Source organism: Oncorhynchus masou, chromosome 13, assembly GCF_036934945.1.
Source record: "Oncorhynchus masou masou isolate Uvic2021 chromosome 13, UVic_Omas_1.1, whole genome shotgun sequence".
Taxonomy (NCBI): domain Eukaryota; kingdom Metazoa; phylum Chordata; class Actinopteri; order Salmoniformes; family Salmonidae; genus Oncorhynchus; species Oncorhynchus masou.
Window position 1 is genome coordinate 82741608 of NC_088224.1, and position 72089 is coordinate 82813696.

At 45.2% G+C, this 72089-nt stretch overlaps 3 protein-coding genes and 3 pseudogenes across 3 annotated transcripts; 3 read left to right on the forward strand and 3 right to left on the reverse strand.

The window, feature by feature from the left end:
- Positions 1–15118: 15118 nt before the first annotated feature.
- Positions 15119–16030, forward strand: LOC135551557 (olfactory receptor 52K2-like). The gene has a single exon (XM_064982764.1). The coding sequence runs from the start codon at positions 15119–15121 to the stop codon at positions 16028–16030; it is 912 nt and encodes a 303-aa protein (XP_064838836.1).
- Positions 16031–16789: 759 nt separating this feature from the next.
- LOC135553447 (olfactory receptor 4D1-like) lies at positions 16790–18767 on the forward strand (annotated as a pseudogene).
- A 2403-nt stretch (positions 18768–21170) lies between these two features.
- On the reverse strand, positions 21171–22142 carry LOC135553448 (olfactory receptor 52D1-like). The gene has a single exon (XM_064985563.1). The coding sequence runs from the start codon at positions 22140–22142 to the stop codon at positions 21171–21173; it is 972 nt and encodes a 323-aa protein (XP_064841635.1).
- A 10821-nt stretch (positions 22143–32963) lies between these two features.
- LOC135553450 (olfactory receptor 10A6-like) lies at positions 32964–33686 on the forward strand (annotated as a pseudogene).
- A 15263-nt stretch (positions 33687–48949) lies between these two features.
- Positions 48950–50111, reverse strand: LOC135553451 (olfactory receptor 52E8-like; annotated as a pseudogene).
- Positions 50112–66910: 16799 nt separating this feature from the next.
- On the reverse strand, positions 66911–67855 carry LOC135551558 (olfactory receptor 1M1-like). The gene has a single exon (XM_064982765.1). It carries the CDS (start codon positions 67853–67855, stop codon positions 66911–66913), a length of 945 nt encoding a protein of 314 aa, XP_064838837.1.
- Between the last annotated feature and the right edge of the window lie 4234 nt (positions 67856–72089).

Sequence of the window (72089 nt, forward strand, 5' to 3'; positions counted from 1 at the left end):
ACAGGTATTTGATGATGGCGGGCCAGAATCTTAATCAGACATTCAGTTACCACCTGCAGATTGCCAGTTTTGACATCCCTACCCCAGTGAGCTACCCTGTGTTCACCATTGGTCTCCTGCTCTCTGTGTTCTCTGTCTTCTGCACCATCACCATCTCACCATCAACATCATGCTGTTGCTCATCACACAGTGGACGCTCCACAAGCCCATGTTTTACATCCTATTCAGTCTCCCCCTGAACAACTTGGTAGGAATCAGCTCCATGCTACCCAGTGAGTTGGCAGACACTACTCCATGTGTTTTTCAAGCCTTTCCTTGTCACATGTACGGGGGTGCTTTCCCTACGAGCAGCGATATCAATTGATAGATTTTTTTGCCATTTGAAAACCACTGCAATACCCCTCGATCATGACACCTTTTACACTGTGTCATTTTATCAGCTGCTTGGGGCCTGGACCTGGCCATGATACAGACCCTGTTTACTCTTTGGATAGAAAACACTCTGAAGTTTCTAAAACTGTTTGAATCATGTCTGTGAGTATAACAGATCTTATGTAGCAGGCAAAACTCAGAGGACTAACTGTTCAGATTTTTTCCCCCCTCTCTGTTCCCTATATTGTCTTTGCCAAGGAACCTGTTTTCAGTTCCTACCGCTTCCACTGGATGTCACCAGTCTTTGGCATTTGGTTGAGGTTATTCCTTTGTGCAATGAAGAAGTAGGCCAACTCGGAACTGGGGACACTTTTGTGAGATGCGCAAGATGTGAAACGCAGCGCTGGTTTGTTTTATTTCTTGTATTGAATACAGATTGCCCCGTCTACAATTTGATTGATTATTAACGTTTAAAAATACCTAAAGTGGTATTATAAAAGTAGTTTGAAATATTTTGGCAAAGTTTATAGGCAACTTTTGAAATATTTTGTAGTGACGTTGCGTTTTTGTAAGCAGTTTTTTTCTGGATCAAACGCGTTTTATAAATGGACATTTTGGATATATATGGACGGAATTAATCCAACCAAAGGACCAATTGTGATGTTTATGGGACATATTGGAGTGCCAACAAAAGAAGCTCGTCAAAGGTAATGCATGTTTTATATTTTATTTCAGCGTTTTGTGTAGCGCCTGCAGTGTTGTAATATGCTAGCTCCTTTGTTCACTGCTGGTGCAGATGGTGCAGGCTATCAGATAATGGCTTCTTATGCTTTTGCCGAAAAGCATTTTTAAAATCTGACATGTTGGCTGGATTCACAACGAGTGTAGTTTTAATTGAGTATCTTACTCCCCCCCATTATTTTGTACACTGCTGCTACTCGCTGTTTATTATCTATGCATAGTCAGCTCAACCCTACCTACATGTACAAATGACCTCTAACCTGTACCCCTGCACACTGACTCGGTACCAGTATCCCCTGTATATTGCCTCGTTGTTGTAATGTTATTGTATTACTTTTTTATTATTTTTCACTTTAGTTTATTTGGTAAATATTTTCTTAACTCTTCTTGAACTGCACTGTTGGTTAAGGGCTTGTAAGTAAGCATTTCACAGTAAGGTCTACACTTCTTGTATTCGGCGCATGTGACAAATAAAGTTTGATTTGATTTATTACTCCAATTATATATGGGATGAAAACAACGGACATCAGAACAGGTGGAGAGAAAGAAAAAGACGGTGTTCAAGTGAACATTTAATGAATGTCAGCGACGCTCTGGTTTCCTGTGTCTCTCAGGGTTCATTGTTATATCTCTTTCTCTAATCATTGGGGGGAAATATCAAATGAATCGGTCTTGGGGAAACAACTTATTCTACTGATGTGGTGTAGCAATAATCTGTCATAGTAACATACAGAACATCTGTTTAATACCTTTCTTCCTTGACTTGTTTGGAGATTACTATTCAATCACATTTTGTAAACTGGATATGTTAGGCGGTGGCCTCTATAAAGGTTTGCTTTACTCTTTTATATTTTACTTGATTTTATTACAGTTTTTTTTCGATTGCTCAACGACAGTGGGAACAACAGGAGTCACGTGCAAAACTCTAACTACAGTCTGCACTACCAACAGTCACCTGAGCTAAACAGTTCACATCACCTGCAAAACTCATTCCAAGCAACACAACTCTTAACACATGGCTCAAAACACGCTCAGTGCAGCCAAACACTATGCACAACCCTCACTGAGATAACACACACTGTCACTCAGAACACACTGAGAGTAAAAACACTAGCATCAAACACCAATACAGAAAATACAAACTTTTCATCTTTACAGTTTGAACAATTTCAGTGACTTCATACAAAGTAATATTTTCTTCAAAGAAAATAGTGACATTCTTTCACATGATTTATTAATTTTTTTAGAACATAACAATTCTTTAAGGTAAATGAAAATTAGCAGTTTGCTTCAATAGTCTGTAGTAAGTTACGGAATTTCAGTAATGAGAAAAAAAAGGTAGAAACTAAAAGTACATACTGTAATTCGAACAAATAATTGAGGGGCTAATCCTGCCTCTCTCTAGCATCAGGCCACAGGTTTTCTTCAACATCACATCTAATGTTTTCTCTCGCCATGCACCTGGGGAAGAACCTTCTGGAGTGCCTTGTCCATCCCTGGCAGTCCTCTGGACTCATGTCCTCACATCCGGCACGCATGGCTTCCAAAAGCGACATTTGGTCATGTGGGTGGTGACCAAACACTTTCCACCTCCAGGCAGAGAAAAACTCCTCTATTGGGTTGAGGAAGGGTGAATATGCTGGCAGGTTCAAAACCATAAATCTGTGATGTGCTGCAAACCAATCTGTGACAGCTGCAGAGTGGTGAAAAGCAACGTTATCACAAACTATGACAAAAACTTGGGGGTTTCTTACTGGCTCCCCCTGTTCTGCTGTCACTAGCTGAGCATAGAGCTGTTCTAGGAAAGCTATAAGCCTTTCTGTGTTGTATGGGCCAATGAGTGGTGTGTTGAGAAGCAAACCATCATTGGCCATTGCAGCACACATGGTGATATTTTTCCCCCTTTGGCCTAGAACCTCCACAGTGGCCCTTTGACATATAACATTCCTTCCTCTGCGCCGTGTTTTGGCAAGGTTAAATCCAGCTTCATCGATAAATACAAATGAATGTGGTCTTTCCAGTGCTTCCACCTCCATTACTCTCTGAAAAACAGTAAGTGCACAGTTCTACTGTAGAAATGCTAGTGTTTTTTTTTTACTGTAAATATTTTGTATAGCTGTGTACGTAACCTCAGACATCTTACCTGGACATATTGGTATCTTTGTTCTTTTACCCGTTCACTGTTTCTCTCGAACGGTACAGTGTATAACTGTTTCATTGTAACTTGGTGTTTCTTTAGGACTCGAGCAATAGTGGTTGAGCTGACAGAATTAACATTTTCAAACATATCATTATCAGCCAGCACTCTATCTTGAATCTCCCGCAGTTTTATTGCATTGTTGACAACAACCATGTCAACAATAGCATTTTCCTGCTCATTTGAAAATATTTTTCCTCTTCCCACTGTTGGGGGCAGCCTTTGGGTCCTGTTGTAAAAATATATTTTACAGTCAAACTTACTGTAATATATATCTGTGTAAATATTCTATAATTGCAATACAAAATAGATTCCTGTAATGTTTTCATTTACTGTAAGGATGTAACTCTCACCTGTTTGTATGATGGAAAATTCGCATTACAGATGCCACTGTGGATCTTTGCAGATTGGGTTGCACCCTCAACCCTGCCTCTCTCGATGAGAGACCATGGTTCACGACATGGTCTATAAGTGTCGCCCTTATCTCATCTGAAATAACAGCTCTTTGTCTTCTTTGTCTTCCTCCACACATCCGCCCTCTCCCTGGCACCCTTCTTCCTCCACGAACCCATCTTCCTTGTTCCATTTCCAAAATGAGTCTTTCTGAGCTCTACCTATATATACTGTAATATGTGTGTGTGTTCACTAACAAGTCTAAAACAAGACACCTGCTTAGCCTTTCAGCTGAAATTGCAATCAGCAGTGTTTGAAAGGCACAAGGCTGAAATCTATTCCGTTTTGAATGTGTGGTTCACAGTTTTGACAGCAGTGTGTTAGCATTTGAACAAAGTGCTGTAAATCCACAGTGTTGTGCAGGTTGTGGTTAAAGTCATGGGATAAGTGTGTAGAGTTTTGAAAACTGTGTTCAAGCAATGAAAAACGAACTAGAGTTTGGTCCACATGAACTGCTGCTGTGCAGACTGTAGTTAGAGTTTTGCACATGTGACTCCAGTTGTGTCCACTGTCGTTTAGCAATCGAAAAAAACTGTAATGTATGCATAACATTTTCATATAGATTGGTATATCGCAAGGTGACCTCAGTGTGGAAAATTATGTCATGTGAAAAAGTAGTCCTGCAATTTCCCAAGTCACCCAGAATCACTTGGTGCTGTGTTATATTGTCCAATCAGCCAAGTCACCCAGACAGAATCACTTGGTGCTGTGTTATATTGTCCAATCAGCCAAGTCACCCAGACAGAATCACTTGGTGCTGTGTTATATTGTTCAATCAGCCAAGTCACCCAGACAGAATCACTTGGTGCTGTGTTATATTGTTCAATCAGCCAAGTCACCCAGACAGAATCACTTGGTGCTGTGTTATATTGTTCAATCAGCCAAGTCACCCAGACAGAATCACTTGGTGCTGTGTTATATTTGATTTGTTTGATCGTAGCTAGCTAGCTACATAGCCGTCTTTGTATCTAAGACAATTGTGTAGTCTAGAGCGATTTTCTAGGTTAGCTAGCCAGCTATTGTCGTTCTTTTAACGTAACGTAACGTAACGCAATCACCACTGCTAGCTAGCCAGCTAGCCCCCGAATAGCATTACACTCGACGGAACGACTTGATTAGTGTAGTGTCAACATCGCAGCCACTGCCAGCTAGCCTACAAAGTCAACAACGTAGCCACTGCCAGCTAGCCTACTCCAGCAGTACTGTATCATTTTAGTCAATAAGATTCTTGCTACGTAAGCTTAACTTTCTGAACATTCGAGACGTGTAGTCCACTTGTCATTCCAATCTCCTTTGCATTAGCGTCGCCTCTTCTGTAGCCTGTCAACTATGTGTCTATCTATCCCTGTTCTCTCCTCTCTGCACAGACCATACAAACGCTCCACACCGCGTGGCCGCGGCCACCCTAATCTGGTGGTCCCAGCGCGCACGACCCACGTGGAGTTCCAGGTCTCCGGTAGCCTCTGGAACTGCCGATCTGCGGCCAACAAGGCAGAGTTCATCTCAGCCTATGCCTCCCTCCAGTCCCTCGACTTCTTGGCACTGACGGAAACATGGATCACCACAGATAACACTGCTACTCCTACTGCTCTCTCTTCGTCCACCCACGTGTTCTCGCACACCCCGAGAGCTTCTGGTCAGCGGGGTGGTGGCACTGGGATCCTCATCTCTCCCAAGTGGTCATTCTCTCTTTCTCCCCTTACCCATCTGTCTATCGCCTCCTTTGAATTCCATGCTGTCACAGTTACCAGCCCTTTCAAGCTTAACATCCTTATCATTTATCGCCCTCCAGGTTCCCTCGGAGAGTTCATCAATGAGCTTGATGCCCTGATAAGCTCCTTTCCTGAGGACGGCTCACCTCTCACAGTCCTGGGCGACTTTAACCTCCCCACGTCTACCTTTGACTCATTCCTCTCTGCCTCCTTCTTTCCACTCCTCTCCTCTTTTGACCTCACCCTCTCACCTTCCCCCCTACTCACAAGGCAGGCAATACGCTCGACCTCATCTTTACTAGATGCTGTTCTTCCACTAACCTCATTGCAACTCCCCTCCAAGTCTCCGACCACTACCTTGTATCCTTTTCCCTCTCGCTCTCATCCAACACTTCCCACACTGCCCCTACTCGGATGGTATCGCGCCGTCCCAACCTTCGCTCTCTCTCCCCCGCTACTCTCTCCTCTTCCATCCTATCATCTCTTCCCTCTGCTCATACCTTCTCCAACCTATCTCCTGATTCTGCCTCCTCAACCCTCCTCTCTTCCCTTTCTGCATCCTTTGACTCTCTATGTCCCCTATCCTCCAGGCCGGCTCGGTCCTCCCCTCCCGCTCCGTGGCTCGACGACTCATTGCGAGCTCACAGAACAGAGCTCCGGGCAGCCGAGCGGAAATGGAGGAAAACTCGCCTCCCTGCGGACCTGGCATCCTTTCACTCCCTCCTCTCTACATTTTCCTCCTCTGTCTCTGCTGCTAAAGCCACTTTCTACCACTCTAAATTCCAAGCATCTGCCTCTAACCCTAGGAAGCTCTTTGCCACCTTCTCCTCCCTCCTGAATCCTCCCCCCTCCCCCTCCTCCCTCTCTGCAGATGACTTCGTCAACCATTTTGAAAAGAAGGTCGACGACATCCGATCCTCGTTTGCTAAGTCAAACGACACCGCTGGTTCTGCTCACACTGCCCTACCCTGTGCTCTGACCTCTTTCTCCCCTCTCTCTCCAGATGAAATCTCGCTTCTTGTGATGGCCGGCCGCCCAACAACCTGCCCGCTTGACCCTATCCCCTCCTCTCTTCTCCAGACCATTTCCGGAGACCTTCTCCCTTACCTCACCTCGCTCATCAACTCATCCCTGACCGCTGGCTACGTCCCTTCCGTCTTCAAGAGAGCGAGAGTTGCACCCCTTCTGAAAAAACCTACACTCGATCCCTCCGATGTCAACAACTACAGACCAGTATCCCTTCTTTCTTTTCTCTCCAAAACTCTTGAACGTGCCGTCCTTGGCCAGCTCTCCCGCTATCTCTCTCAGAATGACCTTCTTGATCCAAATCAGTCAGGTTTCAAGACTAGTCATTCAACTGAGACTGCTCTTCTCTGTATCACGGAGGCGCTCCGCACTGCTAAAGCTAACTCTCTCTCCTCTGCTCTCATCCTTCTAGACCTATCGGCTGCCTTCGATACTGTGAACCATCAGATCCTCCTCTCCACCCTCTCCGAGTTGGGCATCTCCGGTGCGGCCCACGCTTGGATTGCGTCCTACCTGACAGGTCACTCCTACCAGGTGGCGTGGCGAGAATCTGTCTCCTCGCCACGCGCTCTCACCACAGGTGTCCCCCAGGGCTCTGTTCTAGGCCCTCTCCTATTCTCGCTATACACCAAGTCACTTGGCTCTGTCATAACCTCACATGGTCTCTCCTATCATTGCTATGCAGACGACACACAATTAATCTTCTCCTTTCCCCCTTCTGATGACCAGGTGGCGAATCGCATCTCTGCATGTCTGGCAGACATATCAGTGTGGATGACGGATCACCACCTCAAGCTGAACCTCGGCAAGACGGAGCTGCTCTTCCTCCCGGGGAAGGACTGCCCGTTCCATGATCTCGCCATCACGATTGACAACTCCATTGTGTCCTCCTCCCAGAGCGCTAAGAACCTTGGCGTGATCCTGGACAACACCCTGTCGTTCTCAACCAACATCATGGCGGTGGCCCGTTCCTGTAGGTTCATGCTCTACAACATCCGCAGAGTACGACCCTGCCTCACACAGGAAGCGGCGCAGGTCCTAATCCAGGCACTTGTCATCTCCCGTCTGGATTACTGCAACTCGCTGTTGGCTGGGCTCCCTGCCTGTGCCATTAAACCCCTAGAACTCATCCAGAACGCCGCAGCCCGTCTGGTGTTCAACCTTCCCAAGTTCTCTCACGTCACCCCGCTCCTCCGCTCTCTCCACTGGCTTCCAGTTGAAGCTCGCATCCGCTACAAGACCATGGTGCTTGCCTACGGAGCTGTGAGGGGAACGGCACCGCAGTACCTCCAGGCTCTGATCAGGCCCTACACCCAAACAAGGGCACTGCGTTCATCCACCTCTGGCCTGCTCGCCTCCCTACCACTGAGGAAGTACAGTTCCCGCTCAGCCCAGTCAAAACTGTTCGCTGCTCTGGCCCCCAATGGTGGAACAAACTCCCTCACGACGCCAGGACAGCGGAGTCAATCACCACCTTCCGGAGACACCTGAAACCCCACCTCTTCAAGGAATACCTAGGATAGGATAAGTAATCCTTCTCACCCCCCCCTTAAATGATTTAGATGCACTATTGTAAAGTGGCTGTTCCACTGGATGTCAGAAGGTGAATTCACCAATTTGTAAGTCGCTCTGGATAAGAGCGTCTGCTAAATGACTTAAATGTAAATGTAAATGTATTGTTCAATCAGCCAAGTCACCCAGACAGAATCACTTGGTGCTGTGTTATATTGTTCAATCAGCCAAGAAACCCTATAACACATTATTAATACGTGTGATTATGAACTATTCAATTGATTATGAACTGCATCAGTCTATGAAAGCCTATTGTGTCTGTAGAGCCGAGCAGATTATGAGACAACTGTGTGTGTAATTGGTACTCTTACCCAGTCTCAATGACTTAAAATAATAAATTCACCTTTATTTAACCAGTTAGGCTAGTTGAGAACACCTTTATTTAACCAGTTACGCTAGTTGAGAACAAGTTCTCATTTGCAACTGCGACCTGGCCAAGATAAAGCATAGCAGTGTGAACAGACAACAACACAGAGTTACACTTGGAGAAAACAATAAACAATAAACAAGTCAATAACATAGTAGAAAAAAAGAGAATCTATATACATTGTGTGCAAAACGCATGAGGAGGTAGGCAATAAATAGGCCATAGGAGTGAATAATTACAATTTAACAGATTAACACTGGAGTGATAAATGATTAGATGAACATGTGCAGGTAGAGATACTGATGTGCAAAAGAGCAGAAAAGTAAATAAAATAAAAACAGTATGGGGCTGAGGTAGGTAGATTGGGTGGGCTATATACCAATGGACTATGTACAGCTGCAGCGATCGGTTAGCTGCTCAGATAGCAGATCCTTAAAGTTGGTGAGGGAGATAAAAGTCTCCAACTTCAGAGATTTTTGCAATTCTTTCCAGTCGCAGGCAGCAGAGAACTGGAAGGAAAGCCGGCCAAAGGAGGTTTTGGCTTTAGGGATGGTCAGTGAGCTACACCTGCTGGAGCGCGTTGTGACGGCCTGAATGTTTCTGAACCGTCTCAGTGCAGCTCCTTCCAATAGGTTGCTTTCCCTTTAATTCCCAATTAAATAGCCAGCATCAGCTGCACAAAAGTGGGGTTGTGATGGAGACGTGAATGAGGATGTGTTCAACCCTCAGTTCCCGACGCTTCTCTTTTCCGTTGTTTTGTTGCCCTTAACTTCTTGAAACTCCCCAACCCGGATCCGGGTTTGTGACTAAGCCTCAGGCTCATTAGCATAACGCAACGTTAACGATTTCTGAAAATCGCAAATAAAATTAAAATAATGCGTTTGCTCTCAAGCTTAGCCTTTTCTTAACAACACTGTCATCTCAGATTTTCAAAATATGCTTTTGAACCATAGAAATTGACTAATTTGTGTAAGAGTATGCAAAGCTAGCATAGCATTTTGTGTAGCATGTAGCACGCAACATTTTCACAAAAGCCAGATAACCAAATAAATAAAATCATTTACCTTTGAAGAGCTTCTGATGTTTTCAATGAGGAGACTCCCAGCCACATACCAGATGCGCAGTGTTTCCTGAAAGCGTCTGTGTGTAGGAGAAATCGTTCCGTTTTCTACATTGCGCCTGGCTACCGAAACGAACCGAAAATGCAGTCACCTACAACGTGAAACTTTTTCCGGATTAACTACATAATATCGACCGAAACATGGCAAACGTTGTTTGGAATCAATCCTCAAGGTGTTTTTTCACATATCTCTTCATTGACATGCAGTTCGTGGAAGCTTGCTTCCCTCTCTGTGTCCCATGGAAAAATACTGGCAGGTGACTTTTGCGCACCAATTTCGGCGCAGGACACCGGGCGGACACGTGGTAAATGTGGTCTCTTATGGTCAATCTTCCAATGATCTGCCTACAAATACGTCACAATGCTGCAGACACCTTGGGGAAACGACAGAAAGGGTTGATTCATTCCTCTTGCGTTCACAGCCATATAAGGAGATCATGAAAGACAGAGCCTCAAAAATCCTTGTCATTTCCTGGATGCCATCTCATCATGGTTTTGCCTGAAGCTCACGTTAAAGGGCACGCACAGAGAAGATATTTGTATTTCTGGACACGTCAGAGTGTTTTCTTTCGAACAGTAGCAATTATATGCATAGTCGAGCATCTTTTTGTGACAAAATATCTTGTTTAAAACGGGAACGTTTTTCATCCAAAAATGAAATAGCGCCACCATAGATGTAAGAGGTTAAACGTGTGTTTTGTAGCCTAATTGAGTTTACCCAGGATCGGATCCACTCTTTGCTTCCGTGGACTACACCTCCCAGTTCTTCGTGGCCTTTCTCCGCTGGAGATCTATTGGCGGATTGGATTGTCTGACTGACCACCACCTTTTTGTATACGGTATTTCATTTGTTTTGATGTCATGTATAAGGTGATGATTTATGTAGTTAGTTGTAGTTGAGGACTTAGTAAGAGTTGATACGCTTTAAAGTTCTGTGGGAAAATAATTGTTACATGGATTGTATGATTAATACTGGGTTTACGCTACACTTGAATGAACAGACAAACATTGCGTGACTAAGGTCACGGGAGTTCCCTGAACTCCTTTACCGGGCTGGACTCTTTTTAAGCTCGAGGTACAGGACATTTCTAGAAGAACCAGAACTCATTGTGATATAATAATATGTGTGTGTAATCATTGATGTTGCTAATACAACCCATGCAAAAGAATATAGTTGTTTTTGAAGTTCTTTCCAATGTTTTAAGGGTTTATGAAAAGTTTATTTCCATCCTGACTTTTGCACAAGTCCTTTGTATTGGTGTAGACTTGACGGACCAGATGGGACTCATTCCCTCCCAAACTAAAAGGATAAACCAATGTTTTCTCTGGTAGGCACAACCTACCTGGCACCCCTATAAATAATAACCTCAAGTCAAAACCGTTACAACGTGCTACGGGTGGGTGTTGCCATAGTGACCATTGAGATAAGGCAGAGCTTTACCTAGCATAGACTTGTAGCTGACCTTGAGCCAGTGGATCTGGCGACGAACATGTAGCGAGGGCGAGCCGACTAGAGCATACAGGTCGCAGTGGTGGGTGGTATAAGGTGATTTAGTAACAAAACGGATGGCACTGTGATAAACTGCATCCAGTTTTCTGAGTAGAGTATTGGTCCACCTCTCTCCACGGTAAGCACGGGGAGTTGGCTCAGGTCTCCTACCTGACAGCCACACTCCCCGTGTGCCCCCCCCAATACATTTTGGGGCTGCCTCTAGTCCCAGCAGCGCTGCCGTGCTGCCTCCTCATACCACCACCGTTCAGCTTTCCTTGCCTCCAGCTCTGCCTTGGGGCGGCAATATTCACCAGCCTGTGCCCAGGGTCCTTCTCCGTCCAGAAGCTCCTCCCCATGTCCATGAGTCCAGAGATTTCTGCTGCTGCCCGATACCACGCTGCTTGGTCCTTTTTTGGTGGGTGATTCTGTAACGTTCGTCGTCTGAGGAGTATGAAGGATCGGAGGACCAATGCGCAGCGTGGTACGTGTTCATGATGAATTTATTAAACACAGAACACTAAATCAAAAATAACAAAGAGAATGATACGAAATGAAACAGTCCTGTCTGGTGACATACACAAAGACAGAAAACAATCACCCACGAAACACAGGTGAGAAAAGGCTACCTAAGTATGATTCTCAATCGGAGACAACTAACGACACCTGCTTCTGATTGAGAACCATACCAGGCCAAACGCAAAACACAACATACAAAAACGAACATAGACAACCCACCCCAACTCACGCCCTGACCAACCTAAAACAAAGACATAACAAAAGAACTAAGGTAAGAATGTGACAATACCGTATATGGAGGAAATTATATGGAGACAGGCAAGTGAGACAACACAGGGATTGATCCCTGTTCTCCGATGCAGAGCAGTATATGATTGGCCAGTAGAGACACTGCTAGACCACGGGCTCTGCACGTCAAGTAAGAGATGATCAACGAGGGGCTATGTGTTCTATAAAAAATAATGAACGATGTGGAAAGTGTTTTCACGACAAGCTATTGGAGTGAAGATAAGCTTCCACGTCGTTCATTATAGCCCTTTGTTGATTATCCCTTACTTAACATGCTGAGCCTGTGGTCTAGCAGCAACTCTTAAAGCCAGTCATATAAGAATCATGATTCATGCACTGTTTTGGTCATCAAAAATATATATAATTCATTATTCATGAATTACTGAAAACAATGTCACTTTTTGCTACAAGTGTTCGTAACTGGTTACGAGACGGGCAACATTAATTTACAAGGAGGATTGGATCAACTCAAATCATTTGGGTTCCTGGATCCATTCACAGCATTAAAAGGCTGCGTTGAGACAATGCCTTATCACGGACCCAAGCCCAGCTCAGCTCATCTCTACCAATTTGTCACTTAGTTTTCATAATGCTTCAGCAAATGTACATCATACCAGGAGCGTTGGAAGACACAATGTAAGTAACCTCATTTATGTCCCTCTAAACTGCCCTAAACGCCGCTGCTGATCCTTCAGCTTTTGTATGCAGTTATCATGTGTCCATGAACCAGATATATACTTTTAGCACTGAGGGGGTGTGCCTTTGCAGGAAGTCCACTGTGTGCAGTTCACCCTGCACTAACATAAATAACATGCTGCTAAGCTTCCCAGTAAAGCAATGAAAACAATCAAGCATCCCAGAAAAGTGCTAAATATAGCCAAGATTAACATATGTAGTCCACAATCATCTCGTTTGTCTTGATCACGTTGAGGGAGAGGTTGTTGTTGTTCTGCCACCAAACGGCCACATCCATGACCACCTCCCTATAAGCTGTCTCGTTGTTGTCGGTGATCAGGCCTACCACTGTTGTGTCATCGGCAAACTTAATGATGGTGTTGGAGTCGTGCCTGGCTGTGCAGTCATGAGTGGACAGGGAGTACTGGAGGGGACTGAGCACACACATCTGAGGGGCCCCTGTGTTGAGGATCAGCGTGGCGGATGTGTTGATACCTACTCATACCACCTGGGGCGGCCCGTCAGGAAGTCCAGGATCCAGTTGCAGAGGAAGGTATTTAGTGCCAGGGTCCATGGCTTATTGATGAGGATTGAGGGCACTATGATGTTGAACGCTGAGCTGTAACCAATGAATAGCATTCTCACATAGGTGTTCCTTTTGTCCAGGTGGGATAGGGCAGTGTGGAGTGCAATTGAGACTGCATCATCAGGGGATCTGTTAGGGTGGTATGCAAATTGGAGTGGGTCTAGGGTTTCTGGATAATGGTGCCTTTCAAAGCACTTCATGGCTATAGACGTAAGTGCTATGGGTCAGTAGACATTTAGGCCGGTTACATTAGTGTTCATGGCCACAGGGACTATGATTGTGTGCTTAAACATGTTGGTAATACAGACTCGGACAGGGAGAGGTTGAAAATTTTAGTGAAGACACTCGCCAGTTGGTCTGCGCATGCTCGCAGTACACGTCCTTGTAATCTGTCTAGTCCTGCGTCCTTGTGAATGTTGACCTGTTTAAAGGTCTCACATCGGCTGCGGAGAGCATGAACACACAGTCTTCCGGAAGAGCTGGTGCTCTCATGCATGTTTCAGTGTTACTTGATGAAGCCAATGACTGATGAGGTGTACTCCTCAATGCCATCGGAGGAATCCCAGAAAATATTCCAGTCTGTGCTAGCAAAACAGTCCTGTAGCTTAGCATCTGCTTCATCTGACCAGTTTTTTATTGATCGAGTCACTGGTGCTTCCTGCTTTAATTTTTGCTTGTAAGCAAGAGGATAGACTAAGAGGATAGAATTATGGTCAGATTTGTTTAGATTCCCTGCATTAAAGTCCCCGGCTACTAGGAGCGCCGCTCCTGGATGAGCGTTTTCCAGTTTGTTTATGGCGGAATACAGCTCATTGAGTGCAGTCTTAGTGCCAGCATCAGTCTGTTGTGGTATACAGACAGCTACGAAAAATACAGATCAAAACTCTCTAGGTAGATAGTGTGGTCTACAGCTTATCATGAGATACTCTACCTCAGGCGAGCAAAACCTGGAGACTTCCTTAGATATCGTGCACAAGCTGTTATTTACAAGAATACATACAACAATACACTTGACGTCATACACATTGGGCTGTTGTAAAGGAACAGTTTGGTGGCCTCATAATATACATTGGGCTGTTCTAAAGCAATAGTTCACTTGTTTCATACATGTGGGGCTGTTATAAACTGATAGTTCACCCAAGTTACACATTGACAGATAACTGGCAATATATGGATGATGGAGAGAGTCAGCAACTGAAAACCTGGCTTCGTTTACCTGATCACAATTCAGTGTTAGCCAAATTTAATGGGAGAACTGAACAGTTTTGCTACATGATCTCAGTCACCATTGAATTACATGTTAATCTAAGGAGTTGATAATATTGCAAAAGTTGTTTTAACATTCGTAATCATTCAGTAGACTACACAGCAACACATATGTCAGGAGGTTCCCAGGTTACATGAGCTAGGTGACAGACCTCTAGGACACTAAAGGGCTGTCCTTTACTGATAATGAGGCAATAAAAAGGGCCTGTCAGGGAGCCGTCACACAGGGGTCACAACTGAAGGTAGCCTCCAGCTCTGGTCGTGGGCTGACATCCAGGAAGAGAGAAGTAGGCATGCTTTAATGATTATACAACGGGTGGGTCTAATCCTGAAGGTTGAATGGTTAAAAGGATATTCCAGGGATCTTGGGCATTATCACATAAATATGGTAGATGTAATTCATGTGTTTCCATTAGGTAAAGAAAAATGTGTGTTATGTTTAACAGTTGCAAAATATATATATCTATATATTTATATATGTATTATTTTGATTTTTGTTTTGTTCATTTTAGTTGTAGAGGTATTCTTTCTGTCATATTTGTTGCAGTTCCAACAACAAACTGGTCATCAATGTTGCAGTAGGCAACATTGTGCTCTTTTAATTCAGTATATTCATTGTACAAACATATGTGCTGAAGACTATATGACTATTTCTCTATTATTTCAGGTGGGCTGCTTTCCAGAAGGCAATTACAAAATCATCCTACAGTAGTTATGTATACAAACGCTACATACATGTTGAGCATGGAATCACTGGCCATAGCTCCATCAGGTGTTTACCCAGCATTCCTTTTTGGAACCCTTATTTACTGTTTCATTGTGTTTTGTAACTTGACGGTTTTATCCACCATAGCACTGGACAGAAAGCTGCATAAACCCATGTTTATCCTACTCTTCAACATGCCTATCAATGACTTGATTGGTGCTACAGCCTTCTTCCCTCAGCTGTTGGTAAGCATCCTGGCTCAGAACAGGTCCATCTCCTACCCTGCATGCTACCTCCAAGCTCTGCTCCTCCACCTGTACGGAGCTGGCTCCTTAACTATCCTGACTGGCATGGCTTATGACCGGTATATCGCAATCTGCTGTCCGCTGAGGTATAACTCCATCATGAGTTCCAATAACTTGATGAAAATCATCATTTTCATGTGGCTTTTGGTCATTACCCTGATTGTGGTTCTGTTGGCTCTGGTCACTCGCTTCAAGATCTGCAGAACAACAATAGTGGACATTTATTGTAACAATCCGTCATTGGTGAGGCTCATTTGTGATGACACACGTATAAACAACTACTATGGGTTGTTGATAACAGCCTTCTTTCAGGGTGTATCGTTGCTAGTGGTTATATTTACATATATCCAGATCCTGCTCTGCTGTGTCATGAATAAGTCATCTGATGCCCGGAGCAAGGCCATTCAGACATGTGGTACACATCTGGTAGTGTTCTTATTCTTAGAGTTCAACGCCTGCTTTAGCCTGATAGCTCATCGATTTGAGCAAGTAGCCCCCTCCTTGAGGAGGGCTTTTGGAGTGTCAGTGATGGTGTTCCCTCCCATTCTCAATCCCCTCATATATGGTCTAAAAACTAAAGAAATTCGACAAAATGTTCTGGGTTTCTACAAACGGAAGGTATCTTCAGTTAAATGAGAATAAATACTGTACATGAGTCTGTATAATACATGGCATGGGCTTTAGACAGTTTTTAAGGCCTTCCCAATAAAATAAAGAAATTCTCCTTTGTAAATCAGTCAATGAATATCAGAGTTGTGTTCCGTCTTTTAGTGCAAGACAATGACAACATTTTTTTGGGGGGGGGTTCAAAAGCGTAATGGGTTAAGATTGGTTATGGGTTGGCTACAGCATGTTGAGTAAATTGTGTGTAACTTCATTTGTTTTGTCATTCTTCAGCATTTTAGTAACAATAACAAAGACAGCACAAAATTGTGTGTGTGTGTGTGTGCGTGTGCGTGTGATTGTGACTGTGTGCGGCTAGGGCCTGACTGACTTGACGTTCATGTAGAATACATTTTTTATATATTTATTTTTATTTTATTTAACCTTTATTCAACCAGGCAAGTCAGTTCAGAACAAATTCTTCTTTAAAGTGACCGCCTACCCCGTCATTGTAAATACAGTAGATTTCATTGTAACAAAAGCAGAAGACACATATCAGTTGTCTGCTCTTCATATATAATTAAGTTGTATTGTATAATTATTATGCCTGTACTTTGTTCCTGTGAGAAGGTATGCCTATTTGTGATAGAAAGACAAAGATTTGCCTAGATAATGGCACCACAGTATAACAAGTCAATCATTTCCTTTTTTTAAAGGTGTACAGTAGGTTTTTTTCTAACATAAATAACTTGTGGATCCCCTTTTATGAAATAAAGATATCTGAACTGGACCATGGATAACTTTTTATCAAATCCATCATCTGTTTTGACACTGCAAGGCTTCGATCTCCCCCCTGAAAGTGCCTTTGCTGCACTGAGCTGAATGCCTGTAACCTGGACCTGATTTTTACCATCGTCCTGAACAGGAGGCTCCTCCAGCCCATGTATCTTCTGCTGCTAAACCTTCCCATCAATGACCTTACAGGCTCCACGGCACTCTTTACGCAGGTCATCAAAGAGCTTTTACTTGACACAGGGACCTTTCAATACTCTGCTTGTTTCACAAGTTTTCTTTATTCATATCTATGGGACGGGAGCAGTGTTCATACTGAATGCTATGGCATATATTGCCCTTTGAGGTACAACACAATTATGACCAATGCTCATTTCATGAAAATCATCACACTTATATGAGTGTGTGACTTGATTTTGATGAGGGGGCTCTTTTACCTGCTGCTTGGGTTACCATGCTGTAGATCTCTGATGACACGATCCTGCTGTGACAACACCTCACTGTTGAAACTGGTCTGTTCTAACACAGCCATCAATAACATCTATGGTCTCTTTATTCCTGCCCTCATGCAGGTCATAGTTGTTTGGACCATTCTCTACACTTACTTTCATGTACTTGTCACATGTTTCAGGAACAAAGGATCAGCTGACACTAAAAGCAAAGTTCTGCAGACTTGTGCTACACATTTAATAGTTTTCTCCTCTTCACGTGTTTAGGGCTTCTCACCATTATTTCATACCGACTGAGCCAATTTTCCCCGCAATTACAGAGACTCATAGGGGTTTCCACATAAAAATGTCTTTGGGATTGGTGTCCCTTCCATGGGACGGTTGAGCTAAGGTAGGCTAATACGATTAGCATGAGGTTGTAAGTAACAAGAACATTTCCCAGGACATAGACATATCTGATATTGGCAGAAAGCTTCAATTATTGTTAATCTAACTGAACTGTTCAATTTACAGTAGCTATTACAGTGAAATAATACCATGCTATTGTTTGAGGAGAGTGCACAATTTTGAACATGAAAAGTTATTAATAAACAAATTAGGCATATTTGGGCAGTCCTGATACAAACTTTTGAACAGAAATGCAATGGATCATTGGATCAGTCTAAAACTTTGCACATACACCGATGCCATCTAGTGGCCAAAAACCGATTGCACCTGGCCTGGAATAATACATTATGGCCTTTCTCTTGCATTTCAAAGACGATGGTACAAAAACATAGAAAATGACAGTTGGTTTTTTCTTTGTATTAGCTTTTACCAGATCTATTGTGTTATATTCTAATACATTCCTTTCACATTTCCATAAACTTCAAAGTGTTTCCTTTCAAATTGTATTTAGAATATGCATATGCATTCCGTAAATACAAGGAATAGATCTATGCGTTATCCAGACAGAAAAGAGAAATAGGTAAAAGAACATTTCGATTTAGAGCAATACAAAAATGAAATAAATTAACTGAGCAAACCAGAAACCTTTTGAGATATACATGTAAACATTATTTTAAAACTATTTAAATTTCATATATAGAAATGTTGTGGGACTATAGTAGATGAATAATCAATATTTTTTAGATTGAGTATTTATTGTGTCATTATGTTAGTATATTATGTATGTTTGTGTGTTATATGTGAAAATGTGTTCATATTATAAATTGTATTTTAATGTTTAAGGACTCTTGGAAGATTAGTCCTAATGGGGACTAAAAGAGATCCAAATCAAATCAAATATCCTTGCTTCAGGGCCTGAGAAACAGGCAGTTTGATTTGGGTACGTCATTTTAGGCCAAAATTTAAAACAAAATGGGCTAATCCTTAAGAGGTTTTAATATTCCTCCCAACTTTAAATCCAATCATATATTGTCTTAAAACAAATCAAAGTAAAAGTAATTAATTTCTTGCAGACAAAGATATTTTCATCCTATTCTATGTTTTCAGTGGTAGACATAGATTTGAAAATAACTCATTCATAATTAATCTAAATCTATATTAATTGTTGACATTTGTCACAATCTTTTTAGTGTGGTTGTATTTAGGCTATGTTGTTGTATTTTACAGTCTGAAAGCTTGATGTACCAATTGTTGTTATATTTATCTTCATAACTGTAAATGTATCACTTGTATTCCAAAACCAATAAGCCATTTTGAACACCACGGGTTGTCAAGAAATCCCTCACTTAATTTCTAATGGACATGGGAAATGATATAACAACCATTGTTGGGTGCCATTCATTTGCGGCCCTGTGAAGCTAATGTTAATCAGAGACTGATATAGTTGGTACAAACTAAATAACCCTACAAATACACTTAAAAAATGGTATGTGGCAACCAACAACAGTCAATGTAAGTAGATCATATTTTGAATAAACTAGTAAGGAGGTTTCAGGCATGTACTTTTTATGGATTGGCAAGGTTTCACACAAATGTAAATCACGCTGTCAATTGGAAGATTTCAATTGCATTCTCCTCTTGTTCTCTCTCCTCATCTCCTTCTCAAAACCCATTGGATAAGAAAGCCAGAGGTCCCGCCCCTCTGACCTTCTCCTCCAATGGGTTTTGAGAAGGAGATGAGGAGAGCGGAGAGAGGAAGAAAGAAATATGCAATTGAGACCTTCCCTTAGACATCAAACTATGAGAGACATTTAAAGCAATTTGATGACTCCTATGACGAATGCCATCCTCTGACATGTTTGATCATGGTTCAAACAGTTGAAGAATGACTCCACATTTTAAAATGCATAGGCACCACCTCATTTCATATTATTTGGTGCCTATCTTTCCTAATTCATTGGGATTACAGACTAAAGATCGATCAACACCACAGATGGCGTAAGACATGGACTCATCTTGACGTTAGACTTTTATTGATCTGTGAAAATGTGTCTAAAATTGATCAAATTATTTCCAATATCCATCTTCAACGTTGGTCTGATTTGGTTAAATAATGTCATTCTGCCCAGTTTACACTCCAGTAGTCTTTCCCCGGATTCTCAAATACTAACGCAAAAACTAGGGGTGGTAAGTAGCTGTTAAGAGGACCAGTAACCGAAAGTTCACTGGTTCAAATCCCTGAGCTGACTAAGTGAAAAATCTGTCTGTGCCCTTGAGCAAGGTACTTAACCCTTATTGCTCATGTAAGTCGCTCTGCTGAATGACTAAAATGTAAAAGTAATTGTTATACATCTCATATGTAGGCTTATGCATTATGTCTGGAGTATTTGGCTGTCTCTCCACGTTAAAGATATGATATCAGTGTGCTTGTTGTATGATGACCTAGATGTAGGCCTAATTGTTCCTCTTCTCTCCATCTTCCAAACCCATGTTTCGTTTGTGGATACCACAAAACAAGACAGATTTCAAATGTATAGAATGAGACATACCCATTTCTACTTAGGTCTGGGATGCTGATTAGAACAATGTTGATGAACTGATAAAAAATGAACACACTTCGTTGTCCAAATTAGTTCATAGCACCCTCTAGTGACTGTTCTGCACCAAATATAGCCTGGACTCCACATCGAATATCGCTGATTGAGTCTGGAAATTCTCCAGTCGAGGACTTGATCAGCATCCTCCAGAAACTATGGGCGGGTTTAGCCCACATGGCTTCTGTGGATTTGGTCTGATGACTGAAAAATCATGTTGCATAGATAGCACCCTTCATCAGAGGACAGATTCATTTCAGTGCCATACAGGTTGAATCAATTACATAAAACAATACTACAAATGATGCAACTACAAATGCAAACTGAGAATGACAGGAAAATAGTGGTGGAAAGTGTAGTTTACAAATTGAAAAATGATTCACATAATTTATTTGATATTTTATGAGAGAAGTGGTATTCCAGCCGACAGTTTTCGAACACAAAACCAAAGTAAAAATGAAAATTCTGTATATGGAGGAAATTGTATTTGCTAATTAAACCTGTTAAAGGTTAAAAATTCATTTTTTTGTGGTAATTCTGGTGACTTGAAACACAATCACATAAATTGACGAATCAATTAATAATATATATAAACCCTTTACAGATAGAAACAGAGGAGGAGACAGGCAAGTGGGACAACAGTAGACAGGGTGGATGCAGGGATTGATCCCTGGTCTGCAATGCAGAGCAGTATATGACTGGCCATGAGAGTGACTGCTAGACCACATGCTCTGCACGTCGAGGAAGGAATAATCAATGACCTCAGTCTCCTCCTCACTGTGCCATTACAATGAGCCCATCCACCTATAGCTCCTCTTCTGGTCCCTATGCTTTCTAACATAGTGACTTCCCTATGCTTTTTATCATACATTCCTCTTCAGAATTATTTTCCTTGACAATACTAATGTAAACGTATAACAAACAGGACAACAAATAATTAACGTTACATTATTAAGTTACACTATTGACTTTTACTACTCTAACTGAACCATTGGCCATGGAGAAAAGCTGAAGTAATTTCACTCTAATCTTTTTAGTTTTGATACCATATATTACTGGGTTCAGACCTGGAGGAAATATGACAAATATCATTCCTGCAAATGTCTGAAGTAGGAGAGGAGTGTTTGGTATTCGATACACAAGGACAACAATGATACCTGAGAACTCATAGATTAGAAAGACAAGCAGGTGTGTGGCACATGTATGCAAGGCCTTTAGCTTGGCATCAGAGTCCCTACCTCTAAAGCATGTGAATAGAATGAATGAGTAGGAGAAGACCACAGAAAAAGCCCCTCCCCCATGGAGTACACCCGTGATAAATAAGCCATAGACGTTGTTCACTGTGGTTTCTGTTGCACAGGTCAGTCTTAACAGGGAGATGTTGTCACAATAGATGTTCACAATAACTGTTTTACAAACAGGGAAACGCAACGTGAGCCCGAACAGGATCCCAACCAGTAGAAAGTCAATCAGCCAAGCAGAGGCAATGAGACTTACAACAGTGTTCTTAGTCATGATGGAGTGGTACCTTAGTGGATGGCAGATAGCTATGTAGCGATCAAACGACATGATAGACAATATGAGAAGTGTCGCTCCACCATACATATGAATACAGAAAGCCTGAATCAAGCATGCTGGGTAAGTGATGTGCCTATCTTCAGACAATACATCTGACATGACCCTTGGAATCATGGCGCTGATACCGATCAAGTCATTGATGGATAAGTTGAGAAGGAACAGATACATAGGCCCGTGTAGATTTCTGTTGAAAACTATAACCGCAAGCAAAGACAGGTTACTGAACAGTGTAAATAAGTAGACGAGAGAGCCAATTAGGACAGTCAAATATTTCCCTTCAGAAGACAAGTCTATTTTGCCCATTATGAAAACAACGTTGAGTACATCTATGGTTCGGTTCACCATCCTCCTGTAGCGTTGAACCTCACGGCAGCTTGAAGAATTCTAAAAATGTCCCAAAACATCAACTTAAATGAACAGCAATTGTTATTGACTGATAGCCTTGGAGATGTAGAGTGCATAACATGGAAGCATGTGGTTGCATGTATATTTATAAGAAAGCTGATCCTGTGCTTTGTGGTTCTACAACCTTACCTCAAAATGTTATTGGTCTGTCATTAATAATGTATTAATGGATTTTGGAGGTGGTGATTGGACAATATAATTCAAGGGTGTCAAACTTATTCCATGGAGGGCTGAGTGTCAATGGGTTTTTGGATTTTCCTTTAAATTAAGACCTAGACAACCAGGTCAGGGGAGTTCCTTACAAATTAGTGACCTTAATTCATCATTTAAGTAAAAGGGATGAGCAAAAACACACAGATACTCAGCCTTTGTGTAATGAGTTTTTTTTCTGTTATTTAATTAACTAGGCAAGTCAGTTAAGAACAAATTCTTATTTTCTATGACGGCCTAGGAACAGTGGGTTAACTGCCTGTTCAGGGGCAGAACGACAGATTTGCACCTTGTCAGCTCGGGGATTTGAACTTGCAACCTTTTGGTTACTAGTCCAACAGTCTAACCACTAGGCTACCCTGCCGCCCCGTTTAACATGTGATGTAAATGATTAGATCATCTCTTTCAGAATGCAGATGTCATATCAGGATGCCAACGACAGCTGAACTAAGAAATTTACAAAACGTATAAACCTGGCACATGAGATTCCATATTCAGATTTAAGAAATGATTAACTATTCTTAAAAATAAGCATATTTCATTGGGAGCCTTTGTTCTCTAGTGCAATAAACTTCCCACAATCAGAAAATATATAATACTCTAAGAAAAGGTGGCTCTTCTAAGCTTCAATTAAACCTTAAAAAAAATCACTTTATTTGCTGTTAGCCTGGTTATGCATTCACTGCAGTAAAACATTTAATAAAGAACGGACATGGAACGAGATGGGAACAGCATCAGCAAACTGATAATACAGACAAAAAACAATGAATGCAGCAGTGGGGAACAGAGCAGGGAACTGACACATATAGGGGAGGTAATAAACAGGTGATGAGGAACTGACACATGTAGGGGAGGTAATAAACAGGTGATGAGGAACTGACACATATAGGGGAGGTAATAAACAGGTGATGAGGAACTGACACATATAGGGGAGGTAATAAACAGGTGATGAGGAACTGACACATATAGGGGAGGTAATAAACAGGTGATGAGGAACTGACACATATAGGGGAGGTAATAAACAGGTGATGAGGAACTGACACATATAGGGGAGGTAATAAACAGGTGATGAGGAACTGACACATGTAGGGGAGGTAATAAACAGGTGATGAGTGAGTCCAGGTGATCAGAGCAGGGAACTGACACATATAGGGGAGGTAATAAACAGGTGATGAGGAACTGACACATATAGGGGAGGTAATAAACAGGTGATGAGGAACTGACACATATAGGGGAGGTAATAAACAGGTGATGAGGAACTGACACATATAGGGGAGGTAATAAACAGGTGATGAGGAACTGACACATATAGGGGAGGTAATAAACAGGTGATGAGGAACTGACACATATAGGGGAGGTAATAAACAGGTGATGAGGAACTGACACATATAGGGGAGGTAATAAACAGGTGATGAGGAACTGACACATATAGGGGAGGTAATAAACAGGTGATGAGGAACTGACACATATAGGGGAGGTAATAAACAGGTGATGAGGAACTGACACATGTAGGGGAGGTAATAAACAGGTGATGAGGAACTGACACATGTAGGGGAGGTAATAAACAGGTGATGAGGAACTGACACATATAGGGGAGGTAATAAACAGGTGATGAGGAACTGACACATGTAGGGGAGGTAATAAACAGGTGATGAGGAACTGACAGATATAGGGGAGGTAATAAACAGGTGATGAGGAACTGACACATATAGGGGAGGTAATAAACAGGTGATGAGGAACTGACACATATAGGGGAGGTAATAAACAGGTGATGAGGAACTGACACATGTAGGGGAGGTAATAAACAGGTGATGAGGAACTGACACATATAGGGGAGGTAATAAACAGGTGATGAGGAACTGACAGATATAGGGGAGGTAATAAACAGGTGATGAGTGAGTCCAGGTGATCAGAGCAGAGAACTGACACATATAGGGGAGGTAATAAACAGGTGATGAGGAACTGACACATATAGGGGAGGTAATAAACAGGTGATGAGGAACTGACACATATAGGGGAGGTAATAAACAGGTGATGAGGAACTGACACATGTAGGGGAGGTAATAAACAGGTGATGAGGAACTGACACATATAGGGGAGGTAATAAACAGGTGATGAGTGAGTCCAGGTGATCAGAGCAGAGAACTGACACATATAGGGGAGGTAATAAACAGGTGATGAGGAACTGACACATATAGGGGAGGTAATAAACAGGTGATGAGGAACTGACACATATAGGGGAGGTAATAAACAGGTGATGAGGAACTGACACATATAGGGGAGGTAATAAACAGGTGATGAGGAACTGACACATATAGGGGAGGTAATAAACAGGTGATGAGGAACTGACACATGTAGGGGAGGTAATAAACAGGTGATGAGGAACTGACACATGTAGGGGAGGTAATAAACAGGTGATGAGGAACTGACACATATAGGGGAGGTAATAAACAGGTGATGAGGAACTGACACATGTAGGGGAGGTAATAAACAGGTGATGAGTGAGTCCAGGTGATCAGTGCAGAGAACTGACACATATAGGGGAGGTAATAAACAGGTGAGTGAGTCCAGGTGAGTCCAATATCGCTGCTGCGCGTGAAGAGGGAAGGCAGGTGTGTGTGATGGGCCAGGGCAACCTGGCACCCTCAAGCACCAGGGGGAGGGAAGAGCTGGAGCAGACGTGGCACTCCTATGCATTTAACCTCGGTATCTGAAAATCCTGTCAAGTACAATTTGGTTGACTATTTGGTTTTTACAAATACTCAAATATTTCAATAATAAATACTAAAATATTGAAATATCAAATAAACATGTTTGCTACAGACATGCTTTGACAGGGCCATGGTTGTTCAGGCCTTCATCAGAACAAAGCCATGGAACTTGGTAACTGATGAACCATATGTTCTGCAGATAAAGCACCGTAAAAAAGAAAGAAAGAAAGAAAGAAAGAGAGATGGTTACTTAAGGCTATTTTATGGAAGGATTTTATAGTGGTTTTATAGTGAAAGTGAACTGTCATTCACATGATTCATACACTATTTTGGTATTATATAAAAAAGAACAATTTAACATGAATTGGAGGTTCTTGATGGGTGAAGCCCTTCCCCTCCACTTTTGTCAGCTTACTTCTGTTTACTTACAGGATGTCTTATTTCACCAAAGATGAGGAGAGCGCTGTATAGTCTGTCATATCAGACTGCATTCATACATTTGTTGTTGCTACTGTAGCATTCATTAATAGGCCTTTATATTATCAGCCTATGTATAATGCATTATGCATGAATTACTGAAAACAATGTCACTGCTATAAGCGTTCATAACTGTCTACGAGACTATTGTAGCAACATTAATTTACCATGCTGATACCTTCTGGAAACAAAGCTTGGTTTATAAGGAGGATGGGATCCACTCAAATCACTTGGGTTCCAAGCTCCTTTCAGAGCATTAAAAGGCTGCATTGAGAAAATGACTAATCAATGACCCAAGCCCAGCTCAGTTAAACTCTACCATTGTGACACAGAGCTGGCATACTGCTTTAGCAGATGTACATTATACCAGGGGCGTTGGAAGACACAATGTAAGTAACCTCATTTATGTCCCTCTAACTGGCCTGAATGCCTCTGTTGATCCTACAGCTATTTTATCCAGTTATCATGTGTCCATGAACCAGATATATACTTTTAGCACTGAGGGGGTGTGCCTTAGCAGGAAGTCCACTGTGTGCAGTTCACCCTGCACTAACATAAGTAACATGAGCATGTCTACATCTGCTAAGCTCCCAGTAAAGCAATGAAAACAATCAAGCATCCCATAAAAGTGCTAAATATAGCCCATATTAGCATATGTAGCTTAAGAGACAAGGTTCACGAAATCAATCATTTTCTAGTAACAGATGACATTCATATTCTGACAATCTCTGAAACTCACTTAGATAATACCTTTGATGATACAGTGGTAGCAATACATGGTTAAAACATCTACAGAAATGACAGAAATGCCAGGTGGTGGTGTTGACTTTTATATTCAGAACCACATTCCTGTAAAGCTTAGATAGGATCTCATGTTAAATACTGTTGAAGTAATATGGCTACTGGTTCATCTGCCTCACCTAAAGCCCATTCTGGTGAGAAGCTGCTTTTGAAAGCCAAGTGCTATCAGTCAGTATGTGAAATGCTTGATAATGTATGTGATATCAACAGAGAGGTATATTTTATGGGAGATTTAAATATTGACTGACTTTCATCAAGCTGCCCAATCAAGAAAAAGCTTAAAACTCTAACTATTACCTGCAACCTGGTTAAAGTTTAACTGTCAACCTACCTGGGTAGTTATAAACAGCACAGAAAGACAATCATCAACACGTATTGATCACATATCCTTCCTGTTTGGCCCTGTCCGGGGGTATCATCGGATGGGGCCACAGTGTCTCCTGACCCCTCCTGTCTCAGCCTCCAGTATTTATGCTGCAGTAGTTTATGTCAAGGGGCTAGGGTCAGTTTGTTATATCTGGAGTACTTCTCCTGTCCTATCCAGTGTCCTGTGTGAATTTAAGTATGCTCTCTCTAATTCTCTCTTTCTCTCTTTCTTTCTCTCTGTCGGAGGACCTGAGCCCAAGGACCATGCCTCAGGACTACCTAGCATGATGACTCCTTGCTGTCCCCAGTCCACCTGGCCGTGCTGCTTCTCCAGTTTCAACTGTTCTGCCTGTGATTACTACCATGCTGGTCATTTATGAACATTTGAACATCTTGGCCATGTTCTGTTATAATCTCCACCCGGCACAGCCAGAAGAGGACTGGCCACCCCACATAGCCTGGTTCCTCTCTAGGTTTCTTCCTAGGTTTTGGCCTTTCTCGGGAGTTTTTCCTAGCCACCGTGCTTCTACACCTGCATTGCTTGCTGTTTGGCGTTTCAGGCTGGATTTCTGTACAGCACTTTGAGATATCAGCTTTAAAGCAGTAATCAAATCCATTGGCTGTAATGATCCATGGACTGAGCCTAGTATAGTGTATATGTAACGGTGTTCTTCGTTTGACGAAAGAGAGTCGGACCGAAATGCAGCGTGTTGGTTACTCATGTTTTTAATGAAACAAATGACGATTACATGAAAATACTGAGACAAATACAAAACAACAAAACGGAACGTGAAACCTAAGTACAGCCTATCTGGTGAAACTACACAGAGACAGGAACAATCACCTACGAACTACACAGTGAAACCCAGGCTACCTAAATACGGTTTCCTATCAGAGACAACAAGAATCACCTGACTCTGATTGAGAACCGCCTCAGGCAGCCAAACCTAAACTAAACACACCCCTAATCAACCACAATCCCAATGCCTACAAAAACCCCAATACGACAACACAATAACATAAACCCATGTCACACCCTGGCCTGACCAACTAATTAACTAAAACACAAAATACTAAGACCAAGGCGTGACAGTATAAGAGGTCATACAATACGTTTTGTAGTGGCTCCTATGTTGTTGATGTAAATAATATTTGTTGATCTGTGGTGTGTAATGAAGAGCAACCAGAAGCTGCATTTGACACATTTATGAAATTGCTCATTCCAGTTATTAATAAGCATGCACCCATGACTGACTGAAAATGACTCTAAAAACGGTTAACACCCAGTGGATTGATGAGGAATTTAAAATGGTATGGTTGAGTGGGATGAGGCAAAAGGAATATGGACCCCTACAAATCAGCCGGGCTAGACAATCTGGACCCTCTCTTTCTAAAATTATCCTCCGCAATTGTTGCAACCCCTATTACTAGCCTGTTTAACCTCTCTTTCGTATTGCCTGAGATCCCCAAAGATTGGAAAGCTGCCGCGGTCATCCTCCTCTTCAAACGGGGAGACACTCTAGACCCAAACTGTTACAGACCAATATCTATTTTATCCTGCCTTTCTAAGGTCTTTGAAAGCCAAGTTAACAAACAGATCACCGACCACTTCAAATCGCACCGTAACTTCTCCACTATGCAATCTGGTTTCCGAGCTGGTCATGGATGCACATACAGGTCGCAGTGGTGGGTAGTATATGCGGCTTTGGTGACAAAACAGATGGCACTGTGATAGACTGCATCTGATTTGCTGAGTAGAGTGTTGGAGGCTATTTTGTAAATGACATCGCCAAAATCGAGGATTGGAAGGATAGTCAGTTTTACGAGGGTATGTTTGGCAGCATGACTGAAGGATGCTTTGTTTGCGAAATGGAAGCCGATTCTAGATTTAATTTTGGATTGGAGATGCTTAACGTTAGTCTGGAAGGAGAGTTTACAATCTAACCAAACACCTAGGTATTTGTAGTTGTCCACATATTCTAAGTCAGAACTGTCCAGAGTAGTGATGCTGGTCGGGCGGGCAGATGCGGGCAGCAATCGGTTGAAGAGCATGCATTTAGTTTTACTAGCATTTAAAATCGGTTGGAGGCCCCGGAAGGAGAGTTGTATGGCGTTGAAGCTCGTTTGGTGGGTTATTTAACGCATTGTCCAAAGAAGGGCCAGATGTATGCAGAATGGTGTCGTCTGCGTGGACGTGGATTAGAGATTCATCAGCGGCAAGAGTGACATCATTGATGTATACAGTGAACTGAGTCAGGCCGAGAATTGAACCCTGTGGCACCCCCATAGAGACTGCCAGAGGTCCGGAAAACAGGCCCTCCCGATTGACACACTGAACTCTATCTGAGAAGTAGTTGATGAACCAGGTGAGGCAGTAATTTGAGAAGCCAAGGCTATTGAGTATGTTGATGAGAATGCGGTGATTGATAGGGCCGAAAGCTTTGGCCAGGTCCATGAAGACGGCTGCACAGTACGATGGCAGTTATGACATCATTTAGGACCTTGAGCGTGGCTGAGGTGCAGACATGACCAGCTTGGAAACCAGATTGCATAGTGGAGAAAGTACGGTGGGATTCAAAGTGGACGGTAATCTGTTTGTTAACTTGGCTTTCAAAGATTTTAGAAAGGCAGAGCAGGATGGATATAGGTCTATAACAGTTTGGGTCTAAAGTGTCTCCCTCTTTGAAGAGGGGGACGACTGCAGCAGCTTTCCAGTGTTGGGGATCTCAGACGATACTAAAGATACAAATACACATACAAAATTAAACCTCCTGGCTTTTATGAGAACCTATGTAAACTATATTCCCATTTGACATTTATTGTACAACGCATTACATACTTGTTGCTCATAGAAAGATTGTTGATCATTCAGGAACTATAGTATCCTCATTTGAAAATATTACATGAAGCATCAAATAGCAGTTTTATACAGGTCAATTGAATCTGGGGCACATTGTGTCTCAACGTTCAATCTCAACATTGAGCATGAGGTCCACAACATGATTTGGAGCTTGATCATGTGCAGATTACAGTTAACAAGCTCTGTTAAAAAGGTGTTTTGTTGACTTGACAGCCGACACCTGATAGGAATGAACATTCATTCTTAGTTAGTTGACTCCTATAAGGATTTATTCAGTGTGCTGTGTATACCATAGACAACAAATGTGTAGTATTGTCCTCTTCTACAGTGCCTGAACAGAAAATAAAATGCATCTGTACATATAAGTGGATACATTTCTGTAATGAGCTCGGTAGTGTGAGGTCCTCTCTATCTGTCTCTGTTACAACTGAAATGAAGCTTAGAGATGTTGCTACGACAAAGCACCCAATGGAATTATGACACAGTGGTGTCATCATAACCTTCACCTCATAGGCTGCCTCTGTGAACACGTGTCATTGGAGGGTCTCTCCTCACCTTAGGCCTTGTTATTGAAGAGTACACTTACCAACCATGTGTATACTGTAGCAACCACAATGTTTACTTTCTTTGAAACTTTGCTCATTAGGTTAATGACTGCTTTGTTTACAGCAGAGTTGATAGGAAGGGTGCGACACACATGCTCCTCTCCTGGGTCCCTCTACCTCCCTACCTAGCCTTGGTAATGGACCTCTATGGAACGTCTGACAGCAAGAGCCTCAGGTTATTGTGTCAGTCATCTGTGAAAGAGTGGCAATATTTGACCAACTACAGATGGGGTCACCTCAGCTGGGGTCACCTCAGCTGGCATGGCTTTGGTCACACTGTACCAGTTTTGAGTTGGGCCACCTAAAAAAAAAACTAGTTCAACAGCCTTTTTGAATTGACCCACCTTTTTTTGGCAAAGTGTTGAATGAAATTCAAATTTTGAGTTGGCCAAACTTTGTTCTGACTAAATGGTACAAGTTGGGGGAATGTTTAATCAACTTAAAAGTATGTGTTGAGGAAATGTTTCTGACTCATGAGACAAGTTGATCGACTATGGATTTTTTTGGTAATTAACAGATTGCTATTTGAAATATTTTCTTTTCTTTGAGACAAGTAAATAAATGTTGTACGACTCAAATGAATGAACCAGACAGTGGTCTCTTTCAAATCTATCAACACTGACCACCAGAGTGACTATCATAAATCATATTGTCTTTGGTCTGTTTCCAGCTATGGCTTCCTCCAGCAGTTCCAATGTTCTATCTGTCTGTTCACTGAGCCAGTGTCCATCCCATGTGGGCACAACTACTGCAAGGCCTTTGTCAAAAGATATTGGGATAGCACTGGCCTGTAGCACTGACCCTGGAGGCAGAACTGAGTGGTTTCCGCTATATTATCCTTGGTTTTTGTTGTCATAATTTAACAGAGAGGCTAATGAGCGTAAACATTTGTCAAAAGAGATAATTAGGCCCTGATATGATAAAATACGATGGCGATAATTAGGTCCGTAGATCTATTAACAATGTTACATTTAATGAGTTGTTAATACATACATATGTGCTTTTTTCTCTCACTTTAATTAAACCAAAACGACAGACTGCTTACAAAACATTTTTAAAAGCAGAGTTGCAATTGGTGTTCAGTATTATTGACGTTGGTAGAGTGGGTGTTCAGTATTATTGACATTGGTACAGTGGGTGTTCAGTATTATTGATGTTGGTACAGTGGGTGTTCAGTATTATTAACGTTGGTACAGTGGGTGTTCAGTATTATTGACGTTGGTACAGTGGGTGTTCAGTATTATTGACGTTGGTAGAGTGGGTGTTCAGTATTATTGACGTTGGTACAGTGGGTGTTCAGTATTATTGACATTGGTACAGTGGGTGTTCAGTATTATTGATGTTGGTACAGTGGGTGTTCAGTATTATTGACGTTGGTACAGTGGGTGTTCAGTATTATTGACATTGGTACAGTGGGTGTTCAGTATTATTGATGTTGGTACAGTGGGTGTTCAGTATTATTGACGTTGGTAGAGTGGGTGTTCAGTATTATTGACGTTGGTACAGTGGGTGTTCAGTATTATTGACATTGGTACAGTGGGTGTTCAGTATTATTGATGTTGGTACAGTGGGTGTTCAGTATTATTAACGTTGGTACAGTGGGTGTTCAGTATTATTGACGTTGGTACAGTTGGTGTTCAGTATTATTGACGTTGGTAGAGTGGGTGTTCAGTATTATTGACGTTGGTACAGTGGGTGTTCAGTATTATTGACATTGGTACAGTGGGTGTTCAGTATTATTGATGTTGGTACAGTGGGTGTTCAGTATTATTGACGTTGGTACAGTGGGTGTTCAGTAAGTTGGTACAGTGGGTGTTCAGTATTATTGACGTTGGTACAGTGGGTGTTCAGTATTATTAACATTGGTACAGTGGGTGTTCAGTATTATTGATGTTGGTACAGTGGGTGTTCAGTATTATTGACGTTGGTACAGTGGGTGTTCAGTATTATTGACATTGGTACAGTGGGTGTTCAGTATTATTGATGTTGGTACAGTGGGTGTTCAGTATTATTGACGTTGGTACAGTGGGTGTTCAGTAAGTTGGTACAGTGGGTGTTCAGTATTATTGACGTTGGTACAGTGGGTGTTCAGTATTATTAACATTGGTACAGTGGGTGTTCAGTATTATTGATGTTGGTACAGTGGGTGTTCAGTATTATTGACATTGGTACAGTGGGTGTTCAGTATTATTGACGTTGGTACAGTGGGTGTTGAGTATTATTGATGTTGGTACAGTGGGTGTTCAGTATTATTGACGTTGGTACAGTGGGTGTTCAGTATTATTGACGTTGGTACAGTGGGTGTTCAGTATTATTGACGTTGGTACAGTGGGTGTTCAGTATTATTGACGTTGGTACAGTGGGTGTTCAGTATTATTGATGTTGGTACAGTGGGTGTTCAGTATTATTGATGTTGGTACAGTGGGTGTTCAGTATTATTGACGTTGGTACAGTGGGTGTTCAGTATTATTGATGTTGGTAGAGTGGGTGTTCAGTATTATTGATGTTGGTACAGTGGGTGTTCAGTATTATTGACGTTGGTACAGTGGGTGTTCAGTATTATTGTAAAATGTTGTCAGGGAGGTATTAAATGACCAGAAAGATTGTCTTGCCTTGGTCAATGTTTGGTTTAGAACTTAATTTTATATCTTCGGATAATTTATGGATTAAAAAAACATAATAACTCATTAATCTGTACATTTTCTCTTCTAGACACACAGCGTCCCCTCACATGGGTTTTTCTGTGCTCCTTTACAATGGACTGGAATCAACAGATGATGGATTCTATATTACAGCCTTCTACACACTGGGCAATAAGAACGACCTCATCTAAGCTACATCTATAATATACATCGTCACTCTAATGGGTAACTTTTCTCTGTTAGCAGTCTTCATTATAAACACAAGCCTACCAAATCCCAAAGATGTTGCAGTGTGCAATTTAACAATAGTAGACATCTCTTTGAACACTGTTATCATCCCCCAGATGGTGCCTGTATTTGTGTTCAATCTGAACTATGTCTCCATTGGGATGTGTTTTTCTCAGATGTTCTTCACTAATTTTTTGGGTGATATTGATTCCTTTTTCCTGGCTCTCCTAGCATACGACCGTGTGATAGCCATCTGTTTCCCTCTGCGTTACCTCACCATCAACACCAACCTGAGGTTGCTGCTAATCCTGGTAGGGATCTGGACCCTGGCCTTCCTTTTGGAGGTCTCCCCTGTTGCCCTGGCCTCTAGTCTGCCTTACTGTGCCTCCAGGGTGGTGCATAGCTCTTGCTGTGAACACAGCCCTGTATACAGACTGGCCAGCTTCAACAGGAAACTAGCGACAGCTAAGTCTCTGGTTGTCCTGTTAGGCCCGCGGCCCTTCATTATCTTCACCTATGCTGTGGTGGTGGTTCAGCAAAATGCTTATGTGTTATGTGTTTATCGCCACACCTTTTATACCTGATATACACTGTATGATCCCTAAGTGTAGCAAATTTGCCTCAAGTGTTTATGTGTTGTTCTGTAATTTAGCCATTTAGCAGTCAATCTTATGCAGAAAAAAATGGGTTAAGTGCCGTGCTCAAGGGCACATCAACAGATCTTTCACCTGGTCGGCTCGGGGATTCAACCCAGCAACCTTTCAGTTACTGGCCCAACATTCTTAACCACTGGGCTACCTGCCGCACATCTGAGTTACCCCGTTGTAGGTACATGTGAATGATGCAGTAAAGAAAAGAGTGTATATCATGTCACAGTGCACAATTTCCTTCTTATTTTTACGGGATATGTTAATTTTACTGTTGATATTATCAATCAAACTGGGGACCCCGGTCAGAGACGATGTCCAGAGGAAGTCTGTGACAGTGGAAAAGATGCTGAATGACAAGCTGAGCAATCTCACGGGCAGATGGACGCTTAGGCAGCGGAATGAAATGTGCCACTGTAACGGATCTCTTCGTTGTCTGAGGAGGAGTAGGAAGGATCGGACCAATATGCAGCGTGGTAAGTGTCCATGGTAATTTATTAGACTGAAAACAAAAAACTAAACAACGGAACGGAAAAAACGGAAAAAACGAAACAGTTTTGTAAGGTGACATACACTAAACAGAAAACAACTACACACAAATCATAGTGGGAACACAGGCTACCTACAGTGGGGAGAACAAGTATTTGATACACTGCCGATTTTGCAGGTTTTCCTACTTACAAAGCATGTAGAGGTCTGTAATTTTTATCATAGGTACACTTCAACTGTGACAGACGGAATATAAAACAAAAATACAGAAAATCACATTGTATGATTTTTAAGTAATTAATTTGCTTTTATTGCATGACATAAGTATTCGATACATCAGAAAAGCAGAACTTAATATTTGGTACAGAAACCTTTCTTTGCAATTACAGAGATCATACGTTTCCTGTAGTTCTTGACCAGGTTTGCACAAACTGCAGCAGGGACTTTGGCCCACTCCTCCATACAGACCTTCTCCAGATCCTTCAGGTTTCGGGGCTGTCGCTGGGCAATATGGACTTTCAGCTCCCTCCAAATATTTTCGATTGGGTTCAGGTCTGGAGACTGGCTAGGCCACTCCAGGACCTTGAGATGCTTCTTACGGAGCCACTCCTTAGTTGCCCTGGCTGTGGGTTTCCGGTCGTTGTCATGCTGGAAGACCCAGCCACGACCCATCTTCAATGCTCTTACTGGGGGAAGGAGGTTGTTGGCCAAGATTACGCGATACCTGGCCCCATCCAACCTCCCCTCAATACGGTGCAGTCGTCCTGTCCCCTTTGCAGAAAAGCTTCCCCAAAGAATGATGTTTCCACCTCCATGCTTCATGGTTGGGATGGTGTTCTTGGGGTTGTACTCATCCTTCTTCTTCCTCCAAACACGGCGAGTGGAGTTTAGACCAAAAAGCTCTATTTTGTCTTATCAGAGCACACAACCTTCTCCCATTCCTCCTCTGGATCACCCAGATGGTCATTGGCAAACTTCAGACGGGCCTGGACATGCGCTGGCTTGAGCAGGAGGACCTTGCGTGCGCTGCAGGATTTTAATCCATGACGGCGTAGTGTGTTACTAATGGTATTCTTTGAGACTGTGGTCCCAGCTCTCTTCAGGTCATTGACCAGGTCCTGCCGTGTAGTTCTGGGCTGATCCCTCACCTTCCTCATGATCATTGATGCCCCATGAGGTGAGATCTTGCATGGAGCCCCAGACCGAGGATGATTGACCGTCATCTTGAACTTCTTCCATTTTCTAATAATTGCGCCAAAAGTTGTTGCCTTCTCACCAAGCTGCTTGCCTATTGTCCTCTAGCCCATCCCAGCCTTGTGCAAGTCTACAATTTAACCCTGATGTCCTTACCCAGCTCTTTGGTCTTGGCCATTGTGGAGAGGTTGGAATCTGTTTGATTGAGTGTGTGGACAGGTGTCTGTTATACAGGTAACGAGTTCAAACAGATGCAGTTAATACAGGTAATGAGTGGAGAACAGAAGGGCTTCTTAAAGAAAAACGAACAGGTCTATGAGAGACGGAATTCTTACTGATTGGTAGGTGATCAAATACTTATGTCATGCAATAAAATGCAAATTAATTACTTAAAAATCATAAAATGTGATTTTCCGGATTTTTGTTTTATATTCCGTCTCTCACAGTTGAAGTGTACCTATGGTATAAATTACAGACCTCTACATGCTTTGTAAGTAGGAAATCCTGCAAAATCGGCAGTGTATCAAATACTTGCACTCCCTACTTTAAGTATGGTTCTCAATCAGAGACAACGATTGACAGCTGCCTCTGATTGGGAACCATACCAGGCCAAAAGCAGAAATACAAAACCTGGAACAAAAACATTGAATGCCCACCCCAACTCACGCCCTGACCAAACTAAAACAGAGACATAAAAAAGGAACTAAGGTCAGGACGTGACAGTACTCCCCCCCCCCCCAAAGGTGCAGACTCCGGCCGCAAAACCTAACCCCATTGGGGAGGGTCTGGGTGGACCCCACTCCACCATAGTCTTGTCCCACTTAAGCGGCACCTTTGGAGCTGCGACCCTCGCAGCCAACCTCGGACTGGTTACCCTTGCAGCGGGCCCAGAATAGACGGGAGATTCCGGCTGCGCCGGACAGGCGGGTGACTCCGGCAGCGCCGGCGTGAAGGGTGACTCCGGCAGCGCCGGAGTGAAGGGCGGCTCTGGCAGGTCCTGACTGACGGGCGGCTCTGGCAGCTCCTGACTGACGGGCGGCTCTGGTAGCTCCTGACTGACGGGCGGCTCTGGCAGCTCCTGACTGACGGGCGGCTCTGGCAGCTCCTGACTGACGGGCGGCTCTGGCAGTCTAGAATCGCTGGAAAGGAGGGAGACTCTGGAAGCGCTGGACAGGAGGGAGACTCTGGAAGCGCAGGACAGGCGGGAGCACCCGGAGGGAGGAGACGGAAAGACAGCCTGGTGCATGGGGCTGCCACAGGAGGCCTGGTGCGTGGAGGAGGCACCGGATGGACCGGACCGTTGAGGCGCACTGGAGGTCTCGAGCACCGAGCCTGCACAACCTGTCCTGGCTGGATACTCCCCCAGCCCGGCAAGTGCGGCGGGGTGGAAAAGACCGCACTGGGCTGTGCTGGCGAACCGGGGACACCATGCGTAGGGCTGGTGCCTTATAACCCGGGCCGAGGAGACGAACTGAAGACCAGATGCGCTGAGTCGGCTTTATTGCTCCTGGCTCGATGCCCACTCTAGCTCGACCAATACGAGGAGCGGCGATGTAGCGCACCGGGCTATGCCTGCGCACTGGGGACACCGTGCACCTCACGGCATAACACGGTGCCTGCCCGGTCCACCTCTCGCCGTGGTAAGCACGGGGAGTTGGCTCAGGTCTCCCACCTGGCCTAGCCACACTCCCCGTGTGCCTCACTGCCTCTCGTCCCTGTTGCACTGCCATGCTAACTCCTCATAACGCCGCCACTCGGCTTTAGCTGCCTCCAGCTCTTCCCCGGGAGGCGATATTCCCCAGCCTGAGCCCAGAGTCCCCTCCCAACCAAAATCTCCTCCCCAAGTCCAGGAGTCCAGAACCCTCTGCTCCTGGTTACCACGCTGCTTGGTCCGGTTGTGGTGGGTATTTCTGTAACGGATCTCTTCGTCGTCTGAGGAGGAGCAGGAAGGATCGGACCAATATGCAGCGTGTTAAGTGTCCATGTTAATTTATTATACTGAACACAAAAAATAAAAAATAACAAGGCGAATGGAAGAAACAAAACAGTTCTGTCAGGTGAATACACACTAAACAGAAAACAACTACCCCCAAATCATAGTGGGAACACAGGCTACCTAAGTATGGTTCTCAATCAGAGACAACGATTGACAGCTGCCTCTGATTGTGAACCATACCGGGCCAAAAGCAGAAATACAAAACCTAGAACAAAAACATTGAATGCCAAACTAAAACAGACATAAAAAAGGAACAAAGGTCAGGACGTGACAGCCACCTTGGGAAAACGGTCCACAATGACCAGGATGTTAGTGTGGCCTGCTGAGGATGGAAGACCCGTGATGAAATCCATAGAGAGATGAGACCAGGGTCGAGAAGGTGTTGACAGCGGATGAAGAAGCCCCAGAGGCTGCTGACGAGGAGTTTTGTTCGGGGCACATGTCGGACAAGCAGCCACAAAGGTACGAGTGTCCACCTCCGCTGAGGGCCACCAAAACCTCCTCCTCAGAAACTCTAGAATTCCGAGCCCTCCCTGATGAGAGGTGAGACGTACCTTGGAAGAAATACCTTGGACAGTGCCCCAAGAGGGACAAAAAGTCTGTTTGGTGGACAGCCGTCTGGAACTGCCTCCCTACCTTGCGCCTCCCTCACTACAGTCTCTATACCCCAGGACACCGGTGCGAGGATGAGCGACCTGAAAATGATGGTTCCAAGTGGCCGATCTTCACTGGAGCTGGGGAACTGGCGAGAAAGAGCATCCGGCTTCACGTTCTTAAACCCAGGAAGGTAAGATGACGTGAAGCTGAACGGAGTGAAGAAGAGAGCCCAAGGAGCCTGTCAGGGACTGAGGGGTTTAGCCTCCTGGATGTAGGCCAGGTTCTTGTGGTAAGTCCAAACCGTAAAGGGATGTTCCGAACTCTCCAACCAGTGCCGCCACTCCTCCAAAGTCAGTTTGACCGCAAGAAGCTCCGATTTCCTTGGGGAGTGTTGTTACCGCTGGAGGGCACCCTTATCTTGTTTTCTAGTTTCCAGTTTACCCTGATCTAATTCTTACTGGTTTCACCTGTGTTTGATTACCCTCTCAGTTCACCTGGTTGCCTTGTAATTTAGGTTCCTCTGTTTGCCTGCATCTTTGCTTAGGGCTCATGTTTGTTTAGTGTACTCGTGTGTTATTGCTTTGTTTTCTGTAAAGACCTTAGTAAAAGTTCTGGATTTACCCTTACTTCTGCTTGCTGTGTTTCTCTGTGCCTGGGTCCGAGTACGTACTAGCATTACTGTCACACCCTTCCCTCCTAGGTAACTTGCACTTGGTGCAGTCCTCAGAACTCCTGGCTGCCATCCTCACTGTGTCTGTCATCCTGCCATCCTCACTGTGACTGCCATCCTGACATCCTCACTGTTTCTGCTATCCTCACTGTGTCTGCCATCCTCACTGTGTCTGTCATCCTGCCATCCTCACTGTGTCTGCCATCCTGCCATCCTCACTGTGTCTGTCATCCTCACTGTGTCTGTCATCCTGCCATCCTCACTGTGACTGCCATCCTGACATCCTCACTATTTCTGCTATCCTCACTGTGTCTGCCATCCTTACTGTGTCTGTCATCCTGCTATCCTCACTGTGACTGCCATCCTGACATCCTCACTATTTCTGCAATCCTCACTGTGTCTGCCATCCTTACTGTGTCTGCCATCCTGCCATCCTTACTGTGTCTGCCATCCTCACTGTGTCTGCCATCCTCACTGTGTCTGTCATCCTGACATCCTCACTGTTTCTGCAATCCTCACTGTGTCTGCCATCCTTACTGTGTCTGCCATCCTGCCATCCTCACTGTGTCTGTCATCCTGCTATCCTCACTGTGTCTGTCATCCTGCCATCCTCACTGTGTCTGCCATCCTCAATGTGTCTGCCATCCTTACTGTGTCTGCCATCCTTACTGTGTCTACCATCCTGCTATCCTCACTTTGTCTGCCATCCTCACTGTTTCTGCCATCCTCACTGTGTCTGCCATCCTCACTGTGTCTGCCATCATGCCATCCTCACTGTGTCTGTCACCCTGCCATCCTCACTGTGTCTGCCATCCTCACTGTGTCTGCCATCCTCACTGTGTCTGCCATCCTCACTGTGTCTGCCATCCTCACTGTGGCTGCCATCCTCACTGTGGCTGCCATCCTCACTGTGTCTGCCATCCACACTGTGTCTGCCATCCTCACTGTGTCTGCCATCCTGCCATCCTCACTGTGTCTGCCATCATGCCATCCTCACTGTGTCTGCCACCCTGCCACCCTCACTGTGTCTGCCACCCTGCCACCCTCACTGTGTCTGCCATCCTGCCATCCTCACTGTGTCTGTCATCCTGCCATCCTCACTGTGTCTGCCATCCTGCAAACCTCACTGTGTCTGTCACCCTGCCATCCTCACTGTGTCTGCCATCCTCCCTGTGTCTGCCATCCTCACTGTGGCTGCCATTCTCACTGTGGCTGCCATCCTCACTGTGTCTGCCATCCTGCCATCCTCAGTCTGCCACCTTGCCATCCTCACTGCCTCTGCCATCCTGCCATCCTGTCTGTCATCCTGCCATCCTCACTGTCTGCCATCCTCACTGTGTCTGCCACCCTACCATTCTCACTGTGTCCGCCATCCTGCCATCCTCACTGTGTCTGCCATCCTGCCATCCTGGCATCCTGCCATCCTCACTGTGGCTGCCATCCTGCCATCCTCACTGTGTCCGCCATCCTGCCATCCTCACTGTGTCCGCCATCCTGCCATCCTCACTGTGTCCGCCATCCTGCCATCCTGCCATCCTCACTGTGTCTGCCACACAGCCATCCTCACTGTGTCTGCCACCCTGCCATCTTGTCTGCCATCCTGCCATCCTCACTGTGTCTGCCATCCTGCCATCCTCACTGTGTCTGTCATCCTGCCATCCTCACTGTGTCCGTCACCCTGCCATCCTCACTGTGTCTGTCATACTGCCAACCTCACTGTGTCTGCCATCCTCACTGTGTCTGCCATCCTCACTGTGTCCGACATCCTGCCATCCTCACTGTGTCCGCCATCCTGCCATCCTGTCTGCCATCCTGCCATCCTGTCTGCCATCCTGCCATCCTCACTGTGTCTGCCATCCTCACAGTGTCTGCCATCCTGCCATCCTCACTGTGTCCGCCATCCTGCCATCCTGTCTGCCATCCTGCCATCCTCACTGTGTCTGTCATCCTGCCATCCTCACTGTGTCTGCCATCCTCACTGTGTCTGCCATCCTCACTGTGTCTGCCATCCTCACTGTGTCTGCCATCCTGCCATCCTCACTGTGTCCGCCATCCTGCCATCCTGTCTGCCATCCTGCCATCCTCACTGTGTCTGTCATCCTGCCATCCTCACTGTGTCTGCCATCCTCACTGTGTCTGCCATCCTCACTGTGTCTGCCATCCACACTGTGTCTGCCATTCTGCCATCCTCACTGTGTCTGCCATCCTTACTGTGTCTGCCACCCTGCCATCCTCACTGTGTCCGCCATCCTCACTGTGTCCGCCATCCTGCCATCCTGTCTGCCATCCTGCCATCCTCACTGTGTCCGTCACCCTGCCATCCTCACTGTGTCTGTCATCCTGCCATCCTCACTGTGTCCGTCACCCTGCCATCCTCACTGTGTCTGTCATCCTGCCATCCTCACTGTGTCTGCCATCCTCACTGTGTCTGCCACCCTCATTGTGTCCGACATCCTGCTATCCTGTCTGCCATCCTGTCTGTCCTGCCATCCTGCCATCCTGTCTGCCATCCTGCCATCCTCACTGTGTCCTGCCATCCTCACTGTGTCTGCCATCCTCACTGTGTCTGCCATCCTCACTGTGTCTGCCATCCTGCCATCCTCACTGTGTCTGCCATCCTGCCAGCCTGTCTGCCATCCTGCCATCCTCACTGTGTCTGTCATCCTGCCATCCTCACTGTGTCTGCCATCCTCACTGTGTCTGCCATCCTCACTGTGGCTGCCATCCTCACTGTGTCTGCCATCCTGCCATCCTCACTGTGTCCGCCATCCTGCCATCCTGTCTGCCATCCTGCCATCCTCACCGTGTCATCCTCATCCTGCCATCCTCACTGTGTCTGCCATCCTCACTGTGTCTGCCATCCTCACTCATCCTGTGTCTGCCATCCTCACTGTGTCCGCCATCCTGCCATCCTGTCTGCCATCCTGCCACCCTCACTGTGTCCGTCACCCTGCCATCCTCACTGTGTCCGTCACCCTGCCATCCTCACTGTGTCTGTCATCCTGCCATCCTCAATGTGTCCGTCACCCTGCCATCCTCACTGTGTCTGTCATCCTGCCATCCTCACTGTGTCTGCCATCCTCACTGTGTCTGCCATCCTCACTGTGTCCGACATCCTGCTATCCTCACTGTGTCTGCCATCCTGCCATCCTGTCTGCCATCCTGCCATCCTGCCATCCTGTCTGCCATCCTGCCATCCTCACTGTGTCTGCCATCCTCACTGTGTCTGCCATCCTCACTGTGTCTGCCATCCTTCCATCCTCACTGTGTCCGCCATCCTGCCATCCTGTCTGCCATCCGGCCATCCTCACTGTGTCTGTCATCCTGCCATCCTCACTGTGTCTGCCATCCTCACTGTGTCTGCCATCCTCACTGTGTCTGCCATCCTCACTGTGTCTGCCATCCTCACTGTGTCTGCCATCCTGCCATCCTCACTGTGTCCGCCATCCTGCCATCCTGTCTGCCATCCGGCCATCCTCACTGTGTCTGTCATCCTGCCATCCTCACTGTGTCTGCCATCCTCACTGTGTCTGCCATCCTCACTGTGGCTGCCATCCTCACTGTGGCTGCCATCCTGCCATCCTCACTGTGTCCGCCATCCTGCCATCCTGTCTGCCATCCTGCCATCCTCACTGTGTCTGCCATCCTCACTGTGTCTGCCATCCTCACTGTGTCTGCCATCCTCACTGTGTCCGCCATCCTGCCATCCTGACTGCCATCCTGCCATCCTGTCTGCCATCCTGCCATCCTCACTGTGTCTGTCATCCTGCCATCCTCACTGTGTCTGCCATCCTCACTGTGTCTGCCATCCTCACTGTGTCTGCCATCCTCACTGTGTCTGCCATCCTGCCATCCTCACTGTGTCCGCCATCCTGCCATCCTGTCTGCCATCCTCACTGTGTCTGTCATCCTGCCATCCTCACTGTGTCTGCCATCCTCACTGTGTCTGCCATCCTCACTGTGTCTGCCATCCTCACTGTGTCTGCCATCCACACTGTGTCTGCCATCCTGCCATCCTCACTGTGTCTGCCATCCTTACTGTGTCTGCCACCCTGCCATCCTCACTGTGTCCGCCATCCTCACTTTGTCCGCCATCCTGCCATCCTGTCTGCCATCCTGCCACCCTCACTGTGTCCGTCACCCTGCCATCCTCACTGTGTCCGTCACCCTGCCATCCTCTCTGTGTCTGTCATCCTGCCATCCTCACTGTGTCCGTCACCCTGCCATCCTCACTGTGTCTGTCATCCTGCCATCCTCACTGTGTCTGCCATCCTCACTGTGTCTGCCATCCTCACTGTGTCCGACATCCTGCTATCCTCACTGTGTCTGCCATCCTGCCATCCTGTCTGCCATCCTGCCATCCTGTCTGCCATCCTGCCATCCTCACTGTGTCTGCCATCCTCACTGTGTCTGCCATCCTCACTGTGTCTGCCATCCTGCCATCCTCACTGTGTCTGCCATCCTGCTATCCTCACTGTGTCCGCCATCCTGCCATCCTGTCTGCCATCCTGCCATCCTGTCTGCCATCCTGCCATCCTCACTGTGTCTGCCATCCTCACTGTGTCTGCCATCCTCACTGTGTCTGCCATCCTGCCATCCTCACTGTGTCTGCCATCCTGCCATCCTGTCTGCCATCCTGCCATCCTGACTGCCATCCTGACTGCCATCCTGCCATCCTGTCTGCCATCCTGCCATCCTCACTGTGTCTGTCATCCTGCCATCCTCACTGTGTCTGCCATCCTCACTGTGTCTGCCATTCTCACTGTGTCTGCCATCCTGCCATCCTCACTGTGTCCGCCATCCTGCCATCCTGTCTGCCATCCTGCCATCCTCACTGTGTCTGTCATCCTGCCATCCTTACTGTGTCTGCCATCCTCACTGTGTCTGCCATCCTCACTGTGTCTGCCATCCTGCCATCATCACTGTGTCTGCCATCCTCACTGTGGCTGCCATCCTCACTGTGTCTGCCATCCTCCCTGTGGCTGCCATCCTGCCATCCTCACTGTGTCTGTCACCCTGCCATCCTCACTGTGTCTGCCATCCTGCCATCCTCACTGTGTCCGCCATCCTGCCATCCTGTCTGCCATCCTGCCATCCTCACTGTGTCTGTCATCCTGCCATCCTTACTGTGTCTGCCATCCTCACTGTGTCTGCCATCCTCACTGTGTCTGCCATCCTGCCATCCTCACTGTGTCTGTCACCCTGCCATCCTCACTGTGGCTGCCATCCATGCTCAACCCTATCAACTACAGCCTAAAGACAGAGGAGCTGCAAGCGGAAATCATCGAACTGTATGTAAAGACAAAAGCTACTCCTCACAAATGAGACCTTACATGGTGTTACTGATCTTATGTTTTCAGATCTTTAGTTTGGGTTCAATTCTGCAGCAAGAACTCAAGATTTAAGAACTGTTTCCTAAGCAACCTTCCCCTTTGTATCTACTTAATTTCAGCATTTTTCTGTTGATACTGTTTAATACACACTAACTCTTTAAGATATTTGCAACAAAGCTATTTATGCTGAACACAGTATTTGAAGGTAATATATGTAACATATGGTAAATAAAATGCAATTCTTCTAATTTCAAATATTTTTTGTGTACATTTCAGAGATGTTGGTATGTCACATATAGTGATCACATAAATTTATGGTATAAAGAGTCAAGTTTAAATGCAAAGTATGTGGATATACAGTATTTATGTTGAAAGAGTTCAACTCTAATTCAATTAAATAGCATATATTAATTAGTTCCACTAGATGACACTAAAACACATTCACTGGCAGACCATAGTGTCGGGCTCTTTTCACAGGTAAAATTGTTTTTATAACACATTTCTTGAATAAGGATAACCTTTAATAAAAAAATACATATTTAAAAACATGTATAATCATTGTAAGCATTGTTGTGAGTATTTTTGTTTTTTATTTATTCAGTTTAAGCAAGCAGTTCATACAAGCAGTACGCAGAGGGACAAATATCTAAATTAAAGAGACAAAACGAGGCATAAATCTATTTAAGGATCTAACAAAAATAATGTGGCAGTTCTTGTATTGTGGTGAATAAACATAACTATTACAAGGAGCAGTGTAGTTACGCTATTATAAGGAGTAGTGTAGTTCCGATCGCTACCTGCACCTGCCCGCCTGTCCAACATCACTACTCTGGACGGCTCTGACTTAGAATACGTGGACAACTACAAACACTTAGGTGTCTGGTTAGACTATAAACTCTCCTTCCAGACCCATATCAAACATCTCCAATCCAAAGTTAAATCTAGAATTGGCTTCCTATTTCGCAACAAAGCATCCTTCACTCATGCTGCCAAACATACCCTTGTAAAACTGACCATCATACCAATCCTCGACTTTGGCGATGTCATTTACAAAATAGCCTCCAATACCCTACTCAATAAATTGGATGCAGTCTGTCACAGTGCCATCCGTTTTGTCACCAAAGCCCCATATACTACCCACCACTGCGACCTGTACGCTCTCGTTGGCTGGCCCTCGCTTCATACTCTTTGCCAAACCCACTGGCTCCATGTCATCTACAAGACCCTGCTAGGTAAAGTCCCCCCTTATCTCAGCTCCTCACTGCTGGTCACCATAGCATTTCCCACCTGTAGCACACGCTCCAGCAGGTATATCTCTCTAGTCACCCCCAAAACCAATTCTTTCTTTGGCCACCTCTCCTTCCAGTTCTCTGCTGCCAATGACTGGAACGAACTACAAACATCTCTGAAACTGGAAACACTTATCTCCCTCACTAGCTTTAAGCACCAACTGTCAGAGCAGCTCACAGATTACTGCACCTGCACATAGGCCACCTATAATTTAGCCTAAACAGCTACATCTTTCCCTACTGCATTTATTTTATTTATTTATTTTGCTCCTTTGCACCCCATTATTTTTATTTCTACTTTGCAGATTCTTCCATTGCAAATCTTCCATTCCAGTGTTAAACTTGCTATTGTAACGGTTTTCTTGACTTGAAGGAGAGGCGGACCAAAGAGCAGCGTGGTTATTTTGATTCATGTTTAATAAAGCACTTCACATGAACAAACTAACAAAAACAAGAAACGTGAAAACCCAAAACAGCCCTATCTGGTGCAAACACAGAGACAGGAACAATCACCCACAAACACACAGTGAAACCCAGGCTACCTAAGTATGATTCTCAATCAGAGACAACTAATGACACCTGCCTCTGATTGAGAACCATACTAGGCCAAAACATAGAAATACCCAAATCATAGAAAAACAAACATAGACTACCCAGCCCAACTCACGCCCTGACCATACTAAATAATGACAAAACAAAGGAAATAAAGGTCAGAACGTGATAGCTATATTGTATTTACTTTGCCACCATGGCCTTTTTTTGCCTTTACCTCCCTTATCTCCCCTCATTTGCTCACATCGTATATAGACTTGTCTATACTGTATTATTGACTGTATGTTTATTTTACTCCATGTGTAAGTCTGTGTCGTTGTATGTGTCGAACTGCTTTGCTTTATCTTGGCCAGTTCGCAATTGTAAATGCGAACTTGTTCTCAACTTGCCTACCTCACTACTCTGGACGGCTCTGACTTAGAATACGTGGACAACTACAAACACTTAGGTTAAATAAAGGTGTTCTCAACTTGCCTACCTGGTTAAATAAAGGTGTTCTTAACTTGCCTAACTGGTTAAATAAAGGTGTTCTCAACTAGCCTACCTGGTTAAATAAAGGTGTTCTCAACTAGCCTACCTGGTTAAATAAAGGTGTTCTCAACTAGCCTACCTGGTTAAATAAAGGTGTTCTCAACTAGCCTACCTGGTTAAATAAAGGTGTTCTCAACTAGCCTACCCGGTTAAATAAAGGTGTTCTCAACTTGCCTACCTGGTTAAATAAAGGTGTTCTCAACTTGCCTACCTGGTTAAATAAAGGTGTTCTCAACTAGCCTACCTGGTTAAATAAAGGTGTTCTCAACTTGCCTACCTGGTTAAATAAAGGTGTTCTCAACTTGCCTCCCTGGTTAAATAAAGGTGTTCTCAACTAGCCTACCTGGTTAAATAAAGGTGTTCTCAACTAGCCTACCTGGTTAAATAAAGGTGTTCTCAACTTGCCTACCTGGTTAAATAAAGGTGACATAAATAAATACAAATAAAATAAAAAGTTATACGTTTGGGACACAGCATATTGGATCTTATTTAGGATTTTTCCTAAAATGTCAAAGACATGCTTCCAAAGTGATCCACAGTCTTGAAACTCTGGGGGCGCTATATCATTTTTGGATAAAAAGACGTGCCCCTTTTTTGCGCAATATTTTGTCACAAAAAGATGCTCGACTATGCATATAATTGGTAGCTTTGGAAAGAAAACACTCTGCCATGTCCAGAACTGCAAAGATATTCTCTGTGCGTGCCCTAGAACGTGAGCTACAGGCAAAACCAAGATGAGACGGCATCCAGGAAATGAGCAGGATTTTTGAGGCTCCGTTTTCCATTGTCTCCTTATATGGCTGTGAATGCGAGAGGAATGAGTCTGCCCTTTCTGTCGTTTCCCCAAGGTGTCTGCAGCATTGTGACGTATTTGTAGGCATATCATTGGAAGATTGACCATAAGAGACCACATTTACCAGGTGTCCGCCCATTGTCCTGCGCATCGAAATTGGTGCGTCAAAACTCAGCTGCAAGTATTTTTCCATGGAATTCAGAGAAGAAAGCATGCTTCCACTGAACGATATATCAATGAAGAGATATGTGAAAAAACACCTTGAGGATTGATTCCAAACAACGTTTGCCATGTTTCGGTCGATATTATGGAGTTAATTCGGAAAAAGTTTGACGTTGTTGGTGACTGAATTTTCGGTTCGTTTTGGTAGCCAAATGTGATGTACAAAACAGAGCGATTTCTCCTACACAAAGATGCTTTCAGGAAAAACTGGACATTTGCTATGTAACTGAGAGTCTCCTCATTGAAAACATCCGAAGCTCTTCAAAGGTAAATTATTTTATTTATTTGGTTATCTGGTTTTTGTGAAAATGTTGCGTGCTAAATGCTACTCAAAATGCTAAGCTAGCTTAGCATACTCTTATACAAATTAGTGAATTGCTATGGTTCAAAAGCATATTTTGAAAATCTGAGATGACAGTGTTGTTAAGAAAAGGCTAAGCTTGAGAGTAGGTGCATTATTTTCATTTTATTTGCGATTTTCAGAAATTGTTAACTTTGCGTTATGCTAATGATCCTGAGGCTTTATTCACGATCCCGGATCCGGGATGGGGAGTTTCAAGTTTAAACAACACCAAAACATTTTCAGAAAGTTTCCTATTTCAGAACAAGAGCATTTTGAAACATTGATCATTATCTACAATCTATATTTTAAATCTACTCTCAGGAGTGAAATATGTCCAGCTGATGGGAAAGGTTTTGAGATGAAGAAATGTTGTTCCATACCATGGTGAGACCAAGGTTCTCTAGGTCTCTTTCCCACCTCTTTGTGATAGGGAGGGTGTCGACTTTATGTGAGGATCAATTATTATAAATTAAGGATACAAGGCCAGTTATTCTGGTAGACAAGATCAAACTGCAATAAGGTGGGAGCCTGGAAAGACCATATGTTTTCAGAGCTGTACATTCAAAACATACATTATCATACATCACCATACATTAAAACATACATGACCATACATGACCATACATTAAAACATACATTACCATACATTAAAACATACATTATTGTACATTAAAACATACATTATCATACATTTAAACATACATTACCATACATCCTACGCATACATTATCAGCTTCTGATTAACTTATTTATTTTGGTTACATAACATGCAACTCTTGTCATGCCTGCTCCTGCTCTTCCTCCCTGGCGCTCGAGGGCACCAGGTTGCCCGGCATTACGCACTCCTGCCACCATTTACGCACACCTGCCTTCCCTCGTCACGCGCATCAGCGATATTGGACTCACCTAGCCTCACTCAATCCCCTGTTTATTACCTCCCCAATATTTGTCAGCTCTGTTCCCTGCTGCTGCATGGTTTGTCGTCGGTCTTTGTAATTCCCAGTTCTGATGCTGTTCCTGTCCCTTTGCATGTCTGTTCCTATTTAAATGTCAACTCCCCGTACCTGCTTCTCTTCTCTAGCGTCATTCCTTACAACTCTGTTATGACAGTGATGAATGCTAACATGTACAATTAACACTAGAGATATGAATGAATAGCATCACATACAAATGTACAGTACCAGCACCTGATCAATTTACTGGTATTATGCTAGAGGTGTTTTGTTTGACCATTTTCTTCAAAAATCCTCTGATTTCCTCAGTATTCAAAACATAAATGACTGGATTGAGCATGAGAGGGATAGCTGAAGCAAGAGACAAACAGATAATCCTTGCATTGGGGTGAAGAGAGAAGGTCACTGCAGCAATGTATGTAGATATAAATGGAATAAAGAAAAGTGCTACTATGAGACGTGTGATATACAAGTCTTCAGAGCCTTCAGACGGCCTTCCCAGGTAGTCATTCTAAACAGGGCAAGTAAAATACACACATAAGACAGGACTATGAAAACGAACATGAAGGACTAGAACTGAATTCACTTTTGCCATGATGGCAAATTGGCAGAATTGTCATTTCAGGCCATTATGTACAAAGGCCCATGATCACATAAATAACTGTCAATAACTATGGTTTTACAGTAAGACAGTCAAGTGATCAGGACCGTGGTTGTACCAACAATGACCACATTGACAAGCCAAATGCCTGTAACCATGACAGACATGCTAGTGAGCAGAGTGTGGTATCTCAGAGGCAAGCATTTTTATATTTTACCTTTATTTAACCAGGCAAGTCAGTTAAGAACAAATTCTTATGTTCAATGACAGCCTAGGAACAGTGGGTTAACTGCCTGTTCAGGGGGAGAATGACAGATTTGTACCTTGTCAGGTCGGGGTTTGAACTTGCAACCTTCCAGTTACTAGTCCAACGCTCTAACCACTAGGCTAACCTGCCACATATGGAACCAACCCTATCACATGCCAGAACAACAAGGGTCATAGACTGCAAAGCAATAAAGAAGAACACAAAAAACATATTGGCCAGACATGCTTCATAGGTGATGTATTGTGAATCAAAAATAAATGTCATAATCAGGTTAGGAATTAGTGCACTGCTCTCACCTAAGTCAGCTACCGCTAAGTTTAAAATGCCAATATACTTTGGGATGTGAAGATGGCGTTGAGTGAATATTATGAACATTACAATGGAGTTCCCACAAACAGCAACTACATAGGAAAAGCACAAGAACATATAGTAAAATTTGTCATGAGGAATATCATGGAAGCCATTGATGAAAACATATTGAGGACGCACAAAAGAGCTGTTTTGTTTGATGATGGTTATCATGGAGCTCATTGCAGCGCAGGTCATGAGGTATGGTTTGCATCAATCTGTAATTTAAAAATACATAAATTAACAATTGCATTAAGAAGTGCAGTAGGCCTACACTCATCTTAATAGTGATTTCACACATGTAACCGTATAATACAATGCAATGTTATGAATTACTTAACTAAATATTAGTCTTGTTTCACGTCTAACATATTGAGATACAGGGGCCTTTTGTCTTTACCAGAGTAGCCTAAACATTACAAACATAACTTGACATTTGATCAAATCACAGTAAAAGTCAGTGTATTTGCAGGTGAAGGTCTGTTGTTTGCAGGAGAGCCACTTACTTCTGGTTAAAAGTCTACGCCATGTGCCATTTATACGTAAGTGTCCTTCACCGTAAGATACATTGGCTTGTGTAAACGCTTATCATGAAGGATAAAACATAAATTTGACACATTAGAAAGCATGACTAGGAGATAGATACACATAATTACAATCCCTACTGTCAGAGGTCTTTCAATTTATTTGGCATAAAAAGTTAGATTGCTTGCTCAACCCACCGGTTCTCTAATATTATGAGTGAGATATCTCATGTGGGAGTTTGCTACTCTCTCTGAAGTACCTATCAAAAGTATCTATTGGAGACAGAAGTGGCGAGTGGCAAATGAAGTGAGACCCTCACTTACATAAAAGGAACCATTGCCCTCTGAACCACTGCCCCCTGGTTATTCCCATGCTTCTCCTCCTCACTCTCTTGGCGAGCAGGGGAATGTGGTGAGATACAATGCATTCGGTCAGTTTTCGGACCCCTCAACTTTTCCCACATTTTGTTACGTTACAGTCTTATTCTAAAATTGATGAAAAAATGTTTTTGCCTCATCAACCTACACAAAATAACCTATAACGACAAAGCAAAAACAGTTTTTTAAATTTGTTTTGCAAATGTATAAAAGATAAAAAACTGACATACCACATATTCATAGGAATTCAGACCTTTTACTCCATACTTTGTTGAAGCAACTTTGGCAGTGATTCCAGCCTTGAGTCTTCTTGGGTATGACGCTACAAGCATGTCAGGCCTGTATTTGAGGGGTTTCTCCCATTATTTCTGCAGATCTTCTCAAGCTCTGTCAGGTTGGATGGGGAGCATCGCTGTACAGCTATTTTCAGGTCTCTCCAGAGATGTTCGATCAGGTTCAGGTCCGGGCTCTGGCTGGGCCACTCAAGGACATTCAGAGACTTGTCCCGAAGCCACTCCTGCATTGTCTTGGCTGTGTGCTTAGGGTCGTTGTCCTGTTGAAAGGTGAACCTTTGCCCAAGTCTGAGGTCTTGGGCGCCCTGGAGCAGGTTTTCATCAAGGATCTCTCTGTACTTTGCTCAATTCATCTTTCCCTCAATCCTGACTAGTCTCCCAGTCCCTGCCACTGAAAAACATCCCCACAGCGTGATGCTGCCACCACCTTGCTTCACAGTACAGATGGTGGCAGGTTTCCTCCAGATATGACAATTGGCATTCATGCCAAATCTTGGAATCTTGATTCTCATGGTCTGAGAGTCCTTTAGGTGCCTTTTGGCAAACTTCCGTCTGGCCACTGTACCAAAAGGCCCGATTGATGGTGTGCTGCAGAGATGATTGTTCTTCTGGAAGTTTCTCCCGTCTCTACAGAGGAACTCTGGGGCTCTGTCAGAGTTACCATCGGGTTCTTGGTCATCTCCCTGACCAAGGCCCTTCTCCCCTGATTGCTCAGTTTGGCCGGACGGCCAGCTCTTGGAAGTGTCTTGGTAGTTCCAAACGTCTTCCATTTAATAATGATGGAGGCCACTGTGTTCTTGGGGACCTTCAATGCAGCAGACATTTTTGGTAGCATTCCCCAGGTCTGCGCCTCTGCAAAATCCTGTCTCGGAGCTCGAACAACAATTCCTTCGACCTCATGGCTTGGTTTTTGCTCTGACATGCACTGTCAACAATGGGACATTGTTTAGAAAGGTTTGTGACTTTCCAAATAATTTCCAATCAATTGAATTTACCACAGGTGGACTCCAATCAAGTGGCAAAACAATCTCGAGGATGATCATTGGAAGCAGGATGCACCTGAGCTCAATTTCGAGTCTCAGAGCAAAGGGTCTGAATACTTATGTAAATAAGGTATTTCTGCTTTTTTATATATAGATTTGCAAAAACAAAATATTTAAATTTTCAAACATTTCTAAAAAAGTGTAGGAAAGATTTATTTAATCCATAAAAAAGGGAAAAAAGTCAAGGAGTCTGAATACGTTCTGTATCTCACTCATAATGTCAGAGAACCTGGGTTAAGCAACTAAACTTAAGTTATCTTTCAATTATTTGTTTCGATATCTCATATGGGGATGTGGCCAACTCCTGTATCGCAAAAATGCTGTCTGAAGCCAGGGAAGTTCCAACACCATAGTACCCTCCAAGCTCGTCATCAAGCTCGAGACCCTGGGTCTCAACCCCGCCCTGTGCAACTGGGTACTGGACTTCCTGACGGGCCGCCCCCAGGTGGTGAATGTAGGTAACAACATCTCCTCCCCGCTGATCCTCAACACTGGGGCCCCACAAGGGTGCGTTCTGAGCCCTCTCCTGTACTCTCTGTTCACCCACGACTGCGTGGCCACGCACGCCTCCAACTCAATCATCAAGTTTGCGGACGACACAACAGTGTTAGGCTTGATTACCAACAATGACGAGACGGCCTACAGGGAGGAGGTGAGGGCCCTCGGAGTGTGGTGTCAGGAAAATAACCACACACTCAACGTCAACAAAACTAAGGAGATGATTGTGGACTTCAGGAAACAGCAGAGGGAACACCCCCCTATCCACATCGATGGAACAGTAGTGGAGAGAGTAGCAAGTTTTAAGTTCCTCGGCATACACATCACAGAAAAACTGAATTGGTCCACTCACACAGACAGCATCGTGAAGAAGGCGCAGCAGCGCTGTCAGGACCCGGTTACGAACCCGGGTCTCCGGAGTGAGAAACAGTCACTTAACCAACTGAGCCACGAATAGTCGGCAGAACCCAGAAGATGAGGCAGACACAGCAGTACTTGAGACGGTGTATTTAATAAAGTAAAAAGTGAAGTCCTTCAGGAAAACAGGAAAACTCCACAACCTCAAAAGGAATTCCACAAGAACAAGGTAATCCACAAGGTAATCCTCCAAGACAAAAAGGTAAATCCACAAGGTGGTAGGTATAGCATAAAGAGCCTCAAAAGATACTCAAAAATAAATAAACAAGAACAAAAAACAGAATTCCACAAGAGCGTCCACCGGGATCAACAGGAGTTCACAGAATACTAGGGCTGGGTGCTAACATACAAACACAGAGCAAAGAACTGAGGGAAACAAGGCACAGGTGCAAATAATAATGGGGATCAAGGGAAAGCAAAGGGTCAAAAAGCACAATGGGGGCATCTAGTGACCAAAAACCGGAACAACCCTGGCCAAATCCTGACAGAATCCCCCCCCTAGGAACGGCTCCTGACGTTCCTACCAGCTCTCTCGGGGTGGAGGGCCCTGAACTGACGAATGAGGTCAGGGTCCAGTATGTCTTTGGCAGGAACCCAGGAGCGCTCCTCGGGACCGTAGCCTTCCCAGTCCACCAGATACTGCCAGGACCGCTGCACCCGGCGGGAATCCAGTATCCGATGGACGGTATAAGCCGGCTGGCCTCCAATGACACGAGGCGGAGGGGGAGGTCTGTCTGCCGGGACAAGGGGAGAAAAAACAACAGGTTTTAATAAGGAAATGTGAAACGTGGGATTAATCTTAAGGGATCTGTGTAAGTGTAGGCGATAAGAAACTGGGTTAACTCTCCTGGCAACCTTAAAGGGACCGATGTATCTTTGGGACAGCTTGCGAGTCTCCACCCGTAGTGGTAAGTCTCTTGTGGAGAGCCAGACTCTCTGGCCGGGGCGCAGGGTAGGCCCGGGACGGCGACGTCTGTTGGCTTGTTGTTGGTACCTCTGTGAGGAACGCATAAGATTAAGACGGGTCTTCCTCCACATAAGCCGACAGCGTCTGACGAACTTCAAGGTTGAAGGCACTCTGACTTCTGCCTCCTGGTCCGGGAACAATGGAGGGGCATAGCCAAACTGACACTCGTGCGGGGACATACCAGTGGAGGAGGAGCGCAAGGTGTTGTGCGCGTATTCGGCCCAAACAATAAAGGACGACCATGTGGACGGGTTGTTACGAGTCATACATCGGAGGGTGGTTTCCAGCTCTTGATTCATCCTCTCTGTTTGACCGTTGGACTCCGGATGGTACCCTGAAGATAGACTGGCAGAAGCCCCCATGAGTTGGCAGAAGGCCTTCCAAAACCTTGAGGCGAACTGGGGACCTCTGTCAGAAACCATATCTTGAGGAATGCCGAAGACTCGAAACACATGATTAATTACCAACTCAGCCGTTTCCTTGGCAGAAGGTAACTTAGTCAGAGGGACGAACCTGGTCGCCTTTGAAAACCTGTCGATTATGACTAGGATAGTAGTATTGCCATGGGATGGAGGAAGGCCAGTAATAAAGTCCAATGAGATATGGGACCAGGGTCTGTGGGGAACAGGTAAAGGGTGAAGGAGTCCTTGAGGGCGGAGGTGAGAAGATTTGCCCTGGCAGCACACGGGGCAGGCATTGACGAAAGTGGCAACGTCTTCTCTTATGGTAGGCCACCAGAACTTACGCTGGATGAACTCCAAGGTGCGACCTACACCCGGGTGACAGTTGAGGCGAGAGGAGTGCCCCCACAGAAGGACCTGAGTCCTCACTGCCTTGGGGACAAACAACCGATTGGCAGGACCTCCTTTCGGGTCCGGTTCGATATCTTGAGCTCGTCTCACGGTATCCTCAACTTGCCACGAGATCGGAGTGACGATCTTAGCAGCAGGAAGGACAGGCATGTCCGTGTCATCTCGAATGGCAGGAGCGTAGACTCGGGACAGGGCATCCGGTTTGAGATTCTTCGACCCGGGCCGATAGGTGAGGATAAACTGGAATCGACTGAAGAAGAGAGACCATCTAGCTTGTCTAGAGTTCAACCGCTTCGCCTGCTGGATATACTCCAGATTTTTGTGGTCCGTAAGCACTTGAAACGGGTGAGAAGCCCACTCGAGCCAGTGTCTCCATTCCTTCAATGCCATCTTAACCGCTAGGAGTTCACGATCCCCCACATCATAGTTCCTCTCAGCCGGGGTAAGCCGGTGTGAGAAGAAAGCGCACGGATGAAGCTTCTTGTCTTCACCCCTCTGAGACAGGACAGCTCCAACACCAACCTCTGATGCGTCTACCTCCACCACAAACGGTTCATCCGTAGTCGGTAGTATCAGGATGGGAGCAGAGAGGACGCGCTGCTTGAGTCCTTGGAAGGCCGTCTCAGCTTCTCTTCCCCACAAAAACCTTGCATTTCCACCCTTGGTTAAAGCTGAGAGAGGGGCTGACACCAAGCTGAAGTTCTTGATGAACTTGCGGTAAAAGTTTGTGAAGCCCAGGAAACGCTGAACTTCCTTAATGGATTTGGGAGTGGGCCAATCTGCTACCGCCCCTACCTTCCTGGGGTCCATTTGGACTCGACCGGGTTCCACTACAAATCCCAGGAATTGTACTCGGGATGAATGGAATTCACATTTTTCCGGCTTAACGTACAGATGGCTGTCTAGGAGGCGTTTGAGTACTTGTCTGACATGCTTAGTGTGTTCTTGAAGGGAGCTCGAAAAGATGAGGATGTCATCCAAGTAAACGAAAACAAATATGTTAAGCATATCCCTAAGCACATCGTTTATGAGCGCTTAGAACACCGCTGGGGCGTTGGTCAGGCCGAAGGGCATCACCAAGTATTCATAGTGACCAGTAGGCGTGTTGAAAGCGGTCTTCCACTCGTCACCAGGTCTGATCCGCACAAGATGGTATGCGTTCCGCAGGTCAAGCTTAGTGAAAACAACTGCTTCCTGGAGCAGCTCGAAGGCTGTGGCCATAAGGGGTAGCGGGTAACGGTTACGGACGGTTATGGCATTGAGTCCCCGGTAGTCGATGCAAGGACGTAATCCACCGTCTTTCTTGGCCACAAAGAAAAACCCTGCTCCCGCCGGGGAGGTGGATGGACGCATGAGGCCTGCTTCCAGAGCGTCCTTGATGTAGGTATCCATAGCAGCTCGTTCGGGTGGAGATAGGGAAAAGATCCGACCCCTGGGGGGGCAAGTGCCCGGAAACAGGTCGATGGGGCAATCATAAGGTCTATGGGGTGGTAGCATGGTGGCCCTCTGTTTGCTAAACACCAGTTTGAGGTCATGGTAACACTCGGGAACTCGGGTCAGGTCGATGGATTCTAAAGACTCGGGAGTAGAACTCGGGGAATTCGGGAAAATACAAGTAGCTTGGCACTTAGGACCCCACTGCTTGATAGTGCCCACAGACCAGTCGATGTGAGGGTTATGGCTGTGAAGCCAGGGGTATCCAAGGACGAGAGGGAACTCGGAACAGGAGATCAAATGAAAGTTCATCAATTCCTGGTGTTGTGAAACTGAAAGTCGCAAGGAGGTAGTGACATGAGTGACAAGTCCAGATCCCAAAGGGCTTCCATCCAATGTAGTAACCCTCATGGGGTCACTTAGAGGTTCAGAGGGAATGCCATTCTCCTTCGCCCAGACACCATCCATGAAGTTACCTGCGGCTCCAGAGTCTACCAAGGCTTGAAGGTGAAGCTTGTGGTTGTCCCAGGAGAGGGTGACTGGAATGAGCAGACGGGAGTTGGACGGATGGGAGGAGGTTATGTTTCCCGTTACAGTTCCCCCCGGTCTGTACGGGACAGAGCGTTTCCCTGGAGCCCGGGACACGTGGAACGGAAATGGCTCGGTTTGCCGCAATATAGACAGCGTCGCTCCCTCATCCGGCGGTCTCTCTCAGCCTGGGAGATGCGTCCAATCTGCATGGGTTCCGGTGGAGCCAGCGAGGATAAAGGTGGGGACTCGGAGCTGGGACTGATAGGGGCTAGAGGTCTACGGTTGAGTTCTCTCTCTCAGACGCTGGTCAATGCGTGAGGCCAACTTGATCAGGGACTCGAGATTGTCCGGTGGTTCCCGAGTGGCCAGTTCATCTTGGATAGTGTCGGAAAGGCCTTTCAGAAAGCACACCGTGAGCGCCTCGTTGTTCCAGCCACTCGCTGCTGCCACCGTGCGGAACTGGATGGCATAGTCCGTCACGCTGCGCCGACCTTGGTGGAGAGTCAGGAGCTGTTTGGCTGAGTCAGGACCACTGCTTGGGCCTTGAAACACTCGTTTGAATTCCTCAGCAAAGGCAGAGTAGCTGGCACAGCAGGAACTATGGGCATCCCACACAGCAGTAGCCCAGGCCAGGGCTTTTTCCGACAGCAGGGTGATGATATATGCGATCTTAGACCGGTCGGTGGGAAAAGACGAGGGTTGCAGCTCGAAGGAGAGAGAACATTGGGTGAGAAACCCTTTACAAGCACTTGGATCACCTGAGAACTGTTGGGGAGGTGGAAGACGAGGTTCAGCCAGGGGGTTAACTGCCATGGGTACGTGAATCTGAGGTACTGGGACGGGAACTATTGCCGGGGTAAGTCGATCAGATATCTGCTTTATGGAAGTCAGCATCTCCGACAGAAGTTGAGAATGTCTAGCCATTAAGGCCTCTTGCTGAACCAGGGCGGCTTCATGGCGTTGGACAGTCTCCTGGTGGTGGGACAGCATGGCAACAAGGTCCTGGGAACTGGCTGCCTCTGGGTTCATTTTTGGCTCTGTGTTTCTGTCAGGACCCGGTTGCGAACCCAGGTCTCCGGAGTGAGAAATAGTCACTTAACCAACTGAGCCACGAATAGTCGGCAGAACCCAGAAGATGAGGCAGACACAGCAGTACTTGAGACGGTGTATTTAATAAAGTAAAAAGTGAAGTCCTTCAGGAAAACAGGAAAACTCCACAACCTCAAAAGGAATTCCACAAGAACTAGGTAATCCACAAGGTAATCCTCCAAGACAAAAAGGTAAATCCACAAGGTGGTAGGTATAGCATAAAGAGCCTCAAAAGATACTCAAAAATAAATAAACAAGAACAAAAAACAGAATTCCACAAGAGCGTCCACCGGGATCAACAGGAGTTCACAGAATACTAGGGCTGGGTGCTAACATACAAACACAGAGCAAAGAACTGAGGGAAACTAAGGGTTTAAATACAATCAAGTGAAACGAGGCACAGGTGCAAATAATAATGGGGATCAAGGGAAAGCAAGAGGTCAAAAAGCACAATGGGGGCATCTAGTGACCAAAAACCGGAACAACCCTGGCCAAATCCTGACAAGCGCCTCTTCAACCTCAGGAGGCTGAAGAAATTCGGCTTGTCACCAAAAGCACTCACAAACTTTACAGATGCACAATCGAGAGGATCCTGGCGGCCTGTATCACCGCCTGGTACGGCAACTGCTCCGCCCTCAACCGTAAGGCTCTCCAGAGGGTAGTGAGGTCTGCACAACGCATCACCGGGGGCAAACTACCTGCCCTCCAGGACACCTACACCACCCGATGTTACAGGAAGGCCATAAAGATCATCAAGGACATCAACCACCCGAGCCACTGCCTGTTCACCCCGCTATCATCCAGAAGGCGAGGTCAGTACAGGTGCATCAAAGCTGGGACCGAGAGACTGAAAAACAGCTTCTATCTCAAGGCCATCAGACTGTTAAACAGCCACCACTAACATTGAGTGGCTGCTGCCAACATACTGACACTGACTCAACTCCAGCCACTTTAATAATGGGAATTGATGGGAAATGATGTAAATATATCACTAGCCACTTTAAACAATGCTACCTTATATAATGTTACTTACCCTACATTATTCATCTCATATGCATACGTATATACTGTACTCTATATCATCGACTGCATCCTTATGTAATACATGCATCACTAGCCACTTTAACTATGCCATTTTGTTTACATACTCATCTCATATGTATATACTGTACTCGATACCATCTACTGTATCTTGCCTATGCTGCTCTGTACCATCACTCATTCATATATCCTTATGTACATATTCTTTATCCCCTTCACTGTGTATAAGACAGTAGTTTAGGAATTGTTAGTTAGATTACTTGTTGGTTATTACTGCATTGTCGGAACTAGAAGCACAAGCATTTCGCTACACTCGCATTAACATCTGCTAACCATGTGTATGTGACAAATAAAATTTGATTTGATTTGATCAGCAACCTTCATAGGTCCCGAAACTAAGGGAGTATGCACAGAAAAAGGTGCATAGACAACACAATGGGGGAAAAACCTCACAGAAAGTGAGGGGAAGCATACAATCTCAGTTTAATGAGATATTCCCCAAAAACAGTGACCAAGAGGTCAACTACTCCGTAGGAAAGGGCCCTTCCAAGCCACTTTGACGGCTATTACCCTCACCATTATAAATCAATATAATGATCCCATTGAATATAGAAGGTCCCTTCCGAGGGTGGTTGCCCAACGAGCATAGAGCAGGACACCCTTGCCCAAGCTCTCCTACAATCCAAGTAGATGCTAACCACATGTACTGGACAACAATGGGGACTCCTTTCTAGGGAAGGCGACAGGCGAAAAGCCATAGGGTCAAAGGTGCGACAATGTTCTCTTGGGTCAAGGCCCTGCATGTAGATAGCTGCCAGTACTGGTCGTAAGCAGGGTTGTAACTGCTAACCGGAAAATAACTGGTCACCGAGGGGCTCAAAGATGTGGAGGGAAAGCATACGGCATCACCCACTTCTCATGGGTGTGTAAGCTCTTCCACCCCAAACGGAGTGGGCACCGTGTTTTGGGATCAGGTCTCCTCGGGTCGTCGCTTCTACCAGGCTGCAGTCAGTCTGGGCAAATGCTGGAAGCAGGCTCTTTCGGGACAGAGTAGCCAGCGCTATGATGTAAGACTTCAGGCAATGTAGCTTGAAGGAAGAAGGAAACACCTGCAGCACAGTATTCCTAAACGTGGGCAGTAGGACAGCTACATGACTGGTAAGTCTTGGCCCTGCTACATGGAGGAGGGTTGTCAAGAGCAATAACAGTTCCTCAGCCACTCGCTCCCGTAATATGGGAAGATAGAGCAGGCAGTTGCCGGCTTGCGTGAACCAATTTTAGTAAAAAAAACCTGATGAGGAAAAGCCAAAGCTTTGTGGACTCGGGAGTACCAGATAACTGGCTGAGGCTCCGACGCCTGTGAGGGCGTTGCCCCTCCCCCTTTCCCTAATATCCAGAAAGTTAACTAAGGAAACAGTGTACCTAATCAGATGTACAACTGAATGCATTCAACTGAAATATGTCTTCCGCATTTATGCCAACCCCTTTGAATCTGAGAGGTGGGGGGGGGCTGCCTTAATCGACTTCCACGTCATCGGCTCCCGGGGAACAGTGGGTTAACTGCATTGCTCAGGGGCAGAACGACAGATTTTTACCTTGTCAGCTCTGATATTCAAGCCAGCAACCTTTCAGTTACTGGCCCAACGCTCCTACCCGCCTGGCTACCTGCCGCGCTTGCCGAGATCCAGAAAGTAAACTGCTCAATGGAGAGTGTTCTCTATAACAGAGCCAAGTTGTCTTTGCCAAGTAGAGAAAAAAACAGCCCTCAGAATCCTAAAAATGGCTAAGAGGGTTGGCCAGTGAAACCTGGAAACCTGTACTCCCGTCGAACGCTGGAGCGTTATGGTTAGGGTTCCCCTGCCTGTCATAAAGAGTCGCATTGCCCTATTGTGGGAAAACTGGAGTGGCACACATCTGATAGAGCCTAAGGGAGGCACTCGGGGAGGAACAAAAAGTGTGTCTCCTCCATTTCCTCATATGAACATGGTCACAAAAGTGAGCTGCTGCACAGAGAATAGGGTTTCGTCTTAACACAGCTCTGCATACCCACTGCTGCGAAACTCGGAGAGGGGAAAGAGTAGCAACCGTTAAACCCAAAGAGAGAGGGTAAGGCCCTGCACACTATCCTCCTCCACTGCAGGGCTGCATCCTAGGATGGCTGACCCTTCTTACCTCCTTTAGGGGGGGCAGAGGGGCAGATCCTTGCTGCGGCCGCATCGTAAGACGACTGCGGGGACAGTGGGCCCAAACAACTCTTTGGGTGTCACTGGGGCATCCAGAAGGTCCACCTTTTCTCTTAATGTAAAGCTGGATAAGCTCAGACCTTTCTCCCACTACTGTTAGGCTCAAGACTAGACCACAGCCTTGGATGGCACTACGGGAGTCACGCAGGTTCAGGTCTGTAATCTCCTAAGCATCTGGGTCTAGTCCAGTTGCTTCTCCACTTCCTCCAGTAACTCAGCCTGATATGCCAACAATAAAATGGAACTTAGAGGGCTCTAATTGCTTGGGCTGAGGCCTTGTACATTTTCTTAAAAACAGAGGCAGTAAAGTGCTCCGCCTTTCCAGGGAGTGAGGCGCTGGTGTCGTTAATAATACGATGTGAGGGGCTGAGGTGGTGAGCCAGTGTCACGAATCCCGCCGAAGATGGTGTCTCTTCCTGTTCGGGCGGTGCTCGGCGGTCGTCGTCACCGGCCTACTAGCTGCCATCGATTCCCTTTTTTGTTTCTGTTAGTTTGGTCTGATCGGTTACACCTGTTTTGAGTTTAGTTTGTGGGCTATTTAAGGGCACTAGGCCCGCTGGCTTTTGTGCGGGCTTGTTTTCTGTTCATGGTGTTGGATTATTTGTGGATTCTATATTTCCGGACAGTTTAGTCCTGTTTGTTTGGACTGGGTATTTTATGCGCCCTTGTGTTTGGCATGTCCGTTTTCACTGTCTTTGGAATAAAGATCCACGTTCTGAACTACCTGCTCTCTGCGCCTTACCCCTCCACCCACTATTCCTAGAAGCCGTAACAGCCAGTGATGGCTCCACCATGGGAGGGTTGCCAAAGCCGGATTCCTCCATATTGTGCAAGTCCAGGTTTGGCATGCACTTGGCAAGAATCCTGCTAGTGAAGGTTTTTTCCGACAAGCTCTTAGCTTCCCTGAGGAAAGCTGGTAATGCGGGGAGCAGTTGTTTTATCGGGGCTGTCTGGGCCCGGAGTCTAGCAAATAGCAGCTTGTGTAGACGGTGTACCAAGCTAGCTAGTTAGGAGCCTTGTGGCTAACAGCTAGCAATATTGATCACCATATAATGCTATAGCCATAACACTATAGCGAGGCTTGTGGGTTGTTAGCAAGCTACCAGTGACCTAAATTTCAAATTCCTTATATTTTTAAACAAACCAGACTGCACAATTTTTTTTTTTTTTTTTAATTTACGGATAGCCAGGGGTACATTCTGTCACGCCCTGGTCTATATTTATTATGTTATCTTCATGTATTGGGTCAGGCCAGGGTGTGACATGGGTTTATTTGTAGTGTGTTTCGTCTTGGGGTTGTGTGGGGTATATAGATTAGTCTATGGCTGCCTGAGGCGGTTCTCAATCAGAGTCAGGTGATTATCGTTGTCTCTGATTGGGAACCATAATTAGGTAGCCTGGGTTTCACTGTGTGTTTGTGGGTGATTGTTCCTGTCTCTGTGTTTGTTGCACCAGTCAGGGCTGTTTCGGTTTTCGACGTTTGTTGTTTTGTATTGTTCGTGTTTTTTCATCATTAAAGATGTATCGAACGAATCACGCTGCATTTTGGTCTGATCCTTGTTCCACCTCTTCGTCAGAGGAGGAGGTAGAAGAAACCCGTTACAGAATAACCCACCACAAACGGACCAAGCAACGTGTTAACAGGCAGGAGCCACAGGAGAAGCAACAAAGGCATCAACAGCGGCGCAATGAGGAAAGAACATGGGAACAGTTTCTGGACTACACTACGTAGGGTGGGCGGCCGACCCAGGAGGAGTGCCCGAAATAGACAGGTGGGCGGCCGACCCAGGAGGAGTGCCCGAGCCCGCCTTGGATTCGCTAGAGCAGTGCGAAGAGGGGTATAGAAAAATGGAGTTGTTGAAGCAAGCACGGCGGCGCGATAGGAAGCCCGGGAGTGCGCCTGCACGGTCCGGTCTACCCGGTCTACCCAGTACCCGGTCTACCCAGTACCACCTCCACACCCCAGCCCTCCGGTGGCAACTCCCCGCACCAGGCTTCCTGTGCGTGTCCTCGGCCCAGTACCACCAGTGCCAGCACCACGCATCAGACCTACTGTGAGCCTCGCCTCTGCAGCGCTGCCGGAGCCTTCCTCCTCTCCTGTGCTGCTGTAGCTTCCCGCCTGTTTAGCTCTGCCAGAGCCTTCCGCCTCTACAGCGTTGCCGGAGTCTCCTGCCCGTTTGGCGCAGCCAGAGCTGCCAGTCTGCATGGAGCAGCAAGAGCTGCCAGTCTGCATGGAGCAGCCAGAGCTGCCAGTCTGCATGGAGCAGCCAGAGCTGCCAGTCTGCATGGAGCAGCCAGAGCTGCTAGTCTGCATGGAGCTGCCAGTCTGCATGGAGCTGCCAGTCTGCAAGGAGCTGCCAGTCTGCAAGGAGCTGCCAGTCTGCAAGGAGCTGCCAATCTGCAAGGAGCTGCCAGAGCTGTTAGTCTGCATGGAGCAGCCAGAGCTGTCAGTCTGCAAGAAGCCGCCAGAGCTGTCAATCTGCATGGAGCATCCAGAGCCGCCAGTCAGCATGGTGCAGCCAGAGTCGCCAATCACCGTGGAGCAGCCAGAGCCGTCAGTCTGCCAGGATCCGCCAGTCAGCCAGACTCTTCCAGATCTGCCAGTCAGCCAGACTCTTCCAGATCTGCCAGTCAGCCAGACTCTTCCAGATCTGCCAGCCAGCCAGACTCTTCCAGATCTGCCAGTCAGCCAGACTCTTCCAGATCTGCCAGTCAGCCAGACTCTTCCAGATCTGCCAGTCAGCCAGACTCTTCCAGATCTGCCAGTCAGCCAGACTCTTCCAGATCTGCCAGTCAGCCAGACTCTTCCAGATCTGCCAGTCAACCAGACTCTTCCTGATCCGCCAGTCTGCCAGGATCTGCCAGAACTGCCAGCCAGCCTGGCTGAGCTTCCTCTCAGTGCTGGGCTTCCTCTGTCCCGAGCTGCCCCTCTGTCCCGAGCTGCCCCTCAGTCCAGTGGGGTTCTGGGTGAGGACTACTAGGCCATGGTCGGCGGCGAGGGTGGACAATCCTAGGACGCGAGGAGGGGGGACTAAGACATTCATAGAGTGGGTTCCACGTCCCGAGCCGGAGCCGCCACCATGGACAGACCCCCACACGGACCCTCCCTATTGTTTTTGTTGTGCGTCCGTGAGTCCGCACCTTAGGGGGGAGGGTTCTGTCACGCCCTGGTCTATATTTATTATGTTATCTTCATGTATTGGGTCAGGCCAGGGTGTGACATGGGTTTATTTGTAGTGTGTTTCGTCTTGGGGTTGTGTGGGGTGTATAGATTAGTCTATGGCTGCCTGAGGCGGTTCTCAATCAGAGTCAGGTGATTATCGTTGTCTCTGACTGGGAACCATAATTAGGTAGCCTGGGTTTCACTGTGTGTTTGTGGGTGATTGTTCCTGTCTCTGTGTTTGTTGCACCAGTCAGGGCTGTTTCGGTTTTCGACGTTTGTTGTTTTGTATTGTTCGTGTTTTTTCATCATTAAAGATGTATCGAACGAATCACGCTGCATTTTGGTCTGATCCTTGTTCCACCTCTTCGTCAGAGGAGGAGGTAGAAGAAACCCGTTACACATTCCCTCTCACACATCATTTACAAACTAAGCATTTTTGTTTAGTGAGTCCGCCAGATCAGAGGCAGGGGAATGACAGGGATGTTCTCTTTTTCCTATCCTGCTAAGCATTCAAAATGTAACGACTACTTTTGGGTGTCAGGGAAAATGAATGGAGTAAAAAATATATGATTTTCTTTAGGAATGTAGTGAAGTATAAGTAAAAGTTGTCAAAAATATAAATAGTAAAGTCAAGTACAGATACCCCAGGAAACAACTTAAGTAGTACTTTAAAGTACTTTTAATTAAGTACTTTACACCACTGCTAGTGAGGTTAGTTGCCTTTCAGCAAGCTAGCCAAGTTAGCTTGGGCTCACCGAGTCTCAACTGCTAGCAGTGATGATAGCTACTAACAGAGACTGAGAATTTGAAAAGGAATTTCTACAGGAAAACAAAAACCTTCCAGTTAGTACTCAACCTCTCAACAGGGTCTAAACACCTACGCTCTGCAATGATATCCTTCATGGTTCCCTTGTCAGCAGTTTAGCAGGCAAACAGATATTCAGCTGATATGAGGAAAACGAGACTAAGCAGAGGGTGGGAGAGTGGTTATTTTTATGGAAGTGAGGGTCTCACCTCATTCGCCACTCTAACTGTCTGTTTCCAACAGACGCTTTTGATAGGTGCATCAAGAGAGTAGGCAGTCCTCGCGAACCCCCATGTAACGAATAATTGAAAGAGAACCAATCTTAATGAGTAACACTCATTTTACATTGACAACTAATGTACAACTATATGAGTGTGAAACCCAGCAAAAACACTAGTACTGCAGTCAGCTCCCATGGACAAAATAGGGACGAAACGTGACAATTACATTATTTTCAGATTGACATGTGACTTCAGGTAACCAAAGTACAACCAGATTAAGACATCTTCATCGTGACCACGTCAAGGCGGGATTTTGTTCTTTACTTTGCATGTGATATCGTGGTTATAATCATGATCATGAAGTTGTTTGCGGGTCAGAAAGAGTAGTCCTCCTTTATTTTCAAATGTATGTCTCAAATGATATCATGCTGACACTGTAGGCATCAATTCATTCCAAAATAAATAATTAAGCAGCTCCGTGTCATTAAAGTGTCCTGAGATTTCAATTGCACATGAGATAATAGAATATTAACTGACTAATGAGTCCTTGAATCAGTCCAGGGGCAGGGACTAGGCCTCGACAGGGATGATTTACATCTTAGCCAGTCATTCTGGACCATGTGTCTGCTAAATGACTTAGATGTATTGTGGTGTATAAAAACAAAATCAAACTGGTCATTTATTGTGAGAAAAACAACACTATTCTCATATGAGATTGCAAAAAACATTCTCAGGGAAAATCTTAGACATCACACAATCTATTTATATTGCCTACGTTGAGTAAACTAAACCCTATGTGCAATTTATTTACTCTTTATAAAGTATACTACAAAATAAGTGTGCACTGTTGCATCCATCATTCAGTTGTGCTAGTTAGTCTGAAATGAAACCACAGATGTGTTGGCTAGCACTATAGCACTGCTCAGGTGTTGCACAGCTAATTAAGCTAGGTTAATGATGTGTTGACGATTTTGAGTGTTATCTGAAGAGACAGATGTCACAATACCATGCATCAGAGTTAGGCCACCTGACAGAAGGCTGAGTCAAACAGGAAAGCAAATGAAGGGGCTGATACTGTTCCAGTCCAGAGGATACATGTTCCTACTTTTCATGTGGAGTTAAAATGCTGTGTTATTCTCCCACTACTGATAATGTTGGTGAAATAGTGGCTTTGGGTCATAGGTCTCCTTTTGGTTGTGTTCTTGCTTTTAGAGCACAGTGTCCATATTGTTCTAGAGCACAGATTTGTAGGAATACTCTGTGTATTGTTTCTCTAACACATCCTATCTATATAAAATATCTATATTTTTCTTGCATTTTAATATTATAGCAGGGGATTTGACACCTGATTTGTCTTGATTTATACCTGATACCTATACCTCTATTGCCAATAGACAACATACTAAAGGTGAAATGAAAACAGGCCAGCATGCTTCTATAGAGCACGGTAACAGACATGTTTTTACTCATTCACTCACACAGTAGGCTACACAACAAGGAGATGATTCATTAAACCATTTTTTTTATTCAGTGGGCGCAACTTTGTTAAACATCTTCAACATTTTGTTTTTGATCTCTTTGGTTCTAAAACAGTATACAAAAGGATTTACAAGAGAGGGCCCGAGAATAGCCCCGATCATCAAGCCATGACGCTCTTCCAAGGTCAGCACCACACCTAGCCTGGTCAAGACTATACGTGCAAATAAAGGAACGTAATAACACACTACCACTATCAGGTGACTGAAGCAAGTACTGTACATCTTCCTCTTGTTGTTCTTGGAGGACATTTTAACCATAGCAAATATGATCCATATGTAGGACAGGCAAATAGAACAGAAAGTGCCAAACAGGAGAAAGAAGGTGATAATGGTTATCATATTAAAATAGTAGCTAGGATTGACACAAGTAGCTCTCACTAACGCAGCATAATCACAGAAGGTGTATTTGAGGGTTGAGTGGCAGTAAGGGAGAGATAACACAGTGGCAGGCATAACAGCCACAAAAGCACAGGCAACCAACCACAGAGCACCGGTCAGAACCAGAGTACGAACATTGGTGAGAATACTTTGATACCTCAGTGGATTAGAGATTGCAATCAAACGATCAAAAGCCATGACAGCGATAGCAAACATCTCCATTACGCCCGCCAGGTGGAAAACAAACATCTGAATGAAGCATGACACATAAGCTATGGATTTATCACCAGCTACCAGCACACCAATCATAGTTGGACAGGCACTGGAGCTGTACAGCATATCAACTACAGCAAGGTTGCAAATCAGAAGATACATTGGCTTGTGCAAACGCTTATCATGAAGGATGAAACATATATTTGCCACATTAGAAAGCATGACTAGGAGATAGATACACAGAATTACAATCCCCACTGTCAGAGGTCTGTCAAGTGTGTCAAAACCACCGATGACAAATTGATGTATTATTTTGCCAGAGACATTTCCCAAGGACATATTCCACTGTCCCTCCAAGGTCCAAACAGCTACAAGGGAAAAAATAGGTGTCATTCAAACAGAATTATGAACATGCACTTCTTACGCCATTATGACCGCTGCTTTACTGAATAACTGCTCTAAATCAATCTTACAACATTTAAGCACCTAAAGCTTTAAGCACATTCTCAATGTTCATTCTCTTACGTTTCTTAATTTTCAAATCCAAAAAAAGTGGTCATGAATTAAATATACTCAAAACAATGAGAAAACAATGCACAGCAAACAAAAAATAATGCTATGATTGATTATATTGAATTGTGATAATCTCTTCAAACAGAATCATGATCTGTACATAAAGTATCATGATCCTGTTCTAATATACTACTCATTGAATGTTTTCATATCAACAATCCTGATGCTATCAGGATACTGCATGTATAGCCACACAGTGAGATGATACATGATACCACACAGTGAAATGATGCAGTTCTACATCTGAACATCTAAGACACCTACATCCTTCCTTTGGATGAGCTCACCTGGAGATCCAATGGCTATCCTCTCTATGATGGCATGGGATATTTATACATGGTTGGTTCACCTAAGAACCTCCTGGGTACAGACCCAACAACCAACCATATCCTTGATATCAAACTGAGATTATAATATATCTACATAATAATCATGTCCCTTGCGTCCAAAGCAGGAACATGGATGGATATGTCCCTAATGAAAAAGGAAAATACTAGGCTTTCAGGTTTTGCTAAACCAAACTATTCTGAATGATTGGAATATGATGTCACTAAAGGTTTTACACATGCTAGTTGGACTGGCCTAACCCGCCTAAATGACTACCGACCCGTAGCACACATGTCTGTAGCCATAACGTGCTTTGAAAGGTTGGTCATGCTTACATCAACACCATTATCCCAGAAACCCTAGACCCACTCCAACTTGCATACCACCCCAACAGATCCACAGATGATGCAATCTCTATTGCACTCCATAGTGCCCTTTTACACCTGGACAAAAAGAAACACCTATGTGAGAATGTGATTCATACTGCCCTCAAAGCTCATCAATAAGTTAAGGACCCTGGGACTAAACACCTCCTTCTGCAACTGGATCGTGGACTTCCTGACGAGCCGCCCCCCAGGTGGTAAGAGTAGGTAACAACACATCCACCACACTGATCCTCAACACAGGGGCCCCTCAGGGCTGCGTGCTCAATCCCCTCCTGTATTCCCTGTTCACTCATGACTGCACAGCCAGGCACGACTCCAACACCATCATTAAGTTTGCCGATGACACAACAGTGGTAGGCCTGATCACAGACAATGACGAGACAGCCTATAGGGAGGAGGTCAAAGACCAGACTCTGTGGTACCAGGAAAACAACCTCTCCCTCAACGTGATCAAGACAAATGAGATGATTGTGGACTACAGTGAAAGGAGGAACGAGCACACCCCCATTGTCATGGACGGGGCTGTAGTGGAGCAGGTTGAGAGCTTCAAGTTCCTTGGTGTCCACGTCACCAACAAACAAACATGGTCCAAGCACATCAAGACAGTCGTGAAGAGGGCACAACAAAACCTATTCCCCCTCAGGAGACTGAAAAGATTTGGCATCGGTCCTCAGATACTCAAAAGGTTCTACAGCTGCACCATCGAGAACATCCTGACTGGTTGCATCACTGCCTGGTGTCGTGACATTGTATTAGTTAATGTGACGACTGTTGCTCATCGAATGATTAAAAGTTTCTAATTGTGTGATTTACTGAATCAAGCAATTATTAACTCATTAACCTGGGGCACCATGGGAAAACTAGTTTTTATTGAGTTTCTTTTTCCCAAATTAACTCAAAGAATATCAGAATATTGATTTTACAACAGCCGCTAATTAACCAGTTACCTCTACCAATCTCGTTCTGAACATCGTATAGCCCGTGAATCTGCACGGACCCGGGTCTCACCAATGAGTTCGACCACACCAATCTTAGTTGAATATTTATTTACTAAAATGATAAAATGATAAAAGATACATAGACAAAACACATCATAGGTTATTGATTAAAACTTAGTATAACGGGCCAACACACTATGGCGCCTTACCCAAAATGGGGATTTCAACGAGAGAAATATACATTTGGGTGAATTTGTCAGCTATGCTATTCTAACCCTAGCCTTGCCCCAAACTGCCACTCTTATGGGTCAGAATATAATGATGTAATTACGTGGGGATGATCTCTGAGGATTCTCTGCATGGACCGTTCAGCTGCTCAATGACGCATTTCTCCTGCGCACCTCTCTGATCGTCCTCCCGATGTCGTTGTCCTTTTGGCTTAGGAGTCTGCTCCCTCACCCTTGCTATGGAAGGGGTTTTCTGAGGACAGACAGCTCTGTAGCTCAGAGCTCACAGCATAGGAATGCAATCTTTTAGATACCACGAGTCGCTTGGATTGGACGCAAAGGGGGTCCGGCTTGAATTCACCCACCTAGACACAGCTACCCCACCGTAGCTTGGGTAGAAAATGATTTCTTTGTCTTCAAACTTGCGTTGCGTTTTGGGTTTGTTGACTTTTTAGACCGTGCCTGCAGCTTGGGTCACGTAGTATTCTCTGTAAATTCTTTACTCACAGGTTTTATACCCTTGGGTCAGAAGTGGGCGTAATCGCCTTTAGGGCAGTTCTCTGGGCATGTCAAGTTAATGAGGCAAGGTCTAGATTTTACTCGAACCCAATTTTAGACATCTAACTTATCATGTCATCTTTACCAAAACATTCCCTTTGATTTGGACATTTTCCACACAACGTACAATGTATAAACATCAAACATATACTAGGAAAACTCTTCACGTTACAATGTTTTCGTAATAATGTCATCTATTAACCTTTAATAACAAAACAAAAATGACATACATTTTCATATTCCGTCTATCGTCATGACCACCATTGTGGCTGACGGAAACCATTGTTCTTGTTTTCTTCCTGGGAAGGAGAGGAGGACCAAAATGCAGCGTAGTTATGGTTGAACATCTTTAAAAAAGATCATAACGTGAACAATATACATATACAAAACAAGAAAACGTGGAAAAACCAAAACCAAAACACAGAGATAGGAAACAATCACCCACAAAATACCCAAAGAATATGGCTGCCTAAATATGGTTCCCAATCAGAGACAACGATAAACACCTGCCTCTGATTGAGAACCACTCTAGGCAACCGTAGACTTACCTAGAATACTACACTGAACACAACCCCATCAATCTACAATACCCCTAGACAAGACAAACACAAAATCACCCATGTCACACCCTGGCCTAACCACAATGATAAAGAAAACACAAAATACTAATGCCAGGGCGTGACAGTACCACCCCCCCCCCCCCACCCTCCCCAAAGGTGTCGGCTCTGTCCACGGTGGCGGCTCTGGCGCGGGACGTGGACCCCACTCGAACATAGTCTTAGTCCGCTTTCTTAGCATCCGTAGAGTGGTAACCCTCGCCACCGACCTTGGCCTAAGAACCCTAACAGAGGGCCCCACTGGACTGAGGGGCAGCTCCGGCCTGAGGGTCTGCTCTGGACTGAGGTAGCTCAGGACTGAGGGGTAGCTCAGGACTGAGGGGTAGCTCAGGACTGAGAGGAAGCTCAGGCAGGTTGACGGCTCTGGCAGATCCTGGCTGACTAGCGTTTCTAGCGGCTCCTGGCTGACTGGCTTCTCCTGCCTGACTGGCGGCTCTGGCAGATCCTGGTTGACTGGCGGCTCTGGCAGATCCTGGCTGACTGGCGGCTCTGGCAGATCCTGGCTGACTGGCAGCTCTGGCAGATCCTGGCTGACTGGCGGCTCTGGCAGATCCTGGCTGACTGGCGTATCTGGCAGATCCTGGCTGACTGGCGGCTCTGGCAGATCCTGGCTGACTGGCGGCTCTGGCAGATCCTGGCTGACTGGCGGCTCTGGCAGAACCTGGCTGACTGGCGGCTCTGGCAGATCCTGGCTGACTGACAGATCCTGGCTGACTGGCAGATCCTGGCTGACTGCCGGCTCTGGCTGCTCCATGTTGACTGGCGGCTCTGGCTGCTCCATGCTGACTGGCGGTTCTGGCTGCTCCATGCTGACTGGCGGCTCATGACAGCCGGGAGACTCAGGCGATGCTGGAGAGGAGGAAGGCTCTGGCAGCCCTGAACAGACGAGGCGCACTGTAGGCCTGGTGCGTGGTGCTGGCACTGGTGGTACTGGGCCGAGGACACAC

Excerpts from the sequence above, each read along its gene's own strand:
- LOC135551557 (XM_064982764.1), top strand. The coding sequence starts at position 15,119 with ATGTTGAGCATGGAATCACTGGCCATAGCTCCATCAGGTGTTTACCCA.
- LOC135553448 (XM_064985563.1), bottom strand. The coding sequence starts at position 22,142 with ATGGTGAACCGAACCATAGATGTACTCAACGTTGTTTTCATAATGGGC.
- LOC135551558 (XM_064982765.1), bottom strand. The coding sequence starts at position 67,855 with ATGTCCTTGGGAAATGTCTCTGGCAAAATAATACATCAATTTGTCATC.